Source organism: Rhipicephalus sanguineus, unplaced genomic scaffold (assembly GCF_013339695.2).
Source record: "Rhipicephalus sanguineus isolate Rsan-2018 unplaced genomic scaffold, BIME_Rsan_1.4 Seq433, whole genome shotgun sequence".
Lineage (NCBI taxonomy): Eukaryota > Metazoa > Arthropoda > Arachnida > Ixodida > Ixodidae > Rhipicephalus > Rhipicephalus sanguineus.
The window spans coordinates 686598-758686 of NW_023615247.1; positions in this window are offsets into that span (position 1 = coordinate 686598).

A 72089-nucleotide genomic window follows, 5' to 3' on the forward strand; every position below is an offset into this window, starting at 1 on the left:
TTTATCTGTTGCATTTGAGGCTTTCATAGCTTGACGTTTCTTAATGAGGTTTTTCGTCTCTTGGGATAGCTTACCAGTGTCCTGTCTAACGACTGTACCCCCGACTTCCACTGCACACTCCTTAATGATACTAGTCAGATTATCATTCATTGCGTCAACACTAAGGTCGGTTTCCTCGGTTAAAGCCGCGTACCTATTCTGAAGTGAAACTCTGAATTCCTGTACTTTCCCTCGCAGAGCTAGTTCATTAATCGGCTTCTTGCGTATCAGTTTCTGCCGTTCCTTCCTCACGTCTCGTGTTTAGCGTCCCAAAACCACGATATGATTACCAGAGACGCCGTAGTGGAGGGCTCCGGGAATTTCGACCACCTGGTGTTCTTTAACGTGCACGTAAATCTAAGCACACGGGCCTCAAAAATTTTCGGCGCCATCGAAAATGCAGCCGCCGCGGCCGGGATTTGATCGCGCGACCTTCGGGTCAGCAGTCGAGCGCCATGACCACTAAACCACCGTGGCGGGGCAGCTATGGGAGAGGGAGTGAGGGCGGAGAGGCGCGCGGACACCGACCGACGCCTGACATAGCCCGACAAAGAAATGCATTCGCAATTAAAAATGCTGCTGTGCATCTGTCCAGTTGTTAGGCGGAGTTTGTGGTGTCCTGACTTCTTTCTTGTGTCCGTGATTGCACGCCCTGTCTTTTTAGAATGAATAGATTAGAAGGTGAGCTTCCGGTTGGCGATCTCTTATGTTCAAATAATATCTCTGGTTAAGCAGCGGCCCGTCTTTCTTACGAAGAAGCGGCCGCAGTTGAAAGGGACCACCCCACACTTGTACGGCAATCAGTGAATTTCTTGGTGTGTTCTACGAAACAAATTTCCGTCAGCTTCTTGTCTTTTACAGGGTCATTCATCTCTACAGAGCGGCGCAAATCTTACCTAGCTTATTGGCAAACGTAAAAACAATAGTATCTCCGAGGCTAAAGAGAGTAGGAAAGTAAATACGGTGTTAATGTGTTTTCACAGCGGCCAGTAACCTCGGTAAGATTTGTGCCGCTGCACTCTAAAAAAGTTTACACCCTTAAGGGTATTTTAATTTGTCGCACGGTCAACACCCTTCTAGGGTATTTAGGAACAATCTAAACACACGGTGTTTAGAAACAGCCCTTATAAAGTTGGGTGTAAGGATGAATTACACCCACTGCAATGGGTGTTTACCAACACCCCTAAAGTACGGGTGTTAGAACAAGCTACACCCACGCAAGTGGGGTGTAACACATACAACCACCCGTGAAAAGGTAGGGAGGAGCATATATGGGCCTTCTTCCCTGTCAACCCGCCTGGGGCACAGACATCAGCGGGCATCACGGGATTATTATCTTAGCGGTCTGTCACAGAACAGAGGTGGCCCGTTCTATCGGGCCACTCGTGATTGGTGGAGGCTCGTTTGATGGTCAAGAAGTGAGAATAGGCAAGAACGGTCATAGAACGGTCTCTGGCCCCCTTCCATAGATAGAACGGATACAAAACGGTCTCCGGACGACTTGGACTTGATCGGAACGTAAGCGCTGGAGCCGGAGAATTGAATTTCGATCCAATCTAAGTCGTTGGAGACTGTTTTGTATCCGTTCTATCGAGAAAACGGGGCCGGAGACCGTTCTATGGCTGTTCGTGTATATTCTCATGTTTTAACCGTCAAACGACCCTCCATCAATCGCGTGCGGCTCGATAGAACGGAACGCCTCCGTTCTGTGACGGAACGGTTCCAAAATATCCCCCCTGGTCCTGTTAGGCGCACCCCAAAATGAATTTTGCCGCTGTAGTTGCCCTTCCGAAGAAAGAAAATATTGGTGCCACCACTGCACTTTTTATGCCTGCATTTATGCAGTTAATAAAATAAGGTGCCGTTGTCTTGAACGAGCAGCTTAACATCAGTGTGTGTTTGGCATCAACTGGAACATACGAGGTTTGTTCAGGTCGTTCTCCTGTTAAGGGTATACTTAAGAAATGTGCAATCCCTAGATGAAAAAGTGGATTGATAAAGTTTCAAAATTCCAGTAGTGCCCACCCATTGTGCCTGTTGTTGTGCATTGTGCCTACATAGCAACAGTATAATGAAATTTTGCATACGCATCTTCAGGGAAATTTGAAGATTATCGCTTTCCATGCAAAGACAACAGAAACATTGGTAATGGAATAAAATGAGTATTTATTAGTTTTTTAAATAGCTCGAAAACTAAAAGCTTGTCATGTCACTTAAAAAATCCAAAACAACATTCCATGCACTGATTTCACTGACAAGTACTGTCAATTGTGTTAAGCTAAAGGTTCAGTAGCGAAAGATCTCAATTATATGCTACTGCAAAAAGTCACAAAGCGCAATTGAGTATAAAATCTGAGTGAAAAAACACAAACCCGTGTGACCTACGAGAACACATTGAAATCGGCAGAGGCTTGTAAAAAAAGTCACAAGAAAATGAGCAGAAAAATTGAAATGAAGAAATGAAGTAGTAGTACCACTATAGTAATCGTTTCTGTATAATCGAAAACAAATAACTACTCGTTACCATATGAAATATAACTTTTTGGTTTAAACTCGAGTCGATCACAGGTGGTGACATATTTTAAACAGAAACTAAGGCCTATTTTCTAGGCTTTCTTGAAAATACTCAGAAGCTTTACTACTTGCGACCTCGGTGTCGTTACCCGCTGGCCGAGAAGGAGCCATTCAACAGCGACGAGAACGTTCAACGCCTTGCGAGGGAACTCGATATTCAACAGCCAATGTGCTGCCATGATGCAGCTACTCCTTCTTCAGTATTGGACACACTGAAGAGCAGTTCTTTGTCCACGTTGAGGAAAAGCTTGCTTGCGTAGAGAAGATTGCGGCCATCGTACACAATGCAAGTTGTTGTTGGAACGCTCTCTCTCTCTGCATGATAAAAAATAAAAAAAATATTGTCCGGAAAGCACTACGCAGACTTCAATGATTTGTTTCAGTACATAACAGTTTCTGTACCATGTAGCATACAAATATAAAGGCTCATAACAGGCCCGTAGCCAGGAAGTTTTTTCGGGGGGGGGGGGTGCACTTGCCGGAAACATTGACCTTTTGAGAAAAAAACTAATTTTTATTATTTATTTTTGGTAAAAACACGTACTCCACCGAAATTTCGGCGGGGACCCGACCCCTAGCCCCCACCCCTGACTACGGGCCTGGCTCATAAGATGCCCCGTATTTAACTAGAGAGAATTAACAGCTTTTCTACGTGCGATAATCTTAGTACTACTTGTCAAATATAATCAGCATTTTTAAAGCAAAAGGAGTATTTTTAGTGGCAATAAGGATTCCTGCACAGCGATAAAAAGCGTATGAAACAAAACTATGCACAAGGACTTCAATTCTTCAAGGCTGCAACTTGCAGCATTGATGATGAGTGGAGAATTTAAAATATCTGATAAACCATTAGTTTAGTCTTTTACCAGAAAATGTAATTGGAGGTGATGGTAACAACTGCGTTCTATAATGCTTGTACACGTAAAGCTATTTAGTGAAGTTACAACGCCAAAGAGGGGCGAGGCGCATATAACTCCTAAAGGGACACTAAAGGCAAATAACAATTTATGTCAGAGTGAAAGCTCAATGTATGAAAACTTCGAAAACGGCAATATTAACAACAGCAGTGCCCTACTTACCGAGAAATTAAGCTAAATGTATCACATCATGAGCGCCACGAGTGGGATATTTTTGAAGTGATCCCGATGACGTATGAGAGTCTGCCTACAATAAATCACTGGCAATCAAACTAGCAGCAATAAAAAAAAGAACCTTCCGTGCATCAAAAGACGTAATAAAATGCTGTTTGTTCGTTTCCGTTTGATTCATGGAAAAAAGAACCTCTGTGGCGTTGCCATGGGGAACGGCGCGCGTCGTTCAAAGGTTCCGTTTTCGGTGAACTGCGTTTCGCCCGGCGCCCTGCTTCGCTCACGCGGTCGCGTCTCAGCGGTAGTTTCGGGATCGCGTGCTGCCGCGTGTTTTGCGCGCTCGTGAAAGTCGCTCTGACAGGAAGTTCGACAATATGCCTCATGCAACGACGCCGGCACTACGAGCCCTCAGCAGCATACCGCGTTCATCGGGGCTCAAGCCGCTGAATTGCTGCCCAGCGTCGCAAGCCAATGTCTCGTTGTCAAGTTCTCCGTCCACATCCATTGCAGCGATTGCGGCAAGCTTCGGTGGCTTCTATGGCCGTTGTTGCTGCTGTGGGTCCCGCTACTTTCGCTCTGCTGCTGCTACTAGTGTCTGCGGCCGCGCAGTAAAGGCGGGCAATGTTGGGCACAGCAGCAGTGACGTATGAAAGTCGGATTTCAGGCGGGTGATTTGAAGTGCGCTAACGCGATGCGGACCACTAAAACGTGATTTTATTTCAAAATAAGCATTTCCTTGGCATAAAAGTAGCACTACGAGGTTTCTGGACCGCTATTTCAACAACCAACGTCGACTAATTATTTGCCTTTAGTGTCCTTTAATAACAACAGCAAAGTAATGAAAGCTAGTCATAATGGAAACAAACAGAATAAAATAAATTGTTCTCGAATGGGCGCACTCGTAGGCGACGCACATACGCCTGTGAGTGCGCGCATTCCGCATACTTTGACTTCATAAGAAGGGTGGGGGGGGGTGCAGAGATTAACATTCCTCCCCAAGAGAAAACAGAGCAAAGCATGAGAAGCAGGTGCGGAAAGGGTGTAAGGGGGGAGAAGAGAGAGAAAAGCGGGGGGGGGGGTTCAATGTTAAGTATACAATGGTTACTGTGTACTAATCGGGGACAGCCAACACGGGCGCATGAAAAGACGACGCCTGGCAGGATTTTCACTCGACTCACTGATCACCAAGCAGAACAGCATGGATTCTTGCGTCGTCGACGAGCTGCTCCTGCGCCTAGGGCAACGCCGAAGAACGCCACCGATTATGCCACGGACGGCAGCGCTCGTACTCGAGTGCTGCACGATCAGGGGGGCCTTCGACTGCGATGACCTGCTAGACATGGCCTGCCAAGCTGTTGAGGATTGGTCGACAGTGTTCAGCGAGTTCGACCTTGAGCAACGCGCCTGTATGCCTGGCAGGCACCTCCAGACAGCTCTCACTTACTGCGGCTACACCGTCAGTGGTGATTTTCTGAGGCTGCTGCGCACTATATATTCGCCCATTTGGGGGTGACCTTCGACGCCTTTGTTACAGCTTGTTCTGTGCTCGCAAGCACTTGCAAGTGAAGAAGCCTCACCTCTTCACTGGAGATTTCTCAAAAGGCCCTTTTCAGGGCCACCCAATATCTGCTTTGGCTGAGGTCACCCAGCGTGATCCTGGTTCTGCACCCTCACAACATTTTTCTTGGAGTAGTACACTTAATTAGCGTTACTGAAATTGATTAGCCTGTTGTCTGATACATATTTCACGGCTTTCCTTCAGTCCGAAAGAAAGCCAAAGTAACGGTATAGCTGTCGTCATTTGCAGTAGATTGACGCGCCGGCTGGTCGCGTAATGCGCGTTTTTTTTTTTTTTTGCATTTTCATATGAGATTTAGCGTTGTTGCTCCTTTAGGGTTACAAATATTCCCGCGCTGCACTTTGGAGCTACGTTGCCATTGCAATTAGAAAACAGACAGTATAGGTGAAAGAGTAATGAACGACAAGCGGAAGAGAACAAAGTCCATTTTTTGTCAGTGCGCGTGGAACGCTTTCGGCAACAGCTGCTTTCAATCGGCAGTAATGCAGCAGTTTCACCGAGAAACTTATATGAATAGTAATAGGTGGTATCGATGTATCCCGATTGGGTACTAACCACTGAAATTCATTGTTTTCAGTCATGGACAACATAGCGATGAGTTCCAGCACCACATCACCAATGTTATTTTAACGCGACAGTGTTGAAGAGCTCGTTTCGGAGAAATTCCGCCGTGGGTGTCGTTAACTGTGAGCGAAAAATTATCATCTTGTCCCTGACCGAAAAAATCGAGAAAGATGTAGACATATCTGATCATCATTAGCTACAAAAGCATCAACAAAGTGAGAAGCTGCGAAAGTTGGCGTGTTGCCTGAAGGACGCGTAGTGGCCCGTTGGCTGATTCGCAGAAGGAAGAATTACGGCGTAGTGGGCACATAACAACTGTACTTGAAGTAAGCGTCCTAATATAGTGTGAAACGGCCAATGTTTCGCGCACAGTCGTTCGTTTCCTTACGGCACGGTTGATGCATGCACCGAGAACCATTTTTGTTTCTCAACGTCCTTCGCTTTCTTATCTTGCGCTTGCAATGTTCGAATAGAAGACCGCTTTCTAAAACCCGGCTTCGAACACAGGCCACCTAAAATTACCTAGATAACCGTATTTAATTTTTTGAGTCAGTTTACATACATAGGGGTCTACAAGTGGTGAATGTGTCGGGCAGCGATGCAGGAGATTGCGGTTTTTCTTGTGGCTAAAACGGTTTCACGGCTTAGCACTGCCTGTTCCCGGCACTCACTTCTCGAGAAAGTGGTCTCCTTTTTCTGCTCCTATTTCACTATTTTTTACGCTCCCGCCAACAACGGTGCGAGTGATTACTCGTGGGTTTCACAAGGAATCCTCATTCCAATTCTGAAAGCACTAATACATTCTACTACCTTGTATCGCTCTTCTCCGATAAATAAAGGAAAGTGGGCACATTTGTTAACAGAAATGCTAGTGAATGAGGGTCCAGGTTAAGTTCCGAGCTGAAGGCTAAAAATATCCAGAGGGCAGGAATAACTCGCGTGCTACTACGACGTAGCTTAGTTTAACGTACTACACTGTAAGCAAAAAAAAGCCGAGATGGGAGTAAATGGCCTTGTCCTCTAGCGCACGCCCCGATGGGGGTTTTATATACTCCGTCAAGGGGAGTAAAAAATTTACCCCCCTTAAGTACGGAGCTTTTGGATGGACTGAGGGGAGTACTTGTTCACATCCATAGGGGAGCTTTTCCAGGTAAGTATGGGAGTACATTTTTATAACCATCGAAAAAAAAAATGCTTTTCGCTGTCGTACCATGCACCAGAGAATCTTTAATTAAATTAGCATCGAAACACGCAAACTCGATCACACGTACACAAACATGCACACAACATTCGCAAAGTAATACAACACTCAAACTGACAACCGCTCGCCACCCGCGCTTTTTTTTTCTTTGCTTCACAACTAAACTTTGGTCACCGAGTATATATAGGCACCACATCTTGACCTCCAATGTAGCTCGGATGGGACACTCCTTTTCCGCGTAATTATGCACCAAACATTCATGGCGTACGTGTATATTTGCGGTGGGCTTATAGATACTACTGAGGCACACTCGTCTTTTACTATAAACCCGCCTAACATTCAACGCCTTTTTAATTAGCGAATTTTGTTTATCAGCTGGCACTTGTATCCGCCTTAGCAGTACAGTGCTTGAGTCCGTAAAATGCACCTAATCGTACACGAACACACGAGCGGCCGTGCACGAACGCTTCAGCAGCACACATTCAGCAACACCGGCGAAGAACCGCGCCGCCCCGCCGGTATACCGCGTTGTTGCCGACGGCGTCGCTAGGCCTCTCGCAGGAGTACGGCACGGCTATACGACGAACGGCAGCTCGCGATCACAAAATGGTTGCTGCTGTGCAGTTTTCGTCGCCGTTATTTTACACACACAATAAAAAAACAGGTGTCCGCTATCCGCGTTAAGCTACGGAGCGATGCACTTACAACGAACGAGACGGCTCGTAGTCGCGGTTCCTGTTGCTCGCAGTGCAGCTGCGGCCGCATGTTGGTTCAATCTATCTCGTATCGGCGCTCGCCTTCTCGCTATACGTTTGACAACGGTGGTTGCATGGAACAAAGAGACAATTTAAACTTACTCATTCCAGCAGCTTTTATTTTCTGTGAAACATATTCTTTGCTTCACCGGTGGCCGGTGCGAGCTCGTATATAGAACTCGCCATGGCGACCGGTGTGCCTGTGCGAGTTCGCTACGCGCCGCCGGCTTGGTACCGACGACGTAGCGAAGCCTTCTTACCGCTTAGAAGTTGCAGCCGGGGAAACATCGGTTCGGTGACACTCCGAGAAGCAAGCGTTGCCGGTGGTCGGGGCGAGCGCGTCGCCGGCGCAGCTCTCACACCGGCGGCCGGCCGGCTTGATGCTGACGACGTTGCGAAGCCTACTTCTTACTGCTTCGAAGTTTTAGCCGGTGAAACTCCAGAAACAACCCGCTGACGATCGCAACAGCTTACTTTTGTTACCGATGAAATTATTCTTTGCAGTTCTTCGTAACTCGGCACGTTGAAGCGAGGTATCCGTGGCGTGTCGGAGGCTTGCACTCGTGTGCATGGGCACTGCCGCTTGACGGGAGAATAAACACGGGACAGCCAGCTCGATGTGTTCGCGGTCGGACGCTGGCGCGAGTTGAACTTGTCTCTGACCAGAACGGTTCAGTGGAGAAAATAGTCCTACACGTCTACACAAACCAACCGGCCGTTGCAAATCCTCGCTGCAAATCGTCGGTGCAAACAGATGCCCGTACACACACGCACATTCACACACGCACGCATATCACGACCAAAAATGGTTTCTAAAACTCCCATAGTGAGTTTCTAACCACGTGACACGCACGTCACGACCAAAAATACTTTTGAAACCTCCCATAGGGAGTTTCTAACCATGTGATCTAAAACTCCGTGGGGAGTTTAACAAGGTCCTGTCGTTCATAAACTCCCTCATTAAGCAAGGGGCGTTTTACGACGACATGTGCCGACTTCACCCCGCTACCACGGAGTAAATGATTGAGGCATGGGGGTTTTGAGGGCTCATATGCTGGAAAGGCTCCCTTCTCGGCTAATTTTCGTTTACAGTGTATGTTCTGCTAAACTTTATCAGCTAAGGCTTGGAAGTAAGATTAAAGGAGCCAGCCCGGCTGGGCCGCTATTTGATTGTAAGAGGTCTAAACGGCAAAATTCATCTTGGAGACAACCACTAGGTGGATGCGTATCTCTGTTTAAGTTTGTCGATATTATGAATTGCCACAAGTAACTGTGTGTCACTAGTTCCCTGTATTATTGAGAGCTAACAGACAATAATGCCAAGTAAGGACATTATTGTCTTGGCTTTATGGTCTGTTAGTTCCCATTAATATTCTGTCTAGCAAATAAAAACGACCCTTAAAAGTGATCTTTCTTCTAGTTCCCTGTATAGTATGATCCTAATCTTTTACTGCCACTATGCCGGTATTTCTATTGCCAGCTTTTATACGATATAAACTTTTAATTAAAGTCCGCTTTTTTAAAACTTGTCCAGCACATTTTTCTTCAAAACGCTGGTAGGGATCATGCATCGCCCCTGTTTATGTAAACATTTTTTTTCGTAGGCGTGGATAAAGTTATTCACCATTTCTTACCAACTCATCAAGTGCGCAAAATACTTTGATGTGTACAATTTCCTGAAAAGAAACAAACAGGCTAAAATCTTTTAAATATATACATAAACGCCATGTTCCACAAATGTCGAGTGAGCCAACAAAGTTTATGTCTGCTTTATGATTAGTGAATTCAATTTTTTGCCTGTGTTGCTAATATGGAACACGATTTAGAAGCACCTGTGATGGAATTTCGCAGTTGCAACACGGGCATTTACGTGTATGATTCCAAAAACGAGTCAAAGATTTCAAATTAACATTTTTTGGGGGGAGTTTGCCCAAAGGCATACGTAGTTAAATATACAGATAGAGGCCGGTTTCCGCTATATACATCGACAGTGCTCTACCTTGAGGATAAATAAAAAAGATGCCTTTCTTTTGCAACCTATCCTTGACAACTTCGCTGCCTTTTTTTGCTGGAGGGCAAAAGTGAGCGAATCAAAGGCGTAACGATAGGCACCTCTTGAATTGAGTTCTAGGAACAGCTAGCCCTAGGCCAAGGAACCTCCTCTCCGAATGGAACAAACGGCATCAGTTTTCTAATGCTAAGTCCATGCCTCCACAATGAAAGAGGTCGCACTAACCACTATACCACTGCCTTGCAGCTTTATGAATTCGCCAAAGTAGCTATGTTTGTCCACAAAATTTGACGGGCCCATATTGTTGGTAAAGAGAGGGAACATGAAAACGTTCACTCCAAGATCCCTTGCACCTCCCACTTTTCTCGCACTGAACAGTAAAATCTTTTGCCTGAACTAAAGAAGAGGACGAGAAGGAAAAGCTTCGCGCGTCAACATTTACTCACTCTCATTCTCTCTATCCTATATCCGGCAGCTACCTAAAATTTCGCAGCTGCGCCAAAAGAAAGAAAATGAAGTAAAGTGGGGACGGATTGCCGTTAATACGATAACCTGTGTAACGAATCACAAGAAGTTCGGGGAGTTCACAAGGGGGGTAGCAGTCGTTATCTCGACCACGAGTCACAACAAAAAGAAATGGTAGAAGAACGCCTTTTTTTCGTGTTCCTTGACCTTCATACATATTTTTAAGTCTCACGGGGTACATTCGTGCCATTAAGTACCAGCAAACATAGTTGCGCTAAAACATACAGTCGATAATAAATACACACTCATATGGGAACAAATGAACGAAAAAAGAATGCAGCTTAACAATGTTATCCGCAAGGTGGCAGCGCATTTCAGATACCAGGCGAACTGCTCAGTACAGCATACAAGTGAATGGCATATTCTCTTCTAAAATATTGTTATGCCTAAAAAACGAGAACTCATGAGAATCTTCAATATTTATTCGTTGTGAACAAGATGCCTGTAGTTTTTTTTCTAAACGTCAGCTTCTTATAAAGATTCTTTTCCCGCTTCGCCTGGCGCTGCTTTCTTTTTTTTAGAAAATATACGCGAGAGACAGTAGAAGATTCCACACTGAAGCTATTCAAATATGCCACAAAAACATTTTAAAAAGTTCAACACAGCAGGCAAGTGTACGAGACGGTCATCTCCGAGAAGTAGAGCAGGGTGGATAGGCGTGTGTTGTATAGGTGACTGAAATATGTTTGTCTCTGCGTAACAGTATGGGGACATGTGGTCAGGATGTGTGTAACTCTTGATGGTTCTTGACATTTTTCACATGTTGTCTATGACACTTTTTGGAAGAACCTGTGTACCGCAAAACACGCAAAGCTGACAGGGCGCCTCGGTTGCGCAGTGGTTACTCCGTTGGGCTGTAGACCAGAAAGACGCGGGTTCGATGTCGGGATTTGGAGGGAGGCGAAATACTAGATGCACGTCTGCTATGAGATCGCAGACACCGTTGACATACCATTGTTTTAGCATCTTTTTTTCTAAATGGTGTAATATCACGAATACACTCCCTTCCAACACCCTTGTTCAATTAAAGGAGGGTGAAGGGCACATCTTCGCAAATTACACCGCAAAATAATTATCGAAGCTTGCACTAAGCTGAGCCAGGCTTGAAAGAACGAAAGTGGACGATTCTGAAGATTAAACTTGTTTCTGGCCTTAGCTAAGTGAGGCAGGTTGTTTCGACGTTGCTGCTAGGTCAATGGCCTTAGTGAGATTATGATTGGTCGCTTCGACGTTGATTCTCAGCCCAGAGAGGTTAAACCACAGACATTCACAGCCACGACACGGGCACGTTGTCGTTGGCGTAGGCTTCCGTCGCTTCAGGGTCTACTCGCAGCCGCAGTTGCCTTTCCTGTTCCATATAGTATTCTCGCGTTGTACGTATTCGGGGTCTTCGGCTCGCCGCCGTCGCTTCGCCGTCATTTATGGTGCAATCATCTGCATATCATACGTAACTTTCATTAATGTATTCTTCCGGGTTCGAGCAATGCGTCAAGGAAAAGGCCGAGAAACGGACGACACGAGCGCTGACTCTCAACCCCGCTGCACGTTTACCCGAAGATATTCATCTACCAACTCACCCAGATCGGCGTCTTAGTTCAATATAGCTTGCTGAATCATATGAATAGAAATGTACTATTCACTAGACCACCATAAAAGGGGAGCCAACACGGCAACCAAAGACGTTAATCTGATATGACGCCTGTGTTGACAGAAATTATGTGCACAGGGTGACGATGCATTCATGCTTACTCTCCAAGAATTACCAATCAGTAGTTTTTTTTTTTCAGGTTCGGAAATAAATAATTTCGTAAATTTGGCGTTACATTGTTAAGCATTATCGGTCCAAATAATGAGTAAAAGATACCACGCAAGGCGTTTTGAACAGCGTAACGAAAACATTGATCGGACAAGACTTACGCTCCGACTGCATAAAAAACGGTTAAGATAAAAACTAGATAACATTCAGATATTCTTCGTAGGGCCCTCCAACTTCGACGCGGTTCGGAATTTGATGCCCAAACGTTCGCGAAGCCTGACTTCCTCGGTTGGAGGAAATGGTTTTCGCTGAATTTTTATTGTTAAACGGGAGCAATGAAAACGTTATCTTGAAAACCTTAGCTCAGCTAATAACTGTTTGCTACAAACTCGGTTTGCGGGAAAGAAGGAAAGGCACGAGACGCAAGGGGGAGAGGGTGAGCGATGCACAAGTGGAAAGCGAAAGGGGTGGTGGGAGTTTAGAATACAAAAGCCATTGTGAGACGTTCTCTAACACCCAGGGTGGGTATATAAAAAGACGACGACTTGCCGGATTGTCACTCGACTTGCCACTTCTCAAGGTGTTCAGCATGGCTTCTCGCCTCGTGAACGAGCTCCTTCTCCGCCTTCGCCAACGGCAGCTACAGCCAATGATCATGCCACTGACAGCGGCCTTCGTGCTGGAGGCCTGCATGAGCCGCGGTGTCACGGAGCGCGTCGAACTTCTAGACATGGCCTGCGATGCCATAGAGTACGGGGCGGCCGTGTTCATGGAGTATGACGAAGATGGAGACGGGTGGATAAGGGACAGCGACTTGCAGGCAGCTCTGGAAACGTGCGGATTCACAGTCCGAGGGGAATACTTGACACGTCTGCGCGTGACATATTCCCATTACGGCTGTGTTTCTTACGACGGTTTCCTGAAAGCCTGCGCGTGCATCGCGAAACGTCACCGGTGAAGTCTCCTGTCCGCCGCACCTTAACGCTTCTGAAAAGGCCCTTTTCAGGGCCACCCGAATGTTGCATTGGCTGAGTCCGCCACTGGCGATCACGCTTCGTGTTACCCTCATAACTTTCTACTTATAATATACCTAGCTGCATTCAAGCGCGCAGCCAGGAATTCTTTTTTTTTTTTTGGGGGGGGGGGGGAGCGGGGGCACTTGCTGAAAGCCCTGACTATTTGAGAAAAACGCCTATTTTATTATTTATTTTCGGCCAAACAGCATCTGTCACAAAAATTTCGGGAGGGGGGGCAACCCCCCCCCCTTGAAATGCGGGTCCGAAGCTAATTTTCGAAAGTGCGTGTCGTCGCTGAGTTGTCTGATAGCTTCGTTTTTATACATTGCAAAGAGGACTCGTCGCCAGGGCCCAGGAGGCGATCCCGGCCAGAGGATTCCTGGGCTGAGGGACCCTCCCACCTAGGGTACCCCGAGCTTACGAGCTCGGGAACACCGTTTCGGAAAATTAAAAGTTTATTTCATCATCATCTATAGGCCAGATTACTATACTACCACAGTTGTCCGCAAGAAATTACCCGCAAGATGCACTAAACAAGGTCTACAACGGAGCATGTCAACTAGATAGGAAATCATCACTAGTTCAAAGGACCCCCGTAGCACAGCCCAACCAGCCGCCAGCATTCATAACCAAATACTCAAATGCGCTACCAAACATAAATAATATCGTCCGTAAGTATTGCCCAATATTGGCAAGCAACGAGCGCCTTGAAAAGCGTTTCCCGGAGTACCAAATGTCGTGTATCACCGCAATAGGAATTTTAAGGACATGTTAGTGCATGTAAAAGTAAACCCTCATTCTACTGCCCACATAACACCTTGCTCTCGTCCAAAATGTAAGACTTGTAAACACCTTCAAGATGACGTTATAGTTAAAAGCACCGGAAGTGATTACGTCCATCATATAAAACCTAGTTTCACCTGCATTAGTTCAAACGTTATCTACATGATCGAAAGTTCCTATTGTCAAAAGCGGTACATTGGCGAAACGGGACAACCTGTTAATGTTAGATTAAACGGGCATCGTGCGGACACGGCGAAGAAGTTACCCAAAGCAGTAGCACAGCATTTTAATGCAGCAGGTCACACTTTCGAAGATCACAATCTTTACATACTTCAGTGAAACTTCCTGCCCCCAAGGGACAGAAAATATACAGTCATACCTTATTAACAAGTTAAATACGCTCCAGCAAGCAGGTATTAACGTTTCTAAGGGGGCTCTTGAATCGATTCGGCATGGTACATACACAACGAAAACCAACGAGAGTTAAGCCCTTCTTCTAGGAATTTCGAACCTACTATTGTTAATATACCACGTGTTTCCACTCACAATCATTCAGCGAAACGTACACTCCCCTCTCCGCCCCCCTCGCTTTTTTTTTCCTTTTTCCCGCCTTCCTTATGCCTGACACAGTTCGTCACGGCGGCCTCTCCCCCCCCCCCCTCCTTCCGCTCCCCCACTCTGGAGAGGGGGAGAGGAACGTCTGTTCGAGCACCCACCCCCTGTTTACGGATTTTTGCATCATCTTGTAGGCAAGTTTTATAACAGAAACCAAGGCTTATCTTCCAGAAAATGCACACATTACATAGGCGCTGTCAGAAAACGCTATGTTTATTGCTCAAATAAATATAAAGTTATAAATAAGCACAAATGACAGCATTAATGCCCATACGTATGCTCTTTACCAGCGGCGCCTTTTACTGGGTAAAATTCGCAAGTATATTTTTTTGTGGCTTAGTATCGCGCATGCTTTACGCTGTCTTCTTCCCGAAGTGCACACGCAGCACACGTGCGGGCAATGTTCTGCCTAACTTGTGTACACATGTGCTCGACGTTACGTTGTACTAACACAAATTAAAACGTTCAATAAATCAGCTGGCCGTTTGCTATATAATTACGTGGTTGCGATGGTGAGAAATGTAGTGATCAAGCTTGTGGCGACAGAAGTATTTTTGGGCGAGCCTGTGCACCCTTCACACAGCGTAACTTTTGTCATTTTTTCCAAGTGAACTATTATAACGATACACTGCAAAAATTATGATGTTCCCCATGAAAAATTCCTAGAAAAGCTGAACAGATCGAATAGAGGGCCGCTATCATTAGCAAAAGTTTTGGGTCCATGGCCAACAGAAACCTTTCAAAACATTGCTGCATGCTCCCTAGTACAGTTTTTAGAAGAGTCGGAAATATTAAAAAGATACTGATTCACATTTGTAATTATTCTTCCCATTGAGATACTTCTGCTCACATGTTTCGCGTTGCCTCTAGTGATTCAAGACAGCTGTGTTTAAAGTGCGCGCAAGGTCCCAGTGACTGTTGTGTGACCGCAATATACAAAGGACTGTGAGATGAACTCTTCGGCAAAGTGCGAACGTTTCCTGTGTATCTTGTGTGTGAACATTGTTGTCGACACGTGGACATTATGCATGACGTGAGAACATTCCTTCTAATAGGACATTAGGGAGTTTTAGCTTGAAGGTCTACTTCTTTACGTTACCGTGTTACCGGATACCGGATGGAATCTGCGAATGCGCGAACCTTTACGGAACGTAAACATTTGAGCAACGTAAACTACTCGCCGGATAGGCTTTACGTTCGCGGCCCTATCTCGCAAATCCACCTTTGTTCGTGGCTACTCGCGATATCCCCTTTGCGGAGACTCCAGCCGCCGAGTCAAAATAAGCCGAAGTGCGAGCGCCACTTACGATAACCTTATTTCAGACTGATTACCGAGGCTAGAGCGACCTAGAATACCGAATCCGCAAACGTGAGAGTCCTAAAGACGCTGACAGGCTAGATAGGTGGCGCCATCTAGCGGGGCCAAGGTGTACCATGCAAGCACAAAATTGTTATTGCAGAAACATCGGACATTCTACTTCCAATGTAAATGCCTTGCAGCGGCATAATTACAAATGACTTGCCTTGTTAATCATTTTTCCTCTCAAGTACACTAAGCGAAAACAAACGTGTCCATGATTGTGGTTGCGCGAAGCGTCACAAGATATCGACACCATCGCCCGGTATCCCGGTATTGCTACACCCCTTCGCTTACTCCAAGCGCTAATCACCTCTCTTATGATTTTGCCGCAGTGTAATTCAATATTATCGAAATTAAATGTAGTTTAAATGCAGTTAGCATCACCATTTAGTGGTTTGCGCAAACGTAAAAGTTTATGTTTGGGCAGCTAAAAACCTTTACTAAAACTCTAGTTCCGGTAAAACGGTAAACGAAATGCGGTAGAGGTAACGTAAAGAAGTATACGTTCAAGATAAAACACCCTATTGCCGTAATTGAATTTTACAATACTCTACTTTCATTTACAAGTTCGTGACGCAAATTGATAAGCCAGGGAAGCAGAGTAGCCGGAGCCATGTATAGGCACCAACCTCTCCTTAAACACATTCGATATAAAAATACGCCCTTCCCAGACCCTTATCTCCTTAAGGGGTGGGTGAACGTTAAATTTTGGAAAATTACACCCAAGAAATTGTTAGGGTGTAAGGACGGTTCGACGATTGTTACACCATTTATTTTGTTAAGAAGCATCGATACGTATCTTATGCCAGTGGATGCAGTGAGGACGAGGCCACATGGCAACTTTCCCGTGAAATGACCGATGTTTCGGCTTCTTCATTTAACTGATCATTTGCCGATATATACCACGCCGTATACCACATTAAATATACCACACCACTATTTCCATTATACACCGCGTGTTCAAAAGGTTAGGTTAGGAGCGAGCGTTGTCCAATGCGAAAGAAAGAATAGCAGTAGGTAAGGCACGCCCACGCCAACTTTCGCTTGCCCCATTTGATCGACAGGGGAAGGGCTCCTGCAATTTTCGGGAACCTCTCCTTTACGTTGTGTTGCGAGGAATTACGGGGAATGCTTCTAACTTTCCAGGAATATGAAGTCGAAAGCTGAGTTGGACACATAGCAATGTGAAATAAAGCGTCAGACAGTACATTCTTTGCAGCGCCATGGCCGCCAAACGCGCGTCACATTATTTAACAACCATACTGCGCTGCTGCTCTCGCGCATTAGGCGCGCTCATTTAATTTTTTTCACAGTTGCCTACAAAGAAATAACAAAGCATTATTGATTCGAAAGAGACCCCTATCCTCCCGCTGTACACACACTTAACAGGCAGAAAGACGGTGGGCTGGCTTGGCGCCTCCTTCAAACAAACTTTAAAAAATCTAACGGTATTGTATACGCTTTTATGTTACAACTATTTGAAGGAACAGTTGTCAAGCATTGATTACTTAGACGTTCTGCTGGATTACTGGGATCTTCTGCCAGATTTTTTTTATGTATACCAACTTTTTGCAAAAGAAAACCAAGCAGAAGCCAGAGCGACAACACCCACCACCCTTCTTCCCCATGTACACACACAAAAAAGCTGATGTTTCAGCCTAATCTTGGCTGGGTTCACAGTTAGGCAAATATTGAAGCACTTGACTTCCACCTGACTAACAGGCGAAATACTGACGGGATATATTCGTTTACATTCCACATGTACATTATGCGTCTCAATTCTTCATTCTTTCAAATACTCGAATGCAAATTTTCAGATAATACTCATCATTGATCTTAAAAGAATTTCATTTCTCACCTTGCGATAAACGATACTTGCTTCTATATGTATCAAATATATCGAGTTATGTCTACAGATTCTTGCAAACACTAACCAACCGCAGGAAACAAAAACGAAAAAAGAAAGAAAAACTGCCTTGTGTATTTCTTCTATGTCTGTTGTGACTTCTAATAGAGATATGGAATTGCTGAATGTATGGTGGCTCATATTGTTGGGGTTGGCTATTGAATACGTGTTCTCATTTACTCATTGAATTATTTTTGCTTGCTTTCTGGGATTCCTTGAAAACCATTAGAAGTTTCCGAAAAAAAGAACAGAACCACTCAATAAGAACTGAAAGTTCACAAGCGTTCAATTGTCAGTTTTGCAAGGGCACATGAAAAAATGCCTCCACCTCCCCGAAGGTAATCGTGAGGAAATGCGAATGCATCTCTTGCGCCGATTGTACACGGCGTAGTAATTTTAATGGCATAAAGCTGGACACTTCGACGCGCTCAAGTGTCTCCCTTTTGGGCGCCTCTTTCAACGAACGCTTCCTACGTGCGTTCGTAATGACTTCAAGGAGGTTGCCACCGCCTTCAATGCAGCACAAACGCGTTTAGAACGCGCTGTTTTCAGGCTGTACCAAGACAGCTCAAACGCTACAAACGCGTTTCAAACGCACTGCATTGAGGCGGTGGCGCAGGGAGGAGAGAGAGCGAACGGCGAGAGAAGGAGTGGCGAAACACTGCACCTACCCTGTCCTACACTCTCCACACACGCGGGAGCTCCGCCGAGCTCCCGCGATGCGAGCACCCTCACACGCCAGAACGCGCTCCTCCTCTCCACTCAATCTCCGCTACTCCGCCCGTACCACCTGCTCCGGTTGCGAGGGGCGAGGATAAGCGCGCGCGCCCGCAGCTGTTGCAATGGAAGATTTTTTTTTTATCTCGGGTTTAGCGTCCCAAAACCACGATATGATTACCAGAGGCGCCGTAGTGGAGGGCTCCGGGAATTTCGACCACCTGGTGTTCTTTAACGTGCACCTAAATCTAAGCACACGGGCCTCAAACATTTTCGGCTCCATCGAAAATGCAGCCGCCGCGGCCGGGATTTGATCCCGGGACCTTCGGGTCAGCAGTCTAGCGCCATAACCACTAAACCACCGTGGCGGGGCAGCTATGGGAGAGGGAGTGAGAGCGGAGAGGCGCGCGGACACCGACCGACGCCTGACATAGCCCGACTAAGAAATGCATTCGCAATTAAAAATGCTGTTGTGCATCTGTTCAGTTGTTAGGCGGAGTTTGTGGTGTCCTGACTTCTTTCTTGTGTCCGTGTTTGCACGCCCTGTCTTTTAAAATGAATAGATTAGAAGGTGAGCTTCCGGTTGGCGATCTCTTATGTTCAAATAATATCTCTGGTTAAGCAGCGGCCCGTCTTTCTTACGAAGAAGCGGCCGCAGTTGAAAGGGACCACCCCACACTTGTACGGCAATCAGTGAATTTCTTGGTGTGTTCTACGAAACAAATTTCCGTCAGCTTCTTGTCTTTTACAGGGTCATTCATCCTCTACAGAGCGGCGCAAATCTTACCTAGCTTATTGGCAAACGTAAAAACAATAGTATCTCCAAGGCTAAAGAGAGTAGGAAAGTAAATACGGTGTTAATGTGTTTTCACAGCGGCCAGTAACCTAGGTAAGATTTGTGCCGCTGCACTCTAAAAAAGTTTGCACCCTTAAAGGGCCCCTAAACCACCCAGCGGTCGAAATTTAGTTGAGGTGAGGAAGTTGTGCTCGAGTTTACAACGAACACGTAGCCGTGAGAATTTTTCGAAACGGTGCCGTAATAGCGGAGTTACACGCGTTTGATGATCGAAACGCGACGATCGCTTCTTTCCCTCTTTCCTACGTTACCCTCTTCCAAAACCGCTTTGCACTCCTCGCTGAATGCCCCTCCTCATCTCGCGTGGCATACGTCACCGCTGACGCGCTGTTCGAGACAGCGTCTACTTCCGGTTGCCGCGACTCCGGCGACTCCGACGCTCCAGCTCGCCGTCAACTCTGTGTGGTATCTGGGTGCACTGTTCGTTGACTAACCGCTGTTGCTGCCGTGCCGGCCCGTGCCCCTACGAATCGTGCCGGTATGGACCCTGTGTTGCGCGCACGCCTTCAAAGGATCGCCAACGTGATGGGACCCGTACGGGGACACGCCGTGCCAGACCACGTCGGCTCGAGATGAGTTCACGGAGCTCATCAAACCGCAAGGCGTGGATGTGTAATTACGCTAGCGACTTGGCGGTTGCGTTTTAGTCTGTCCGGCATTAAAGAAAGCGTCGCGTAAAACCAAATAAAATGTTCCCAAGCTGGCGCCAGGTCAAGTGGCGCCAGCTATGGAGGATTAGAAACAACTAACAAACGCGTAATCTATGTCCTCCGAGCCTTCGGAAGCGCCCTTCTCGACTCGCTAAGCCTACAGCATCGATTATTTGAGTATGGCTCTCCAAAACGGGGCTGAATCGGTACGAATACTTTGCTGTCGAAGCTTAAGGACATGAATCTAAAGCAAATGGAAGCATCAGTTCGGAGCTTACACGCTACAGAGCACACGGCGGCCTCTTGATAGACTCGAGGTGGACGACAACCGCTTTTGGCACTGCGGCCATGTTTTTCGGAGGCTTGCCGGCGTAGCTTGCCGTGCAAGTTGGACTGCTGTCGCGCGTCCGGCGACGGCCGACGTTCTGCGGCACCGCGCCGTTGCGGTAGGCTTGCCGCTAGCGTGAGCGGGCCCTTACGGGCCGCAGATGTCGATTCGCAAGCGGCAACACGACCAAGAACAGCAAGGTGCGCACGAACAGCTGTTTGCAGAGTAACCGGAAGTCGTCGGTTGTCGTTCGGCCAATCGCAAGCATCGAAACTGATAACGTCATAGTTTCACTGGTGATGTCACACATGTCAGTGGCGGGAATGGCGGAGACCGGAAAGGAGAAGCTATTGTTTTTTCGAAATTGTGGCGCGCCCGCGACCTGTAGCGCTGCGGCGTGTGGCATCGTTGATCGCGACGGCATTCTGCACGCGATGCGCTTGTTTACTTGAAATGTTTGGGAAAATGTCGGAGGGGGTTTAGGGGCCCTTTAAGGGTATTTTATTTGTCGCACGGTCAACACCCTTCTAGGGTATTTAGGAACAATCTAAACACACGGTGTTTAGAAACAGCCCTTATAAAGTTGGGTGTAAGGTGAATTACACCCACTGCAATGGGTGTTTACCAACACCCCTAAAGTACGGGTGTTAGAACAAGCTACACCCACGCAAGTGGGGTGTAACACATACAACCACCCGTGAAAAGGTAGGGAGGAGCATATATGGGCCTTCTTCCCTGTCGACCCCCCGTGGGGCACAGACATCAGCGGGCATCACGGGATTATTATCTTAGCGGTATGTCACAGAACAGAGGTGGCCGGTTCTATCGGGCCACACGTGATTGGTGGAGGCTCGTTTGATGGTCAAGAAGTGAGAATAGGCAAGAACGGTCATAGAACGGTCTCTGGCCCCCATCCATAGATAGAACGGATACAAAACAGTATCCGGACGACTTGGACTTGATCGGAACGTAAGCGCTGGAGCCGGAGAATTGAATTTCGATCCAATCTATGTCGTCTGGAGACTGTTTTGTATCCGTTCTATCGAGAAAACGGGGCCGGAGACCGTTCTATGGCTGTTCGTGTCTATTCTCATGTTTTAACCGTCAAACGACCCTCCACCAATCGCGTGCGGCTCGATAGAACGGAACGCCTCCGTTCTGTGACGGAACGGTTCCAAAATATCCCCCCTGGTCCTGTTAGGCGCACCCCAAAATAATTTTTGCCGCTGTAGTTGCCCTTCCGAAGAAAGAAAATATTGGTGCCACCACTGCACTTTTTATGCCTGCATTTATGCAGTTAATAAAATAAGGTGCCGTGGCCTTGAACGAGCAGTTTAACATCAGTGTGTGTTTGGCATCAACTGGAACATACGAGGTTTGTTCAGGTCGTTCTCCTGTTAAGGGTATACTTAACAAATGTGCAATCCCTAGATGAAAAAGTGGATGATAAAGTTTCAAAATTCCAGTAGTGCCCACACCATTGTGCCTGTTGTTGTGCATTGTGCCTACATAGCAACAGTATAATGAAATTTTGCATAGGCATCTTCAGGGAAATTTAAAGATTATCGCTTTCAATGCAAAGACAACAGAAACATTGGTAATGGAATAAAATGAGTATTTATTAGTTTTTTAAATAGCTAGAAAACTAAAAGCTTGTCATGTAACTTAAAAAAATCCAAAACAACATTCCATGCACTGATTTCACTGACAAGTACTGTCAATTGTGTTAAGCTAAAGGTTCAGTAGCGAAAGATTTCAATTATTATAGCTACTGCAAAAAGTCACAAAGCGCTTTGAGTATAAAATCTGAGTGAAAAAACACAAAGCCGTGTAACCTACGAGAACACATTGAAATCGGCAGAGGCTTGTAACAAAAAGTCACATGAAAATGAGAAGAAAAATTGAAATGAAGTAGTAGTACCACTATAGTAATCGTTTCTGTATAATCGAAAACAAATAACTACTCGTTACCATATGAAAATATAACTTTTTGGTTTAAACTCGAGTCGATCACAGGTGGTGACATATTTTAAGCAGAAACTAAGGCCTATTTTCTAGGCTTTCTTGAAAATACTCAGAAGCTCTACTACTTGCGACCTCGGTGTCGTCACCCGCTGGCAGGGAAGGAGCCATTCAACAGTGACGAGAACGTTCAACGCCTTGCGATGGAACTCGATATTCAACAGCCAATGTGCTGCCATGATGCAGCTACTCCTTCTTCAGCATTGGACACACTGAAGAGCAGTTCTTTGTCCACGTTGAGGAAAAGCTTGCTTGCGTAGAGAAGATTGCGGCCATCGTACACAATGCAAGTTGTTGTTGGAACGCTCTCTCTCTCTGCATGAAAAAAATAAAAAAAAAATATTGTCCGGAAAGCACTACGCAGACTTCAATGATTTGTTTCAGTACATAACAGTTTCTGTACCATGTAGCATACAAATATAAAGGCTCATAACAGGCCCGTAGCCAGGAAGTTTTTTCGGGGGGGGGGGGGTGCACTTGCCGGAAACATTGACCTTTTGAGAAAAAACTAATTTTTTATTTATTTTTGGTAAAAACACGTACTCCACCGAAATTTCGGCGGGGACCCGACCCCTAGCCCCCCACCCCTGACTACGGGCCTGGCTCATAAGATGCCCCGTATTTAACTAGAGAGAATTAACAGCTTTTCTACGTGCGACTATCTTAGTACTACTTGTCAAATATAATCAGCATTTTTAAAGCAAAAGGAGCATTTTTAGTGGCAATAAGGATTCCTGCACAGCGATAAAAAGCGTATGAAACAAAACTATGCACAAGGACTTCAATTCTTCAAGGCTGCAACTTGCAGCCTTGATGATGAGTGGAGAATTTAAAATATCTGATAAACCATTAGTTTTGTCTTTTACCAGAAAATGTCATTGGAGGTGATGGTAACAACTGCGTTCTATAATGTTTGTACACGTAAAGCTATTTAGTGAAGTTACAACGCCAAAGAGGGGCGAGGCGCATAAACTCCTAAAGGACACTAAAGGCAAATAACAATTTATGTCAGAGTGAAAGCTCAATGTATGAAAACTTCGAAAACGGCAATATTAACAACAGCAGTGCCCTACTTACCGAGAAATTAAGCTAAATGTATCACATCATGAGCGCCACGAGTGGGATATTTTTGAAGTGATCCCGATGACGTATGAGAGTCTGCCTACAATAAATCACTGGCAATCAAACTAGCAGCAATAAAAAAAGAACCTTCCGTGCATCAAAAGACGTAATAAAATGCTGTTTGTTCGTTTCCGTTTGATTCTGGAAAAAGAACCTCTGTGGCGTTGCCATGGGGAACGGCGCGCGTCGTTCAAAGGTTCCGTTTTCGCTGAACTGCGTTTCGCCCGGCGCCCTTCGCTCACGCGGTCGCGTCTCAGTGGTAGTTTCGGGATCGCGTACTGCCGCGTGTTTTGCGCGCTCGTGAAAGTCGCTCTGACAGGAAGTTCGACAATATGCCTCATGCAACGACGCCGGCACTACGAGCCCTCAGCAGCATACCGCGTTCATCGGGGCTCAAGCCGCTGAATTGCTGCCCAGCGTCGCAAGCCAATGTCTCGTTGTCAAGTTCTCCGTCCACATCCATTGCGGCGATTGCGGCAAGCTTCGTGGCTTCTATGGCCGTTGTTGCTGTTGTGGGTCCCGCTACTTTCGCTCTGCTACTGCTACTAGTGTCGGCGGCCGCGCAGGCGGGCAATGTTGGCACAGCAGCAGTGACGTATGAAAGTCGGATTTCAGGGGGTGATTTGAAGTGCGCTAACGCGATGCGGACCACTAAAACGTGATTTATTTCAAAATAAGCATTTCCTTGGCATAAAAGTAGCACTACGAGGTTTCTGGACCGCTATTTCAACAATCAACGTCGACTTATATTTGCCTTTAGTGTCCCTTTATAACAACAGCAAAATGATGAAAGCTAGTCATAATGGAAACAAACAGAATAGAATAAATTGTTCTCGAATGCGCGCACTCGTAGGCGACGCACATATGCCTGTGAGTGCGCGCATTCCGCATACTTTGACTTATAAGAAGGTGGGGGGGGGGGGCAGAGATTAACATTCCTCCCCAAGAGAAAACAGAGCAAAGCATGAGAAGCAGGTGCGGAAAGGGTGTAAGGGGGAGAAGAGAGAGAGAAAAGCGGGGGAGGGGTAAATGTTAAGTGTACAATGGTTACTGTGCACCAATCGGGGACAGCCAACACGGGCGTAAAAAGACGACGCCTGGCACGATTTTCACTCGACTCACTGATCACCAAGCAGAACAGCATGGATTCTCGCCTCGTCGACGAGCTGCTCCTGCGCCTAGGGCAACGCCGAAGAACGCCACCGATTATGCCACGGACGGCAGCGCTCGTACTCGAGTGCTGCACGATCAGGGGGGCCTTCGACTGCGATGACCTGCTAGACATGGCCTGCCAAGCTGTTGAGGATTGGTCGGCAGTGTTCAGCGAGTTCGACCTTGAGCAACGCGCCTGTATGCCTGGCAGGCACCTCCAGACAGCTCTCACTTACTGCGGCTACCCCGTCAGTGGTGATTTTCTGAGGCTGCTGCGCACTATATATTCGCCCATTGGGTGGGTGACCTTCGACGCCTTTGTTACAGCTTGTTCTGTGCTCGCAAGCACTTGCAAGTGAAGAAGCGTCACCTCTTCACTGGAGATTTCTCAAAAGGCCCTTTTCAGGGCCACCCAATATCTGCTTTGGCTGAGCTCACCCAGCGTGATCCCGGTTCTGCACCCTCACAACATTTTTCTTGAAGTAGTACACTTAATTAGCTTTACTGAAATTGATTAGCCTGTTGTCTGATACATATTTCAAGGCCTCCTTCAGTCCGAAAGAAAGCCAAAGTAACGGTATAGCTGTCGTCATTCGCAGTAGATAGACGCGCCGGCTGGTCGTGGAATGCGCGTTTTTTTGCATTTTCATATGAGATTGAGCGTTGCTGCTCCTTTAGCGTCACAAATATTCCCGCGTTGCACTTTGGAGCTACGTTGCCATTGCAATTAGAAAACAGACAGTAAAAAAGTAATGAACAAGCGCAAGACAACAAAGTCCACATTATTTTGTCAGTGCGCGTGGAAGGCTTTCGGCAACAGCTGCTTTCAACCGGCAGTAATGCAGCAGTTTCACCAAGAAACTTATTATGAATAGTAATAGGTGGTATCGATGTATTCCGATTGGGTATTAACCAGCGATAGTCATCCGTTTTCAGTCATGGACAAAATAGCGATGAGTTGCAGCACCACATCACAAATATTATTTTAACGCGACAGAGTTAAACAGCTCGTTTCGGAGAAATTCCGGCATCGGTGTCGTACATTGTGAGCGAAAAATTATCATCTTGTCCCTGACCGAAAAATTGAGAAAAATGTAGACATATTTGATCATCATTAGCTACAAAAGCATCAACAAAGTGAGAAGCTGCGTAAGTTGGCGTGTTGCCTGAAGGACGCGTAGTGGCCCCTTGGCTGATTCGCAAAAGGAAGAATTACGCCGTAGTGGGCACATAACAACTGTACTTGAAGTAAGCGTTCTAGTATAGTGTGAAACGGCGTTCGTTTCCTTACGGCACGGTTGATGCATGCACCGAGAATCATTTTTGTTTCTCAACGTCCTTCGCTTTCTTATCTTGCGCTTGCAATGGTCGAATAGAATACCGCTTTCTAAAACCCCGCTTCGAACACAGGCCACTTAAAATTACCTAGAAAACCGTATTTAATTTTTCGACTCAGTATATATACATAGGGGTCTATACAAGTGGCGAATGTGTCGGCCAGCGATGCAGGAGATGGCGGTTTTTCTTGTGGCTAAAAAGGTTTCACGGCCTAGCACTGCCTGTTCCCGGCACTCACATGTCGAGAAAGTGGTCTCCTTTTTCTGCTCGTGTTTCACTATTTTTTACGTTCCCGCCAACAACGCTGCGCAGTGATTACTCGTGGGTTTCACAAGGAATCCTCATTCCTATTCTGAAAGCACTAATACATTCTACTACATTGTATGCTCTTGTCCGATAAATAAAGAAAGTGGGCACATTTTTTAACAGAAATACTAGTGAATGAGGTTCCACGATAAGTTCAGAGCTGAAAGGCTAAAAATACCCAGAGGTGCAGGAATAACTCGCCTGCTACAACGACGTAGCTTATATAGTTTAACATACTATGTTCTGCTAAACTTTATCAGCTAAGGCTTGGAAGTACTTAGATTAAAGGCGCCAGCCCGGCTGGACCGCTATTTGATTGTAAGAGGTCTAAACGGCAAAATTCATCTGAGACAACCACTAGGTGGATGCGTATCTCTGTATCAGTTTGTCGATAATGAATTGCCACAAGTAACTGTGTGTCACTAGTTCCCGTATTATTGAGAACTAACAGACAATAATGCCAAGTAAGTACATTATTGTCTTGGCTTTATTGTCTGTTAGTTCCCATTAATATTGTGTCTAGCAAATAAAAACGAGCCCTTAAAAGTGATCTTCTTTCCTCTAGTTCCCTGCATAGTATGATCCTAATCTGTTACTGCCACTATGCCGGTATTTCTTTTGGCAGCTTTTATACGATATAAACTTTTAATAAAGTCCGCTTTTTTAAAACTTGTCCAGCACTTTTGTCTTCAAAACGCTGGTAGGGATCATGCATCGCCCCTTTATGTAAACCTTTTTTTTCGTAAGCGTGGATAAAGTTCTTCACCATTTCTTACCAACTGATCAAGTGCACAAAATACTTTGATGTGTACAATTTCCTGAAAAGAAACAAACAGGCTAAAATCTTTTGAATATATTATTCATAAACCCCATGACTAATCTCGAGTGAGCCAACAAAGTTTATGTCTGCTTTATGATTAGTGAATTCAATTTTTTGTCTGTGTTGCTAAATATGGAACATGATATTTAGAAGCACCTGTGATAGAATTTCGCAATTGCAACACGGGCATTTACGTGTATGATTCCAAAAACGAGTCAAAGATTTCAAATTAACATTTTTTAGAGTTTGCCCAAAGGCATACATAGTTAAATATAAGATAGAGGCTGGTTTTTGCTATATACATCGACAGTGCTCTACCTTGAGGATAAATAAAAAGGTGCCTTTCTTTTGCAACCTATCCTTGACAACTTCGCTGCCTTTTTTTGCTGGAGGGCAAAAGTGAGCGAATCAAAGGCGTAACGATAGGCACCTTCCCTTGAATTGAGTTCTGGGAACAGCTAGCCCTAGGCCAAGGAACCTCCTCTCGGTATGGAACAAACGGTATTAGTTTTCTAATGCTAACTCCATGCCTCCCGCAACGAAAGAGGTCGCACTAACCACTATAGCACTGCCTTGCAGCTTTATGAATTCGCCAAAGTAGCTATGTTTGTCCACAAAATTCAAAAAAGATCCTTTCCGCAAATGATCCCTTGCACCTCCCACTTTTCTCGCACTGAACAGTAAAATCTTTTGCCCGAACAAAAGAAGAGGACGAGAAGGAAAAGCTTCGCGTCAACGTACTCTCTCATTCTCTCTCATCCTATGTCCGGAAACTACCTAAAATTTCGCAGCTGTGCTCAAAGAAAGAAAAGTAAGTAAAGTGGGGACGGATTGCCGTTAATAGATAACCTGTGTAATGAATCACAAGAAGTTCGGGGAGCTTTGGGGGAGGGGGGTAGCAGTCGTTATCTCGACCACGAGTCACAACAAAAAAATGGTAGAAGAACGCCTTTTTTCGTGTTCCTTGACCTTCATACATTAATAAATACACACTCATATGGGAACAAATGAATGAAAAAAGAATGCAGCTTAACCATGTTATCCGCAAGGTGGCAGCGCATTTCAGGTCAGATACCAGGCGAACTGCTCAGTACACCATACAAGTGAATGGCATATTTTCTTCTAAAATATTGTTATGCCTAAAAAACGAGAACTCGTGAGAATCTTCATTATTTATTGTTGTGAACAAGATGCCTGTAGTTTTTTTTTCTAAACGTCAGCTTTCCTTATAAAGATTCTTTTCACGCTTCGCCTGGCGCTGCTGCGTTTTTTTAAAGAAAATATACGCGAGAGACAGTAGAAGATTCCACACTGAAGCTATTTAAATATGCCACAAAAACATTTTAAAACGGTTAACACAGCAGGCAAGTGTACAAAACGGTCATCTCCGAGAAGTACAGCAGGGTGGATAGGCGTGTGTTTGTATAGGTGGCTGAAACATTTTCCTCTCTGCGTAACAGTATGGGGTCATGTGATCAGAATGTGCATAACTTTTAATGGTTCTTGACATTTTTCACATGTTGTCTGTAACACTTTTTGGAAGAACCTGTGTACCGCAAAACACACAAAGCTGGCAGGTTGCCTCGGTTGCGCAGTGGTTACTGCGTTCGGCTGTAGGCCAGAAAGACGCGGGTTCAATGTCGGGATTTGGATGGAGGCGAAATAACAGATGCACTTCTGCTATGCGATCGCAGCTATCCTTGACATACCACTGTTTTTGGCATCCTTTTTTCTAAATGATGTACTATCACGAATACACTCCCTTCCAACGCCCTTGTTTACTTAAAGGAGGATGAAGGGCATATGTTCGCAAATTACACCGCAAAATAATTATCGAAGCTTGCACTAAGCTGAGCAAGGCTTGAAACGGTGAAACTGGACGATTCTGAAGATTGGTTGTTTCTTGGCCTTAGCCAGGTGATGCAGGTTGTTTCGACGTTGCTGCTAGGTCAATGCTTGGCCTTAGTGAGAATATGATTGGTCGCTTCGACGTTGATTCTCAGCCCAGAGAGGTTTAAGCCACAGACATTTACAGGCACGAACGGGCACGTCGTCGTTGGCGTAGGCTTTCCGTCGCTTCAGAGTCTACTCGCAGCCGCAGTTGCCTTTCCCGTTCCCATATAGTATTCTCTCGTTGTACGTATTCGGGCTCTTCGGCTCGCTGCCGTGGCTTCGCCGTCAATTATGGTGCAATAATCTGCACATCATACGTAACTTTCATTAGTGTATTCCTCCGGGTTCGAGCAATGCGTCAAGGAAAAGGCCGAGAGACGGACGACACGAGCGCTGACTCTCAACCGCGCTGCACGTTTACCCGAAGATATTCATCTACCAACTCACCCAGATCGGCGTGTTAGTTCAATATAGCTTGCTCATCATATGAATAGAAATGTACTATTCATTAGACCACCATAAAAGCGGAGCCAACACTGCAACCAAAGACGTTAATCTGATATGACGCCTGTATCAGAGGACATATGTAGTGTTTATTGTTTTCTTGCAAAATTAGACAGCCCGCACAAAAGCCAGAATGGACGTTGCACCGCCATTACGCCTGCATAGGCTCTTTTTCCAAACCACTTTATAGACCTGGCGTGGCTCTTTGGTGGAATACCAGATTGCCACGCCGAATGCTTGGGTTCAATTCCTGTGGGATCCTAATTTTTATTCTTTCTATTCGTCGGGTCAACGCTACCGTTGTCAGATTTTCTTAACGCTCTCGCATTTAAATTACCAATGTCTGCTCTCGCCGTTTCGGGGCAGATATAAACTGTCAATCACCTGTGGCGCATACCCGTACACCTCGGCGCGTGGTAAACGGGTATGTGCGCACGTGTCTGGAGAAAGGTTTGACGACGTACGCGGCGGCATTTTCACGTTATTCAGGCCCCGACAGTCATATTCGTCAAATGCTATTATCCTCCCATGCCAATTTCGGTCTACGCCAAGTTAAGGAGGCGATCATGACAGCACCCAGACGTAGGCGGCTAGATAGATAGATACGTAGACAGAAATGCTCAAGTGCCGAATGTTCGCTAAATGTTATTGAAGGAATGAGAGTAACGTATTCTTTAAGAAAGCACAACATTGATCTTTTGCTTGCCGTTATACTTTTTAAAGTTGCCTAGTTATCGAAATGCCGGATTGTGTTTACTGTGTAACATGGACAGATTCCTTAGCGATGTACCTGTTTCACACAGTGTTGTCGGTAACGCGTTACAAGTAACGGCGTTACCGGTAACGCGTTACTTTTTTCAGTAACTTAGTAACGTACTCGTTACTATTTCGGAACTGTAACGGGTAACGTACTTACGCTAACATTTTTCGGTAACGTGAGGTGTCACGTTACTCGTTACTTTTTCATCCTGTAGGTGCCTTTTTCCCAGAGCTCGCCACGACGAATTCTTTTGTCGCAGCCTCGGAATGCTGTCCGCCTGCCAGGCACTAACAAAAAAGTGCAGGCGGAATCACTTTTGTTTGTGGAAAATGTCGGGACCAATTCCTAAGACGCGCCGACTAACTTTGGAAAAAGTTGGGCCATCGCCACACAAAGCTTGAAAAAAGCCGCGGAATCCGCCATGAGAAACTGTACGGACATGTTTTTCGTGGAAGTGGATTGTAACGGGTGTAGGAAAAAACGTCCCCGGAATATACGTCCCCGGAAGATACGTCCCCTGAATAAACGTCCCCGGAAGAAACGTCCCCGCTGGCATTGCTCTCTAGGAAAAAAAGTCCCCAGGAAAAAAATTAACCAAAAACCGAATCCTGTGCGAACTCACTTGACAAAACACTGCATTCTTTATTCGACACTTCGTAAATTTTCGGCCACATTGTGTTCAAAAAAGAATGAAGGTAAAACCGAATCGTATGTCGAATAACTCTCAGGAAATCTTCCATTTTCGTCGTCCCGGCAGTACAGTCCTCACACAGGTTGTGAACACTCTGCTGCATGGCCTTGAACGCTGATTTGCGCCTCTTTTTTCGGGGTGCACCGACTCGAGACTGGGCCATCTTCAATGTCGCGGTGTTTCTTCCGAGCGCAAGGCGTCAGAGGCCCTCCCCACTGTTGGGCGGCTGTGGCCGCGATGCCTCCGAGCCTTCTGGTTCAGGCCTGCGCATGATTGTTCGTCCTGTGTCCTCCAAGAACAGTGGCTGGTAGGCGTTCCACATAGCAGTAAAGTTGAATTTCGTAAACTACAATCTTCGCGCGGATCTTTTTTTTTATGCAGTAGGAAATAAAGAATTGGCGATTTCAAGGCGCAGCGTTTAAGGGCCCCCATATGGGGACGTTTTTCCGACAACAAAAATGGGGACATTTTTTCAGGACATTTGTTCCGGGGTCGTTTATTCCGGGGACGTATCTTCCGGGGACATTTATTCCGGGGACGTTTTTTCCGGAACCCGATTGTAACAGGTGGATTGCTGGCACCTGCGCCTTTTCGTGCCCAAGAGACAGGACGCCCGAAGAAAAAAGGGCGAGGGCTGGTTTACTCCATACCATGTGCTGATCGTGAGGCTTAGTACGCGGGGGAAACAAAGAATTTCCCGAGAGGCAACATAATAGGACGTTCGCAAGTCCGGGTGACAAAGGAGTACACTGTGGCACAGCGTGGTGAAAGACGAGCGCATCGAATTTAACAAGTCCCGCGTCGTTGACTTAGAAGCCAATTACTATAAGCGGCTTTTTGTGGAATCCTGACCCATCCAGGCGACAGCCGGTAACGTCAACCGGTCTACAGGTGCTCTGCCGATCGAGAGTCTGCCTCAACGGAGTTCTGCACATCTTGGAGAATAGGCGTGACCCCACGGCAGGAAGAAGACCCTCAAAAAGAAAACGAGTGGGACGCGAAACGTCTTACTTTTTCTTCGCTCTGTTTCAACCAAACCCATGAATACCGCTGTCACACGAACAGCTTTAATCGCGGTTAAGCTAACTACGGTTACGGCTAACCACGGTTTAGCTACACGGCAGGTGGTTATCGCAAACGGGTGACTCAACGAGAGATCGTCACGGATCCCAAAATGGATGTTTTAGATTTATTGAGTATTTTGTATTTTATGCACATGTCACCCAGTAGCCTGAAGTGGAACCTAGTTTTCTTATACCTGCATAATTTACGAGCAAAAAAATAGCGAACATATTCAGTACAGAGGGACCGATTTTATTACCTGTCGTTCTCGAACGTTTGCAGTCATGAAAAATGCAAATATTACCGTTACAAAGACATTTTGTGTATGACATGTATGCGCAACAAAGAGTAAAGTAACATTGTTTGGAACTTGTATAGCGAAGGAAACTATTTTGAAAAGTGTCTAAATATGCGACATTTTAGAGGTGCTACAACGTTGATAAGGCTTTTCAACTTTGTTTTGAAACTGAATATTGCTTCTTTCTATCTGCAGCTACAGTTAAGTTTCTGGGTATTGAACTCCTCAGCGAACGAGGCTGATTTTAAACACTCTATACAGGTTAACAGGTTATATAGGTTAAAGTGAACAAAAAATGTATTTTCACAGATATTTTCTCTGTCACTAGGCCATTAAATCATTCTTTTATTACTACAAAATTTTCGCACCTATTTTGCTAGTAGAAGCACGCCGTCAGAATTACTGTAAACTTTATTGAAAGTTCAGTGATGCTTTCTTTGCGGATAGTTTTAATAAATGAATCTCATAGTGGTATAATGTCACATTGAGGAAAAATGGCTTCACCATGTGGCAGAGTGAGAAGCCATCACATGCAATTCTACAGGCAACTTTAAGCCACTATAACGTAGCTAAAGTCCACTGCATTGTGCAAATAATTCTCGTTAAAGCAGCATTGTGGGTATACTCGTTGTTTGGGTTCCAAATTTTATGTGAAACGTAAGTTTGAGATTTAAAAAAATTCCTATTGCGGGTTCCTGCAGCAAAGCCACATTGTTTAAAATTTATGACTGCGGAGTAACGGCAGAGGTAACGTCCATTACTTTTTTTCGGTAACGGTAACGGTAACACGTTACATTATTTTGTAGGTAACGTAGGGCGGTAACGCGTTCCTTTTTTTATAGTGTAACGAGTAACGTATTTAGTTACTTTTTTTCAGTAACACCTACAACACTGGTTTCACATACCTAACCATTTACGCACGGGCGTAAATGATCGTGCAAGCCAAAAAAAAAAAAAAAAACTGAATTTTCATGAGAACAGCATTGAATCTGTATTGACGTAGACAATAATAAATCACTGCTGGGGAAAAATTGTAATACACCAAATAACGCGTTACCAGGCGTTGGTATTGACACCTTTGTGACTTTTCGTGAAGACACAATAAAAACCTCGTTCATTTTCAGCTGGCGTTATTCAGCCAGAAAAATACCGCTCCAGATAGTCGATGCTAATTCAGTGATTCTCTGCATAGGCATATTATACTAACACTGCGAACACACGAACTTTAGATGTCAAGTTTAATACGTAATAATTTCTTCCGAATCGTGTAATCGTCGCTGCTTAGCTGCATTGAAAAGTGTGTGCATGGGATGTTGGTAATAATGCAAGCAACAATTTTTTGTGAACAACCAACGCACATCTTATCAGAGGGCTGTGGTGGCGCGGTCCTCCGAGAAACACACTTGCATCGTTTTTATTAGGCCTTCCCGCAAGGCGGACTGATGTGTTGACAAAACTTATGTGCACAGGGTGGGCGATGCATTCATGCTTATTCTCCAAGAATTACAAATCAGTAGTTTTTTTTCAGGTTCGGAAATAAATAATTTCGTAAATTTGGCGTTACATTGTTAAGCATTATCGGTCCAAATAATGAGTAAAAGATACCACGCAAGGCGTTTTGAACAGCCTAACGAAAACATTGATCGGACAAGACTTACGCTCCGACTGCATAAAAAACAGTTAAGATAAAAACTAGATAACATTCAGATATTTTTCGTAGGGCGCTTCAACTTCGACGCGGTTCGGAATATTGATGGCCAAACGTTCGCGAAGCCTGACTTCCTCGGTTGGAGGAAATGGTTTTCGCTGAATTTTTATTGTTAAACGGGAGCAATGAAAACGTTATCTTGAAAACCTTAGAACTGTTTGCTACAAACTCGGTTTGCGGGAAAGAAGGAAAGGCACGAGACGCAAGGGGGAGAGGGTGAACGATTCACAAGTGGAAAGAGAAAGGGGGAGGTGGGAGTTTAGAATACAAAAGACATTGTGAGACGTTCTCTAACACCCAGGGTGGGTATATAAAAAAATTACGCCATCTCCCGCTAAAGGGGACCATGAGGAGATGCGAAGCCGGAGCACTTGCACGATCGCGTTCCGTTGGCGTTCGTTGAGCACGCTACCGACCTCGTGTCGTGGAACGCGAAGAGGGACGCTACGCGCGTCGTGTCTTCCATCTAGCCTGGCCGTTAATTCTCACAGGGCGAGCGGGGAACGCGGTCGACAGGCGGGCGAGAGGGGGGGGCAGCGTAGGAGAGGAGAGAGAAGGGGAGGGGACGCGCATGCGCTCGAGCTCATCGCGGCGTTGTGCAGGAGAGAATTTCGGCATGTCTAGCCCGCGTTTCAGGAAGAGTGGAAAGGGGGAGGGAGAGGGAAAGTGGAAAGGGAAAGTGGAGAGGGAAAGTGGAGAGGGAGAGGGAGATGGTGAGTGGAGAGGGGAAGGGGAATGGTGAGGGGAAGTGGAGAGGGGGTATGTGGAGAGGGTATGCGCATGTGCAGTGAGGGTGGTCACGCCGCACACCACCACCACCACCACCACCGCCGGATTGAGCTCGACCTTAAGATACTTCGCATCTAAAAGACGACGACTTGCCGGATTGTCAGTCGACTTGCCGCTTCTCAAGGTGTTCAGCATGGCTTCTCGCCTCGTGAACGAGCTGCTTCTCCGCCTTCGCCAACGGCAGCTACAGCCAATGATCATGCCACTGACAGCGGCCTTCGTGCTGGAGGCCTGCATGAGCCGCGGTGTCACGGAGCGCGTCGAACTTCTGGACATGGCCTGCGATGCCGTAGAGTACGGGGCGGCCGTGTTCACGGAGTATGACGAAGATGGAGACGGGTGGATAAGGGAGAGCGACTTGCAGGCAGTCTGGAAACATGCGGATTCACAGTCCGAGGGGAATACTTGACACGTCTGCGCGTGACATATTCCCATTACGGCTGTTGTTCTTACGACGGTTTCCTCAAAGCCTGCGCGTGCATCGCGAAACGTCACCGGTGAAGTCTCTGTCCGCCGCACCTTAACGCTTCTGAAAAGGCCCTTTTCAGGGCCACCCAAATGTTGCATTGGCTGAGTCCGCCACTGGCGATCGCGCTTCGTGTTACCCTCATAACTTTCTGCTTATAATATACCTAGCTGCATTCAAGCGCGCATCCAGGAATTTTTTTTTTGGGGGGGGGGGGGGGGGGAGCTGGGGCACTTGCTGAAAGCCCTGACTATTTGAGAAAAACGCCTATTTTATTATTTATTTTCGGCCTAACACCATCTGTCAGAAAAAAAAGACGCCAGGCCTGCGCTAAAACCGCAGCACAGTCACAGCGAAAGCTGGAAGAGCGGCGTTAAGCTCTCTTGGGGCTACAATACAAGTACACTAGAAAGGTACCCACTACGCCATAAATCAACATTTTTGTGAAGTTTGGAAGCACCTACTAAGCCATTATTCTTCATTCTGCGGAGAAGCGAGGCACCAGCTACACTTCTGTAAGGCATTATGTGCACTTTGTTCACGCGACGACTGGTGACGATGAAGGATTATGGCTCAGGCCTTTGTAATGGGTTGGAATCTCTAAACGGCCCACCAGTTATGTAATTTGCATTGGGTGACGCCCGGTCGCTATTTCCCTCCCGTCATGCTGTATAACATACGTTGACGTGGGAAAGAGACGGGGGGGGGGGGGGGGCGAAGAACTTTACTGAGACCCCGAGGAAATGGATCATGCGCTTATGGGCTTCCTTGGCAAACAATACAAGTGCCCTTGCGAGGAACCCACTACGCTATAAATCATTGTAATTTTACTGAGACCCAGAGGAAGCGGATCATGCGCTTATGGGCTTCTTTGGCAACCAATACAAGTGCACTTGCGAGGAACCCACTACGCTATAAATCATTGTAATTTTTGAGAAGTAGGGCGCAGGCACTCTGCCATTTTTCGTCATTCTACGGAGAGCGTTGGTACCTGCTCAACCCATGTAAGGCATTATGCGCACTTTGTTGATGCTGTGCCTGATGACGATGAAGAATTATGGCAGGGTCCTTTGTAATGGGTTGGAAGCATTCAACAACCTACTCGTTGCGCAATTCGCATTGTGTGACGCCTGGTTACAGAATTCGCGTTGTGCGACGCTAGGCTTATTTTACTCTTCTACCACGCTATATTGCATATGCTAATGTGGTTCCTTCCCGACATGAAGCCTGTATAGGACCTTTTAGCAAAGCGGTTTCAAGCACCGGCATGGCTCAGAGGTGAATACTGGGCTCCCACGCAGAGGGCCCGGGTTCGAACCTCGTTCCATCCTGGAATTTTTTTCTTACTTAGTTTTTCTTATTTCGAGCGATATGGTTACGGACACCGGCGGCGGCGGCGGACAACTACGGCGCCAAAAACGGCCGGTGAAATGATCTCATAACAGCTTTCGCTGTAAAATTTCGGGAGGAGGCGCACCCCCCCCCCTGAAATCCGGTTTCGAGGCTAATTTTCGAAAGTGCGTGTCGTTGCTGAGTTCTCTGATAGCTTCGTTTTTATACATTACAACGAGGACTCGTCGCCAGGGCCCAGGAGGCGATCCCGGCCAGATGATTCCTGGGCTGAGGGACCCTCCCACCTAGGGTACCCCGAGCTTACGAGCTCGGGAACACCGTTTCGCAAAATAAAAAGTTTAATTCATCATCATCATCTATAGGCCAGATTACTATACTACCACCGTTGTCCGCAAGAAATTACCCGCAAGATACTCTAAACAAGGTCTACAACGGAGCATGTCAACTAGATAGGAAATCATCACTAGCTCAAAGGACAGCCCAACCAGCCGCCCGCATTCATAACCAAATACTCAAATGCGCTACCAAACATAAATAATATCGTCCGTAACTATTGCCCAATATTGGCAAGCAACGAGCGCCTTGAAAAGCGTTTCCCGGAGTACCAAATTTGTATCACCGCAATAGGAATTTTAAAGGGCCGTAAACAGGCTGCGACTTTTTTTTTACACCGCCAAACAAGCTCCTATCCGTACAGTAGACCCGGCGATCACGTTTTCCGAATATTACAGCGCTGCGCGCCGCGCAGACCCTTCATTTCGAAAAACAATTCCCGCGCTTCTTTCCTACGCCTGACCAATCCTCGTACGCGCAGTGACGTCAATCGGCGATCGCCGAGTTGACGTAGCAGAGCTCGTCGATTGGTCTAAACTAGGTCTCACAAACAATTGTCAAGTTAACGTCAGTTCCTGTTCCAGCCATCGCTACGAAACTGCGCCTTGTTTTTGGCCCTGCGTGATGAGGTTTCAGCCATAGCACCTGCACGCACTTCGCCTTCGACATGAGGCGAAGCGTTGTCCAGTTGCCGGCTGCAAATCGAGCGGGGAGAGGGGAACCTCCTGTAGCTCGGACGGGTTGCGCTTGCTCGCGCGGCAAGCGGGGTTCTCCAGGCTTTTCTCTCGCGCCCCTTCGACGTCTCGGAAAGCAAGCACGCATTCCTGCTGCACTGTGAACTGTCACAAGGTTTTAAAATAGTGAAGAGCCGAAACTGCCCGTCAAGTTACGGAGCACGTGCAGCAATATAAACAATAAACAACCAGGAGCCGCAGCAAGCGGAAGTGCATTGAGGACTGATCGAGCTCGCCCATGACGTCAATTGTTGACGTCGTGTCACGTTGTCGAAGGGGCGGAGTCACGACGACGGGCTACGCCTTTTGCCTCCATTGTGGCGAAGAAGGCGGCGAGGCCGCGCGAAATTTGAAACCAGCTGAAACGGATCTTCCAAACTCTGTAAACTTCCTTATTATTGCACGTACTCGCAAAATTCTTGCGGCAGCATGTTCACATAGCAAAAGTGCGCATATTTCTTTTCATTACAATTTTGGACATCGGGTTGTTACTGGCCCTTTAGAAGTTAGTGCATGGAAAAGTAAAACCCTCATTTACTAGCCACACAAACCTTGCTCACGTCCAAAATGTAAGACTTGTAAACATTTCAAGATGACGTTATAGTTAAAAGCACCGGAAGTGATTATCCTCATAAAATCTAGTTTGCCTGCATTAGTTCAAACATTATCTACATGATCGAAAGTTCCTATTGTCAAAAGCGGTACATTGGCGAAACGGGACAACTTGTTAATGTTAGATTAAACGGGCATTGTGCGGACACGGCGAAGAAGTTACCCAAAGCAGTGGCACAGCATTTAATGCAGCAGGTCACACTTTCGAAGATCACAAACTTTACATAACATCAGTCAAACTTCCTGCCCCAAGGGACAGAAAATATACAGTCATACTTATTCACAGGTTCATATGCTCCAGCAAGCAGGTATTAACGTTTCTGAGGGTGCTCTTGAATCGATTCGGTATGGTACATACACAACGAAAACCCCCGAGAGTTAAGCCCTTCTAGGAATTTCGAACCTACTATTGTTAATATACCGCGTGTTTCCACTCACAATCATTCAGCGAAACGTACACCTCCCTCTCCCGCCCCTCGTCACTTTTTTCCTTTTTCCCGCCTTCCTTATGACTGACACAGTTCGTCACGGCGGCCTATCCCCCCCCCCTCCTTCCGCTCCCCACTCTAGAGAGGACACGAAAAACGTCTGTTCGAGCACCCACCCCTGTTTACGGATTTTTGCATCGTCTTGTAGGCAAGTTTTATAAGAGAAACTAATGCTTATGTTCCAGAAAATGCACACATTACATAGGCAATGTCAGAAAGCGCTATGTTTATTTCGAAATAAAGAAAAAGTTATAAATAAGCACAAATGACAGCATTAATGCCCATACGTATGCTCTTAACCAGCGGCGCCTTTACTGGGTAAAATTCGCAAGTATATTTTTTTGTGGCTTAGTATCGCGCATGCTTTACGCTGTCTTCTTCCCGAAGTGCACACACAGCACACGCGCGGGCAATGTTCTGCCTAAATTATGTACACACGTGCTCGACGTTACGTTGTACTAACACAAAATAAAAGGTTCGATAAATCAGCTGGCCGTTTGCTATATAATTACGTGGTTGCGATGGTGAGAAATGCAGTTATCAAGCTTGTGGCGACAGAAGTATTTTTGGGTGAGCCTGTGCACCGGAACAAAATGCAACGCTCACAGCACAATGACGAGCGCTTCGGTGGCGCAGTGGTTACAGCGCTCGTCTGCCGACCCCAAAGACGCGGGTTCGATACCGACATTTCGACGGAGGCGAAACACTAGAGGTCCATGTGCTGTGAAATGCAGCGAACGTTGAAGAGGTGGTCGAAAATAGCCAGAAACCGCCACTACAATTCCGTAACATGCCGCAAAGAGTGAAGTGACGATGATTACCCCCTCACACAGCGTAACTTTTGTCATTTTTCCATGTGAATATTATAACGAATACACTGCCAAAAATGATGTTGCCCATAAAAAATTCTAGAAAAAGCTGAACAGATCGAATAGAGGGCCGCTATCATTAGCAAAAGTTTTGGGTCCATGGGCCAACAGAAACCTTTCAAAACATTGCTGCATGCTCCTAGTACAGTTTTTAGAAGAGTCGGAAATGTTTAAAAAGATACTGATTCACATTGTAATTATTCTCACATGAGATACTTCTGCTCACATGTTTCGCGTTGCCTCTTGTGATTCAAGACAGCTGTGTTTAAAGAACGGGCAAGGTCCCAGTGACTGTTGTGTGATCGCAATATACAAAGGATTGTGAGATGAACTCTTCGGCAAAGTGCGAACGTTTCCTGTGTATCTTGTGTGTGAACATTGTTGTCGACACGTGGACATATGCATGACGTGAGAACATTTTTCTAATAGGACATTAGGGGGTTTTAGCTTGAACGTCTACTTCTTTACGTTACCGTGTTACCGGATGGAATCTGCGCATGCGCGAACCTTTACGGAACGTAAACATTTGAGCAACGTAAACTACTCGCCGGATAGGCTTTACTTTCGCGGCCCTATCCGCAAATCCACCTTTGTTCGTGGCTACTCGCGGTATCCCTTTTGCGGAGACTCCAGCGCCGAGTCAAAATAAGCCGAAGTGCGAGCGCCACTTACGATAACCTTATTTCAGACTGATTACCGAGGCTAGAGCGACCTAGAATACCGAATCCGCAAACGTGAGGTCCTAAAGACGCTGACAGGGCTAGATAGGTGGCGCCATCTAGCGGGGCCAAGGTGTGCCAAGCAAGCAGAAAATTGTTAGGCAGAAACATCGGGCATTCTACTTCCAATGTAAATGCCTTGCAGCGGCATAATTACAAATGATTGCCTGTTAATCATTTTTCTCTCAAGTACATAAGCGAAAAACAAAACGTGTCCATGATTGTGGTGCGGGAAGCGTCACAAGGTATCGACACCATCGCCGGTATACCGGTATTGCTAGACCCTTCGCTTACTCCAACGCTAAACACCTCTCTTATGATGTTGCCGCAGTGTAATTCAATATTATCGAAATTAAATGTAGTTTAAATGCAGTTAGCATCACCATTTAGTGGTTTGCGCAAACGTAAAAGTTTACGTTTGGGCAACTAAAAACCTTACTGAAACTCTAGTTCCGGTAAAACGGTAAACGAAATTCGGTAACGGTAACGTAAAGAAGTACACGTTCAAGATAAAACACCCTATTGCCGTGATTGAATTTACAATACTCTACTTTATTACAAGTTCGGACGGAAATTGATAAGCCAGGGAAGCAGAGTAGCCGGAGCCATGTAGAGGCACCAACCTCTCCTGAAAACACATCGATATAAAAATACGCCCTTCCCAGACGCTTATTCCTTAAGGGGTGGGTGAACGTTAAATTTTGGAAAATTACACCCAAGAAATTGTTAGGGTGTAAGGACGGTTCGACGATTGTTACACCATTATTTTGTTAAGAAGCATCGATACGTATCAATGCCAGTGGATGCAGTGAAGACGAGCCCAGCATGGCAACTTTCCCGTGAAATGACCGATGTTTCGGCTTCTTCTTCATTTAACTGATCATTTGCCGATATATACGACGCCGTATACCCATTAACTAACCACACCATATTTCCATTATACACCGCGTGTTCAAAAGGTTAGGTTAGGAGGGAGCGTTGTCCAATGCGAAAGAAAGAATAGCAGTAGGTAAGGCACGCCCACGCCAACTTTCGCTTGCTCATTTCTCGACAGGGGAAGGGCTCCTGCAATTTCGGGAACCTCTCCTTTACGTTGTGTTGCGAGGAATTACGGGGAATGCTTCGAACTTTCCAGGAATATGAAGTCGAAAGCTGAGTGGGACACATAGCAATGTGAAATAAAGCGTCAGACAGTACATTCTTCGCAGCGCCATGGCCGCCAAACGCGAGTCACATATTATTTAACAACCATACTGCGCTGCTGCTCTCGCGCATTGGGCGCGCTCATTTAATTTTTTTCACAGTTGCCTACAAAAAATAACAAAGCATTATTGATTCGAAAGAGACCGCTATCCTCCCGCTGTACACACATTAACAGGCAGAAAGACGGTGTGGGCTTGGCGCCTCCTTCAAACAAACTTTAAAAAATCTAATGGTATTGTATACGCCTTTATGTTACAACTATTTGTAGGAACAGTTGTCAAGCATTGATTACTTAGACGTTCTGGTGGATTACTGGGATCCTCTGCCAGATTTTTTTATGTATACCAACTTTTTGCAAAAGAAAGAAAACAAAGCAGAAGCCAGAGCGACAACACCCACCGCCCTTCTTCCTCATGTACACAAAAAAAAGCTGATGTTTCAGCCTAATCTCGGCTGGGTTCACAGTTAGGCAAATATTGAATCACTTGACTTCCACTGACTAACAGGCGAAATACTGACGGGATATTTTCGTTTACATGCCACATGTACATTATACGTCTCAATTCTTCATTCTTTCAAATACTCGAATGCAAATTTTCAGATAATACTCATCATTGATCTTAAAAGAATTTCATTTCTCACCTTGCGATAAACGATACTTGCTTCTATATGTATCAAATATATCGTGTTACGTCTATTGATTCTTGTAAACACTAACCAACCACAGCAAACAAGAACCAAAAAAGAAAGAAAAACTGCCTTGTGTATTTCTTCTATGTCTGTTGTGACTTCTAATAGAGATATGGAATTGCTGAATGTATGGTGGCTCATATTGTTGGGGTTGGCTATTGAATACGTGTTCTCATTTACTCATTGAGTGGCAATTTTGTTATAGACCAAGTTAAGGAGGCGATCATGAGAGCACCCAGTCGTAGGCGGCTAGATGGATAGATACTAGATGATACATAGATACGTAGATACGTAGATAGAAAGGCTCAAAGGGCCAAAGGTTCGCTAGGAAATGCTTCGCATTTAAATAGTGATAACAACAAATGGAAAGAATGAAAGCCCAGCATAGTCATGCATAGTATAGCAGTCGGGTAAGAAAGGGAAGTCAGGCTGAGGAGGCGGGAATTGTGGAGGGTACAGATAAAGCATGGAATATTTATTTATACTACAGTATTGCGAAGGAATCGGATTTCTTTCTACTACAGTATAGCGAGGGGATCTAGGGAGTCGGAAAATTTTTAAGGCGAAAGCATCAGGTGCCTCATCAAATGCGATGAAAGCGGCGTCTGTGAGATTTTGCGAGACCTGACGATACATCGCGATTCCAGCATCGGCGTCAGCAGTATTGATTCAAAATAGACTCAGCAACAAAATTTGTAAGCAGTCACGTGATACTGACAAGAATGTGTGCAGTCGGCATACCAAAAGTCACATGACCTCAGTTTGAGTGCGCGTATTATAGATAGTCTTCTGTACCATTCTTCACAATAGTGTCACCTGTATTACTGTTTCACGAGGAAACATAAGCACAATCATCACTTGTCGTCAGCTCAGGACATTAATATTTAGGCTATTCGTAAGCAAGAATAAACGCCGCAAATAAGTCGGAAAGTACAGAAAGACGCAAAAAGATAGCGCTGAACTCAAAACTATTTTATTTGTAAATGTGTTTATTGATGGCACTAGACGACGATGCACAACGGTGACAGTCACGACGGAGCGCCGACTCTCAGAACGAGGGGCGTGCTCTCAGAACCGAAGAGGACGACACACTAGAAAGCGCTCGAGAGGACGACACCATTACAGAGTTCCAACGCTTGTCTACATATTGCTTTGTCTTCCATGTTTTTGCGCTGTTTATTCTTTCTTAAAAAGGAACCAACACACACAAGCCGCCGTTTTAGCTAGGGTACGGTATATGCACTATGCTATTAATAGTTACTCTTTTACTCTAATGGTTATCCGCTATTGGAGGCAAGCATCATCCCTCCTGTACTGGATCGTTTATTTTGTTTTTTTTAATATTAATTTTGGCAAATTATGTTAGAGCTTTCTAATAGATTTCTTAACTCCACACAACTAGCACCAAGTGTAAAATGACCACTTCAAAGATTTTCGTTCTTTTTGTACCTATATGTAACATCAAAACAACATATTCATATGCTTGTTTTTGTCGTTAAGTTTATGCTATGGTTTACCCAACCTAGGATAACTCGTCGTTATCCTAGACTGCTAGCAAACATAACTAAATTTTTTGCTTTCTGCGAAAACATTTTTTACCTGATAATGTGGCTCGCTGCGTCGCTACGCGTTTTTCAGTGCTATAGTATCTGCTCCTACGTTATCTTTTTTCTGTGCAAGCCAGCATTTCTTTGAGGACTTGTCTTTCTTAGCGAGGATCACGTTGGAGTCATTTGATATTCACACCATCATCCGCATATTATCTGTAAATATAATCTACAATGAACTGAAAGTGATACAAAGCAGTCTCTAGAGATGATCCTGACGACGAACATCACACAATTTTCACTGCACTTTATTTTACTGGACGCATATTACCTACTGTGCTGTCTTTCAGGTTATGATGATGCGCCGCTGAGAAGAAGGTCGCGAAATAACACGAATTGTCTAGTGAGAATAGTTCACTTTACATCGTTTTTTCACACGCACACACCTTACTTTCTCGATTCGTTTCAGGTTGCCATGTGATTGCCTTTCTTGTTCTTTTAATTTGCGGCAACCGTGCATCTACGTATTTTGCTGCAGAACATAAAGAAATGGGGTAGCCAAATTGTGTATACCTCAGCATAGGCCGTCATGAAATGTGGAACTCACTCACACTCACTGATAAAATAGTTTTTGCGCATCGGACTTACTCGAACTCAAGCTCAACAAAATTTTCGTCAACCAGACTCATTCGGATTCACACTCACCAAAATATTACTCCATGAGACTCGCCCAGACTCAGACTCGTGACTCGATCTGAGTGAGTCAGTCTGTGTGAGTTGACTCATGAGCTCTCAAGCGTATAATTTGCGTTTTCGACATTGGTCTCAAAGTTTTATAACACAACTATCTGGCATATCGGTTCTCTACTTGACACCTTTTGATCACGTGCTTTTAAATACGAATTATCAGTAGTTGCAATTAAGTAAAGACAATTTTTATTGAACGAGATGACTTACACAAGAGATTTTGATGAAAAACTTTGCTTGAAAGAGTTTTCGTGTGGAGGTCAAGGCACCTCCCCCCCCCTATTCCCCTGGCGTATGAACGGTAGTGCGCTGAAGTATGCGTAAGTAGACCTGAGTATAAACGTGAAGCCGACATAAGGCTGATAGTAATGCTTAAAGTGGAAAGATAGAACCATGGGTCAGCAAAAAATGTGGCGCTCCTTCAGAATGACTGAAGAAATTATTTGGGCTGAAGGCTCCCTCAGATTTATCTCACCAGAATTTTACTCAGCCGGTCTAACTCAGATTCACTCACTAAATATTTCTCGAATAGGCTCAGTCGGACACAAACTCACCAATATTACTCACCCGGAGTCCGTCAGACTCAGCCACAAGGCTCTATCCAAGTCTGTGTCAGAGTTCGGTCTGTGTCAAAGACGGCTTATGAGTGAGTTTTCCGAGATATGTACCTCAGTCTCATGACAGCAAGAAAGTTATCACAGAAAACGTTGCGGGTGCAATCCTAGGCGCAGTGGCTGTATTCCTGTGGGTACTGAATACAAACATTATCGTAATTATTCTATACGATAACAAAGCGTAGACGGTCAAAGTTGCCCAACAGTTTTCTACGACGCAGTACTTCATAATGAGCGCGCACACGATCTTTAGATTTCGAATCTTTCAGAAGGAATATTTCGATTCCTAAAACCTTTCTTTCAAATTCAGGAACAGCAAACGGCAAAGTGTCGTGCTCGAACTGACAAGGCTGTTGGTTCGTTAGTGGTCTTGGCTATCGGCTCCTAGCCCTCGTTAATAATACGTCCGGTAAATTACCTTAAGTAACAAATCATGCAGTGACGTAAATCGGGGCCTTGTAAGGAACACGGTAACCCAGAGTGAAGGAAAAATTGGGAACCAAGTTCTTCACAACCGTTCCTCTAGGTGCGGGTTCATTTTATATTCGCGGTGTCCGCGCGAATAAATGATATTCAAAACTGCACGTTCGCGTGATACGAAATGCAAGAAAAAATAGCTACACCGGGTGGCATTGGACTTCGAGTCTTTTTAGACGATATAGATAAAAGACCCTATCAGTTTTTTGTCATGAGAACAAGTTTATTGTAAGATTCCTTTATGAATGCTTACTGGAACGCGGGCATGGCAGGAAAAGCACGAAAAGCACGTTTCTGTTAATAAGCACAAGTCCGTTTTGCGGCATTCCGTTTAGTGCGAATTCACTCCTACCGTACCCCTCGAGCTTTCGCATATATAAAGGAGGAACACTCCGCTCCAGCCGCAGTCTATGGCACGGAGGTTTTAATTCTTCTGAAACCTCCTTGAATAGCAAGGGAATCAATACGCATGTCAACGCAACAACCAACGAAAGATTTGAGCAACAGCCAGTTTTGCGGAAATATCGCCTGTCGTCCACTCGTCATTGACTAAAGGAAAATAATAAATTATAATTTATTATTTGTCGTTGTTATGTATGCTAAGGTTCGTCCTTATAATAAATACACATGCGGACGACACCTGCAGTGCAACCAAAGGATGCACGAAGACTCTTCGGAATACTGTTTGTCAGCAGCTGCGTATGAAACTGGCTCCATGAGCATTTGGAAACGTGCGTCATCAAAATGCGTGGCACTATTATTAATTGACGTGTTACCTACTGTAAACGCTTTGAAAATCCCTCTGTGAAAGTTCGCTAGGGACAAGTTACCACTTTCGCACAATGTACTCTGAATCGTCGAAAAGTTTAACAGCGGAGCTGCTTGGTAAACCCCGGTATTGCCTCGACAAGAAACTATCATCAGGCCTCGGAAAGTCTCAAGTTCCAGCCATCACCGAAGGGGGGCGAAAAAATCGACCCCGTCGCAGCTAAAAACAAACCATAATGGCTCCGTTCAAATCTGCCCTCGGCGACGCCAAAAAATCCGCCAGAGGCGCCGTAATATAAAAGCAATATTTAAGAGAAATACAGCTATCATTGCCGCATAAAAGTGCTTTTTCTTGTGTAACTGCCAGTAATGTTTGAATGATGAGTAAATTTGTTGTTTAATGATTGAAAATCTCTCTGCCTTGTCGCTCACCGCTGACGGCCGGCGCGCGGTAGCGAGCAAGCGGACCCTCGCTGTGACCAGTGACGAAGCGCAAAAAGTGCGCCGCTGCGTCTCGGGTGCTGCAGATAACGCGCAGAATATGTGCAGTTACCGTCCGATGGTTGGCAGCTGGTTTGTTGCTCCCCGTTTTCTTGCGAATTCTATCGTTAATGTTGTCTAAAATACGCATGAAAGTTTTTTAATTCACCGATGTAATCATATTGCAATTATGGTGGGCAGTCGGTGTGCTACTGTATGGTGCCGCAGGAGCTGCGATACCAGTGAAGGCGTCAGTTTCCACAGGCTCCTCGACGATGGCAGGTACACGTACCTTCAAGCTCAGCGTTTTTCTTTCTGCTTTGTGACCTCGTTAACATATCACACTTCACTGTTCTCGCTTTTGAGTTGTATGCTAACACGTGTGGACAAAGCTGCTATTTCACGTGTACTTGCAAGGTCTGGTGGGCTCAAATGAACGAGTGAATTATGCGATGGCATGAGCACGACTTGGCCAGACTGTTGATGAAGCCTACTTTCCAGTGGCGATGCCACAATAAGAGAATGACCGGGATAGAATATCGTTTCTCCCTTCTCTGTATTTTCGCACCTCTTTGAGGCCTTGCATATATCCCATTTATGGGTTGTTTCATCGGTATCACGTGTTAAAATGCTCATGTTTTCTGCCATTCTGTAGGCATCCACTATAATGTGATTTCTTTGCGTGAACCTGCTTGGTATTCTCAGCCTGACCGCAATATGTTGTGAAAACAACAAACCCAGGGGTCTTCAGGCGTACTCGTTGAAAGCAAGTACTGAAACTGTAGCAAAAAAAAGATGCTGATGCTTTAGGCCTGTCCTACAGTACAAGTTGGTTATTGTGAGCGCTAGCTGTCGGTGGAAACAGGCAACAAACGTCATCTAATTTGTTTTGTCTCTTAGAAGTACCGCGAAGGCTAGTCGTTTACGAGCTCACGATGTCTGAACAAGGGCCTTTTACCGCTTGCTCACTGTCAATAAAGATTAACGTTCCTTCTACTCACTCGTGAATTGTTCTTACTGGTGCCAGTTGCCAATGTATGCCTTTCGGTTTCATGTAACCTTCGTACGCACAGGTACCAAGGCCAATCTAAATAGGTCGCGAAAGTCGGAACGAAAAGTGGTCGGAAACCTATTGCGACAAACATCAACACCCGCGTGACGATTAAATCACTACTAGGTGAGGAGGGGACAAATAATGAAAACAAAAAAAATAATTAAACGTTTATTTTCATTAGTTTTAATTTTATTTGTCACGAATTAAATTAGTAGAATACTTTAATCAAACTTTAGTCTTGGGTATGTGGTTGAGTGGCCAATTTTTTTCGTTTATTTTCAGAAACAGCGGGCACATGCAGGCAGTCTGTTAACATGGGCCAACGGTTTTGCGCATTTTCAGATGCAAATGGCGTCGCTCGTTTTTGCGCAGTAGGTTTGTGCCTGTCGTCCGTAGGTGATTTCCTCGCATAAGCGTTGTTTTCTAGTCGTGGTACTTGGCAGAAGGTAATATAGCCCATCGCAGCCATCGGGAACCGTTTCAGTGACTGTGTTTTGCCAGCGCACGGCCGGCGTGCTGTCGCCCTTCGGGACGATGAGTCCGCCACGCTACGCGAAGAAGCGCTGCGCTGTCTACGGATGAAAGAGCAACACGTGTGCAAGGTTTGTGTGCACGTTGAATTGTTATGCTACTTCTGATTTCTGTGTTATATATTTGGGGTAATATCCTGTTCAACTGCAATATTTCGCCAATAAAATACACCTTATTTATCAAATCTGTCTTTTTCGTCTTCCCGTTATCTTGCAGGCTTCCATTATGGAGCCGTCATAGTGATAAGAAAAAGAACGTGCAGCTATAAAAAAAAGTAAGAAGCGGCGCCCTGTCAAAAAATTTCATAATTTCGCGCCCGTCGCGTTAAAACGTGACGTCATTTCCGCTTCCGGTTATGACGTCATCTTTTTCTTTTTTTAATACTGTTTGTCCCCTCCTCACATAGATGGCGTCTGTTGCAACAACTAGCCACCGGCTTGACACGTGGGCTTCTACGGAAGTTACGCTACCAGTTTACATATACCTTGCAGGTACTGCGTTCCGAAGGGCGCTTTGGCGTGCTGCTGGGCGTATCGACGCGCTCAAAACAAGCGGGCGAAAATAACGAAATACTAAACTTTAGCGCAAAACGAGCACGGCGGACAAAGAAACGACGAAGAGAGGCACTAATAAACGATAGTTGGAAATAGCACCTGTCTTCGTCGTTTCTTTGTCCGCCGTGCTCGTTTTGCGCTAAAGTTTTAGTATTATGGAATACCAACTAGCCAGCTCCCACACCTTGCTTCAGAAAGATAACGAGACCTCCGTAGCCCTACGCGAGTCCCGGCCTCTTTTGTCCACTTCTGTTTAAAAAGGATAGAATAAAAAACCAGCCGAGGCACCCGCGTATGCGCATACGCACCCGGTACGGAATTCAAAAGGCAGCCATTTGCTTTTTTCTACCTAAAAAAACAATAAATTTTGTTTTCCGCTTCCTGTTTACGCAGCGCCATCTCTTGGGTGCCTTCGGTAGTTCAATGCGCTACCGCTGCTTATCTTTCGTACCGTTGTCAAGGCTACAGTTTCCCTTCTCTAAACTGGTTTTTTATTCTATGCTATCATCATCATGAACGGCCGTGCGCGTGCAACGCATCGAGTCGACTGGTGCATGCCTTCTCCCTGCGCCGATTTTTTCCGGCGTGGAATGAAAAGCTCTGGCCGGCAAGAGAACGAGTACAGCGACACAGAAAGAAAGAGATAGAAGGAAAGACAAGGAGAAAAATGCAGAGATAGAAAGGGAAGAACGAGAAAAATATTTAGACAAAGAACATATAGACAGAGATAGAAACAGATAGAAAACAGACAGCAAGACAGAAAGAGGAAAAAAAGAAAAAAACAAAAAAGAGAGGTAAACAAATAATTAGAAAGAGAGATATAGAGACAAAGAAAGAAAGTAATGAAGGGAATAAGATAGAACGGGGAAGAAAGATAGAGAAAGAAAGAGAGATTTAGGGAAGAACGAAACATAAAGGGACACAGAAAAGAATTCTGATCGCCGCTTCGTGTTGGGGCAACGCCATCTGTGTTTGAAGTTTGGCTGTCTGCACTAGCAGCAATGTAACATTCCTTACATATTGCCACAGAAACTTCCAGCGTTCGAGTACTGCGAACACCGTTTGGTACATTGCAGGCGTCGCGAATCAAGGGAAACGGCGACATCTCCGTTACAACAAGCGAAACTAGCCGTAGTGAACGTGCCAGCCCTGCATGCGCACGAGCTCCGACCGAGGGACCAGCGGGCGTGACGGAGGAAAAAAGCGAGGTTAGAGGCCAGTGGCTCGTGATATCGACAGACTTCGCGTACGCTGTCTTTCGTACGGCGACACCGCTCAGCGCAGGAATGGATGCCTAAGAGCTGCGCTCTAAAAGCAGAGAGAAACAAAGAGAGGAAGAAAGAAAGGGAAAATAAAAACCAAGTAGGCTGCCCAGCTTCGCTATTGGTTCCACCTTTGAGCCAATGGTGAGAGCTACGGAGATTTTTCTAAACACCGAAGCTGTTTAGGCCGGATGTTAAGCCGTCAGGCGTTTGCAGAAAAGCCTCGCCGAGTGATGACGTCACCATGTTCTGCCTAGTAACGCGACGGAGGATGTAAAGGAGGAGGTGAGGAGAAGCGAAGTAGAGTAGAGGAGAAGAAGAAATCAGTAAAACGAAATGAAATTTCTTGGCGAGCGTCCAGGTACCAACGGGCCGAAGGTGAGCGTCGTCACCACTCGGCTATCCAGACGCGCTAGCAGAACAGGCATTTATGAGGACCATATGACAGCGCTGCCGTGGCTGAAAAAAAGGAGAAAATGATCGAGAGAAAGAAAAAGGAAGAAAGCAAGAGATAGAAAGAAAGAGAAAGAAATAATAGACACAGAGGTAAAGGAAAAGACAGCAATAAAAAGGAAGAAAAGAAGCATAGCAAAGCCATGCACAGTATAGCATAGCAACCCTGTGGGAAAGGGAAGTGATGGTATGGAAGACGGACATGTGGCGGTGGTGAGATGATAAACCACAGCATAGCCACGTATACTAGAGTACAGCAAGGGAATGGCAAAGTGAACTGAGGGTGAGGAGGAGTGATGTGAGGGTAAAGCAACCAGCTTCTCAGTTTCCACAGTGTTTGTCCTAGTGCGTAGGTGCCCCAAGTTTCCTGAGGCGAAAGCCTGAGATGCCTCATCAAATGAAAAAAATTCACCGTCTACGGCGCCCGCGAGATTGATGCAGTCTGTGAAAGGTAATAATAATAATAATAATAATAATAATAATAATAATAATAATAATAATAATAATAATAATAATAAAATAATAATAATAATAATATCTGGGGTTTACCGTCCCAAAACCATGGCATGATTATGAGTGACGCCGTAGTGGAGGGCTCCGGAAATTTCGACCACATGGGGTTCTTTCAGGTGCACCTAAATCTAAGTACATGGGCCTCAAACATTTTCGCCTCCATTGAAAATGCAGCTGCCGCGGTAGTCTTTGAAAGGTCATGTGATATAATAAATAATGTGTGGGTGCAGTCGCAAGGCGTACTTAAAAGTCGCATGACCCTAATTTGAGTGTGCGTGCTATGAAAAGTGTACTGTGCTATTGGTCACAACAGTATCACTATGTGTTGCTGTTTGCCAGGGAAAGACACCTTTAGTTTCACTTCTCGCCAGCTGACGACATTCACATTTAGGCTATACACAAGAATTATTAAAGAGGCCAAAATGATGGAACACACAGAAAGGCGCACATAGAAATCGCTAAACTAAAAACTGTTTTATTGCTGTGTGTTCAGTATTTTTTGCGCTGTTTACAAACATCTATTTAACGTATGAGCCAACTCGCAGAAGTAGCCATTTTAGCTAGGTCAGGCAATTCGAACTATACTATATTCATTAAGGTTGCGTCAAACAAGAAGCGAGTCCTCGAAAATTCCCTTCCTTCATAATACTTACAGTTATTCTTGTACATTAATATTTGTGCACTATTTGAGGCAAGCTTTATCCGTCCTCTATCTGCGCTGTTTAAGATCGCGATAGCGTTAAAGAGCTCGTTTCGCAGAAATGCCAGTGTCGGCGTCGGCGTAGGCTTCGTTGGTTGTGAGCTAATTATCATCATCTCGCTCCTGAACGAAAAATCGAGAAAAATGCTAATAAAAGAAATGAGAAAAAGCTTTGGTTCGAGTGGGAATCAAACTCAGGCCGTCTATGTGGGAAGCAGGCGCTCTACCCTGCGCGACGCCATTGCTTGAAATTGCTTCGAAAAAAAAAAAAACATTATATGAATGTCATGTAGTCGAGGGACTCTCCTTAACGCATGTAATAATGCTTACGCAGAAGCGCAAAATCACGGCAGGCGTCAAAACAGGCGAATTGCGCAACGAATGCATGCTTTAATGTCCCACCCAATACAAAGCGCTCAGACATATCATCGTCATCAGCTGCAAAAGCATCAACAAGTTGAGCAGCTGCGACACGTCTTGCCTTACGGACACCTAATGGGCACTTCGCTTATTGGAACAAGGAAGAATTATGGCCTAGCGGGCACTTAACAACTGCCCTGAAGTAGGCATTTAGGGTACTTTCAAACGGCCAACGTTACGCGCACAGTCATTCGTTTCCTTACGGCACGGTTGAGGCACGCACCGCGAACCGACGCAAGGCTAGCAATTGAGAATGCGATGCTCACGGGGCCCAATTACGCTATCGCGTTCTACAAACGGATGCGAAGCTCAAGCGTCCTCCAAGTTTTTTTTATCCTTTAAATATTGACTTCTGGCAATCACTTTGCGGCATGCTCATAGATTTTTTAAATATAGACTACCAGTACCAGGTGCGTTGTGCACTGCGATCACTTACGCATCTTTTTTTTAACTGAACGTGACACAAAGTATTCGAACTCCAAATCCTCGTTTTTGGCGCTAAAATACGGTATCATTTAACGAACAGATCTAATTCATCCTCAACCTATAATACTACTAAACATGAACTGAACTGTATTGCTTTGTGCGAAAAGAATCTCTACGCGATAATGGTTCACGCTGTTTCGTTTCGCATTTACCGATTCTACGGTACTTGTCCCTGCGAAATTGCTTGTTTATTTGTTTTAAAATTTCGGCGAAAGCCTTAAATGCCTCATCAAACGCGAAATTGGACCGTCGGCGCCCCGGGGCGTCGAGGTCGAGTGATGCAAGAAATCACCATGTCATGACGTCACAGGTCGCAATAATTTGGGACGTCATCATGACGTCACAAATTGCAGCGTGACATCACTATACGTAGCGTGACGTCACATGATGCCGTGATTACATGACATCGTAGCATGGTCAAAAGTGGGCAGATCACGGAGGCAGTACAAAACCAAGTGACGTGCCTCTCCGAAGCTGGAAGCAATGCAAAACCTTGCTAGGCGCGCAAAGCTTTTGAAGGTTGCTGGGTTGGATCAATACATCCACTGAGAAGGAGGAAGTGGCTTTCGCCTTTGAGTAGTCTTAAGTGAATGCATAAGAGATTCTGTGAGTTTTTTGGTGGGGTTCACACCCTTTCTTTCAAATTGTTTTTTTTTGTAAAGCGAGAATCCCGTTGCAGTCATTTCATATTCACGCCATCATATGAATGCTATCTATAAATATTTACTCTATGATACATTTATACTAAACGGACACATCAAATAAGCCCGTAATGGTGATAAGGACTACGGACATCATGCGGATATCATAACATTTCATTTTACCGGACACGTTTTACCTAACGTACGGTATCGCAGGGCATGACGATGCACTTCCGACAGGAATGTTGCACGTGAAAACGGAAAGTTCCATGGCTATACTTTACTTTTTCCTGGAACGTTCAGACGCCCACATACTTCTTGCTGTATTTGTTTCACTAAGCTTGTACATTTCCTTTCTTGTACTTTTAGGTCAACTTTGTTCTTCTTTTCTTCCACGAAAACACAGAGAGATGGAGTAGCCTAGTTGCTTACTCCTCAACCTCTCTAGAGAAAGCAAGGTGACGATGGCGCTGTGACGCTGTGTATTGGCGCTAGGACCAACCTAGGGAGGGCAAAGAATGTCATGGACGCCGCGAGCTTGTTGGCACTGAACAGCTTGCGGGTGCAATGGTTGGCGCAGCGTCTATATCCCTGCGGGTATGGAATAAGAAACTTACTGCTTAGCATACGTGGAGCGCACCTCTACAAACGGTAACAGATCAGAATTATCCAGCAGTTTTCAACGATGAAGTATCTCGCAATCAGCATGTGAGAAATTTTTACTGACTCTACTTCGTGTCATACTGCAGGCACCACAAACGGTAAAATACTCGGCTTGAATTAACTTCACTTTTGGTTAATAAGTGGTTATTGCTGCTGGCTCACTGCCATCGTTTATACTACGGCTAGATATTAAGGCGGTAGCCTTATGTAACTCGTCATGACCTGACCTTAAGGGTGGCGCTCTGAAAAACAGAATGAAGCCAGAGTGAAGGTAAAATTGCAGATTTGAGGTGCAGATTTCTCTCATGTTCGCGGCGTTCGTGTGATACAGAACGCATGGTCAAATTGCTACAGCGGGGGCGTTGCACTTCGAGTCTTATTAGGCGAACACATAAAGACCCAGTGAGTGGTTCTCATTAGAAGTTTAGAGCAAGAGGGCTTTATGAATACTCACTCGAAGGCGGGGTTGGCAGGAAAAGTACGAAGACGAGTGCCATCCTGTCGGTTGTGTTATTAAATCTAAATCCGTTTAGGACGAACTCCACACCACACCTCGCGATTTCGCATGTATCACAGGAACACTCCGCTTCAGCGCAAATTTGTGGCAAGGGCGTTTTAATTATTTTCAAACCTACTTGATCAGCAAAGGATTGAATATGCATGTAAACGGAACAAGAAAGTAAAAATTCGAGCAAAACACGTTTTTCAGCAATATTACCTGTCATCCAGGGTTAATTGATTAAAGAAAACAAAGGAATTACACATGTAGCTTCGCCGTTTTTAGGTTTCTTAAGGTTCATGCTTAACAAAAATACATATGCGGAGGTAACCTGCCGTCCAAGTAGAGGATGCACGAAGGCTCTTCAGAATACTCTTTGTCAGCATCTCCTGATGAAACTGGCTCCATTGGCGGTGACTGAAGGGCAGGCGTTTCCTAAAATGAACTAGATAAGGTTCTGGCACTGCGATCGTTTAGCCATCATGGGAATGATGGTAGTACATGGATTTGCCTAGTCGTTGCAATAGCGGTCTACGAACGCACTTGTGACTTTGTTTATTGCTGTGTTTTGGTTTTCTCTCGAATAAAAGAATGGATCGTTCGAGAGCACATTTCAATTGGTGAGCCTAAAAAGGTTAAAGTTGTGAAATGGAACTGCTGACCTTTGCTGAACTTCCTTTTGCGCAATGCCAATGCTCGTGAGGCGGAACCAAACGGTACCGAAAGAACAAAATTTAGTCAAATCTGTGTACTACCCATCATTCCCATGCTGGCTGAAGTGCCATGCATTGCAGCTCCCATAGACACTAGCGCCAGAGTTCCCCCTAGTGTATCTATATGAAACTCTATGCTTCGAAGTATAATGCCTTTTTTGACAAGTTTCTTGTTCTGTTGTTTCTTAGTAGTGTATAGTAGATTATTAGTCTGCGTATGGTTGCGTCTAGCGTTTCTTATGTTATACGGACACAATTTATAAATATTCAGTGAAAGCTCCTTGACCGATTGCGCAGACTGGTTCAATAAACTTTGCTTTGTGGATGCAGTGGTGATGACGAGCTATCTACAACACACACATCTGATTGAATATCCCGTTGTCAAAGTTTGGCAATGTCAAGTGAGCGCTCCCGTACAAAGTACCGTGAATCGCCGAATATTTTAACAGGTTCGCGTCGACAAAAACTATCATCATCATGAACGTATTTGAGCGTGCAACGCATTAATTCGACTGGCGCGCGCTCTCTTCATCATCATCTTACCTCCTGCTTCGCTCCCCAAACACGTACGCCCTCACGCGCACTCTCCCGCTGCGTCGATTTGTGCGGCGTGGGACACAATCACTAGGATGGGCGAGAGAGCGAGTACAGAGAGAGAGAAAGACAGGGAAGAAATAGAAAAGAGACACGAAGACAGAGAGACAAACAGGCTGAGAGAGGAAGAGATACAAATATATAGACAAAAAAATAGTTAGAGAAAACAGAACAAGGCCAAAAAGATTTCCCATTTCCTATTCCATTTCTTTAGAGACAGTACCATGTTTGACGTCTGCATCCTAGGTCAGTGGGCATGGGCTGAAGATAGCCGTTGTGAGTGCTTCATGCTGCTTGAGGTACGTCGGCGAAAAGCTGGTGGAGATACAAAATTTCAAAAAAACATTTCTCAAGTTAAAAAATAATACCTTTTTGTACATTGGTATGTCGCTAATACATAGAGCTTTCAAATGACGTATCGTGCATATTTTTATCCGACCACCAGGCAAGTTTTTGATGCTGAATACCGACTTTTCTCAAAAAAAGTGAAATTCGCATTTTTTCTCTCAGACGATCTGCACCACCTTCAGCGACTAATTTATTTTTCTTTTGTAGTATGTCGAACAAGCCACCAGTAATAATTCATTTCTACCCTTTGAGTTGCCTGTTTCGAAAAAAAAATTCAAACTTTGCAACATATATCAATTTTGATCGTGCGAAAAGCCCTTGAAGAATCGATATAACAAATAGAATCATTTTTTACAGTTAGATCACTTCATTAGCTTGCCGGAAACACATTTATCGAGTGCAATCCATAAACGTCCTTTGAAAAAAAATTACAGCATTCCACGGAGTGAATGATGATGATGGGCGAAGCTGCGAGGTTCATCGGTAAACCGTGACTCTTCCGTGAATTCTGCCCAGTACATCATCACCGACGTGAGACGGCCGCGTTTACTACAAGGTTCGATGAGTTATGACGACTTGGCAGCTCACTTTTATTTTACATGTACGCTGTGAATTTTCATTGTTTAGAAAACCAGTTGCTTTAAAAAACTCTGGCGTCTTTCGTTAAGCAGCTGGCGTCTTTTCGTTTTGCTTTAGAAACATCTGGCGTTCTTTCGTTTGCTTTTAGAAAACATCTGCGTCTTTCGTTGGTTTATTTCATCAGTCAACGGCGTTTTGAAGAAAATTTTTATTGTTATTCACGCACAGAGAAATCTCCCAGGCACTACCTTGGGGTAAACAATGGCTGCTAATGGGATGAGAGACAGAAGAGTCGGCTTTTAGCTAACACTTACACTTCTACTGACGTTTCCTACTGGAACATGGCCACTGGCTGCAATGGGAATGGAGACAGAAGAATTTCGGCTTTTAGTTAACGCGCACGCTGCGAATTTTTATTGTTCAACAACGCACAGGAAATTCCCCACCGGCACCACCTTGGAGGTCCAAGCGTAAGACTGGTTACGCACTACGACTACTAAGTACTACGACTACAGGGACGAACGGGTGCCGCCTAAGGAGCTTCGCCCCTAAAATTGTTGTTGGATGTCCTTTAGCTCAGTTGGCGCAAAATTACAGACTCTCACAAATAGGTGGGAAAATTTTTGGCAACAGAAATAAATGAGCAGAACGAGTTTCGAACTTCAAGAAAAGCGTGAAAATTTTTTCAGCCATATTTGTGATGGTCGGAAAAACGCTGGATGATATGGCATGGAATGACCCATATAGAAACGCTAGGCTCAATCTTACGCCGACTGTAATATTGCACTGTACACTAATATGAAACTATAGAACAAGAAACATGTTAACAAAAGAATTATGCCTCTCAAGGAGGTCCAGTCTACTGCGGTTCACGACCGCTCATGAGCCACTTTGATACGTTTCATAAGTTGCTGCCAAAGAGTATTCACAGCGGCACCCGTTCGTCCCTCGTAGCGTAGTATGTAACCATCTTACGCTTTGACCTGCAAGTTGTGCCGGTGGGAATTTTTCCTGTGCGTTGTTGAACAATAAAAATTCGCAGCGTTAGCTAAAAGCCGACTTCTTTTCTGGTCCTCTCACTCCCATTAGCAGCCATTGTTTACCTCCAAGGTAGTGCCGGGTGAGATTTCTCCTGTGCGTAATTAAACCATAAAAATTTGTTCAAAACGCCGTTGATTGAAAATAAACCAACGAAAGACGCCAGATGTTTTCTAAAAGCAAAACGAAAGAGCACGCCAGATGTTTTCTAAGCAAACGAAAAGACGCCAGCTGCTTAACGAAAGACGCCAATGTTTTCTAAAGCAATGGTTTTCTAAACAATGAAAATTCACAGCGTCATGTAAAATTAAAGTGAGCTGCAATCGTCATAATCATCGAAAACTTTAGTATAAACGCGCCCGATCCCACGTCGGTGATGATGTACTGGCAGATTCACGGAAGATTCACGGTTTACCGATGAACCTCCGCAGCTTCGCCCACTCATCTCATTCACTCCGTGGATATGCTGTGATTTTTTTTCTTCTTCGTGTCACATCACTGTGAGTACAGAACGCGGCCCTTTTTTGTGGCGTCTCTAGGGTTTTTCGAATGAAGAAAATGTAGGATCGTCGCGTGATCGAAAACACGCTGAAGCTCATGCGAGATCTGCGTTCCACCAGAGAGACTAAACATTACTAATGTAATATTTATTCAACTTCTATGAAGTGGCGCCAACACTGCAACCATAATTGACATTAACCTGGCATGACGCCTGTATCATAGGAGTACATTTGTAATGTTTATTGCTTTGTTATAAAATTAGATAACCGGCACTGCCACCACAATTGACGCCGCACTGACATTACGCCCACATAGGGGCTTTTTCCAAAGCAGTTTCAGGATGTTGCGTGAATGTGTGGCAGAATACCTGACTGCCACGCTGAATGCTTAGGTTCGATTCCTGCTGGTACACAGATTTTCATTCTTTGCATAGTCGGATCAACGCTGCTGTTTTCGGTTTTTCTTAATGCTGTCGCATTTATTACCACTGTCTGTTTTCACCGTACTGGGTTGATATCAAATGTTAGTCACCTGTGGCGCCGTGGTATACGGGTATGTGTCACACGTGTCCCGAGGAAAGGATTTGACGTCGTACGAGACTGGATCTTCACGTTATTCATGTCATGACCACACATTCATATTCGCCAAACGCTATTAGCGTCCCATGCCAATTTTGGTCTACACCAAGCTAAGGAGGCGATCTCGAGAAGCACCCTAACGCAGGCGGCTAGATAGATATATAGATAGAAGATAGATAGATAGATAGATAGATAGATAGAGATAGGATAGATAGATAGATAGATAGATAGATAGATAGATAGATAGATAGATAAATAGATAGATTGTAGCGAAGCGTTCTGACATATGCGAATCGTTCCACTCTGATCCGCAGTGCGCACACTCTGGGGTATCGAAAATCTACCACCGCATCCGCCAACGGTACTTTTGGCGAGGGATGTACCGCTACGTGCAGAAGTTCGTTCGCTCCGCAAAACATCAACGCACCTGTCGCCGGCAGGTCTGCAACCTCGGCCTTGCCCTGACCGGCCGTTCGGGCGCGTCGGCATAGACTTGTATGGACCACTTCCTCTAACGTCGGCTGGTAACCTCTGGGCCATCGTCGCTGTTGACCACCTTACGCGATACGCCGACACTGCCGCCCTCCCAGCGGCTACAGCGCGCGATGTTGCTTCCTTTCCTGCTGCACCGATTCATGCTGCGCCACGGTCCACCCCAGGAGCTGCTCAGCGATCGAGGCGTGTCTTCTTGTCGGAAGTCGTCGAAGCCATCCTGAAAGAGTGCAACGTTGTTCACGGAAACTACTGCTACCACCCGCAGACGAATTGGCCCCGAACGCTTTAACCCGCACGCTCGGCGACATGCTCTCGATGTACGTTGCCGCCGATCACACCAATTGGGATGCCATTCTGCCTTTCGTCACCTACGCCTAGAGCACTGCACGGGCTCGGGCCTACCCGAAAACCCGGGCCCGGCCCGGCCCGTGGGCCGGGCCGGGCCGGGTAAAGTAGCTTTCACGGCGGGCCCGCGCCGGGCTCGGGGCCTGAAGGTCCGGCTTAGGGCTGGGCCCGCGTTTGAGGTGGCGCTCGGGTCGGGCCGGGCTTGGACTTTGTTCGGTTCTAAAATGGACCCATAGTGACTGATCGTTTTTAGACTGAAGTGTACAATAAGAACTCGAATGTCAATCATTTCGCCATCATAACTTTATTATCAGACGAGAAAATGAAGGTCAAAATTCCATTTTTAAGTTTCGCACCGAAACTCCGAGCATGACGTCACGCGTTTTAAACTTCATTTGTCATATTTCGGGGATATTGGCTCTACAAAATTTCCTGACACTCGGTATGTTAAGTCTATGGCCCCCTCAGTGGTCAATGTACCTAATTTTTAGTGATAAGGAGCTACGTAGGCCTTATTAGACGCCGTCAGAATCTAAGATGTCACGGTGTCTACTGCGCGAACGAACTTAAAGGGGGCGTCGCCACCCGCATTTATCTTTTTGCGCGTTGTCTCACTTGCCAAGAGTCTTGTCCCGGCGAGCGTGGGGATTTAGAAATTGCAAAATAGTAATTTATTGATAACAGAAAAATTGTTTTTCTTTCTAGTGCCCCTTCAAGTTTGTTCCACATACGTTGTGCATACATATATGTTTCACATTTTCTCTCGAAAAAAAGCTTTTTTTATGTGGGGAAAGCTATTTGGAAAATTTTTATTAGGGACAAGTACTGAACTTGTTTTGCTCCTTGTATATGGGACTACTTGATTTAACTTAAACGGGTGAGCTAAAAGTAGATATACCAGGCGCTTACATAGTTAACATGTCGTTATTCTGTGTTTTATTGGCATTCGTTATCATTTATATCCAAAATGCTAATGGGGGGAGAGGCTAGGTCGTATCAAATGTCAGCTAACGTTGCCATTTAAAAGAAGAGCTTTTCGACATATCACATAGGGTCGCTTCTGAAGGGTATTTAGCGGCAGGATTCCAACAACATATCGATACCTATCTTGAACATGACTACACTCTGGACGTCGATTTTGAAATATAGTTTTCTTTCACGGTGAGGTGTCAACACATGGTAGCCGCAGGGTATGCCTCACGACCGCAAAGCTTTAGACCTGTCATGCCTGTGTAGCTTAAAAACATACTTATCAAGAAAATGAAAAAAAAAGGGACGAACACAGTCATGCGCGGGCCGCGGGCCTCTAGGGAGAGGCCCACGGGCCGCGTATTTGTGTCCCCTGCGCTATACAGGTACAGTGTGAGAGCCACATGATACTGCCGCAACACCGTTGGAATGTGCAGGAATAGCATAGGTTCAAACAGCATAAGGCGTCAGGCAAAATATATTTGCTTGACGAAATATCACGCTTGAAAAAAGGCAATTACGAATTCCGTGCCGGGTGATGTCCCTTTACCTCGAAACATATGCATCTAAGGAGTAAGCGCCGAGAAGCTTATTCAAGCCTTTATTACCAAACTGTAACGAACACCGAAAATAGATCGAAATCGCTTCGTCCACCTCCTGCTAATCCTACCCGCGTATTCTAGTGATCTCCTTCTACCAGTGCAACCAGAGGCGTAACCAGGGGGGGAGGGAGGTTCAAACCCCCCGAAAATTTTCAATTTTTCTTGCGTATATATACACGCACGCACACAAACGCACGCACGAACATACATAAAGTATGGCTGAACCCCCCCCCCCCTTTCAGAAAAAAATTTCTGGCTACGCCCCTGAATACAGCATCGTTAGGAAGGCATAGAGCATTATGACATAGAAAAAAAAGCGCGCGGTGCAAGCCGTGCATAACATACACTGCTGAAAACTACCAGGAGAAGCCCTCAAAGAGGAGCTTTATAGGTGGTACTGAATAGTGTCACGACGTTCGTGAACTATAGAAATGCGGAGCTACGTTCATTCTGCAGAGGTACACAAAGACATCCTAAATTTGCTCCAGTGGAGGAAGTTAAGAACAACGACTGCCGACACCTTCACATTTAGCAAGGCAGATGTGCACCCCTGCGGCAAGCGCATGCAGTCGGAGAAACTTTAGCGTGGCAGGATATGTGATGCAACGGTGCATGGCTTGTTTAAAGCCGGAATCTCTAGATAATTTGATTTTTTGCACAATAACACGTGAAGAAATAACCTATACAATATACCACAAAAGACTTATGGACTGTATATAGTAGCAGTGGTGTGATATAAGAAAAGAATTCTACCACAAATACTTTCTTTATCTTTCGGCAGCCTATACGTATTTCTAAAAGTACACGTGGTGCACACGGTTCGTTATAATTTTTATCTAGGTTAGTAGTGTATTTACAACAAGGCACTAAACTTGTCTTTCTTCCTCTATCTTTCTATGGCAAGGTGCTACAATGCTGAAGACAGGTGGTACATATCCAGAAGCCGGGTGCACGATTGCATTTGTCGTTCGAGCATGTTTTAAGTTTCAATAAAGAGTGCAATAAAAACAAATTGAAGCGAGCGTTCTGTTCTCTGTCTTCTCTGTTTTTATTGCACTTCCTATCGAAACTGAACTCATGCTACAAATCACTTTCCTTGCTGCAATATCTGCTACAAAACGCTCTTGATGATCCCCATTGCATTTGCAAAAAAATAAAAATAAAACAGTTATAGTATACCATTGTCGAGCAAAGATACATTGTCCCCAGTATGTCCACTGAACTGTTTCCACTGTGAGCCCCCTTTTTACACGAAATTACCGTAGGTTAAATTAGAACTGTTAGCCAAACATTCGCCATCAAAGCTTAGATATTTGCTACTTAACACTTTGCTGTATATTCTATGTTCTGGCAACACCACCTATTTTATTGAATCGGGCCTCTGTCGGGCCTGATCTGCCGTCGGGCCGGGCCGGGCCGGGTAGGCGAAATTTTTTCTCGGGTTCGGGCCGGGCCCGGGTCGCGCATTGAATCACCGGGCCGGGCTCGGGCGGGTAAACTTGAACGAGTTCCGGGCCCGGGCCGGGCCCGGGCCGGAAATCATGGCCCGTGCAGTGCTCTACCTACGCCTACAATACCGCTCCTCAGAGCACTACTGGTTTCTCCCCCTTTTTCTTATTGTACGGCAGACACCCGTCGCACACAATCGACACAATCCTTCCATACAAAGCCGGATCCGCCTGAGTGTGCGCCTATTTCTGCCACAGCCAGACTTGCGGAGGAGTGTCGGGAGCTTGCCAAGACGTTTACTACGCATGACCAAGAGCGGCAAAAGAGCATTCGCGGTGACACCACCACTTCTGCGCCCACGCTCCGCCCTGGAGCACTCGTATGGCTCTCAGTCCCTACCACTGCACCTGGCCTCTCTTCCAAACTGCTGCCCAGTACGACACCCCTACCGTGGTCGTCGAACGCACATCCCCGGTCAACTACCTGATCGAGCCCGTTGACCATCTTCGGACATGCGCCGTCGAGGGCGCGACATTGTCAACGTGGAGCGCCTGAAGCCCTATCGACCCCTCATAGTGACAATCAGTTAGGTCGCCAGGCGGCTCCCTTTTTCGTACCCGGGGTAATTGTAGCGAAGCGTTGGAAGTCTGTAATGGGTCGCTCTCTGGAGCGCTTTCTAGTGGGTCGTCCCCTTCGGCTCTTCTCTGACAGCACGCTCCTCCCGCTCAGAGTCCGCGCTCTGTCTTGACTGTCGCCGTTGTGCTTCGTCGACTAGTGCCGTCAATAAACGCCTTTATAAGATAGATAGATAGATAGATATATAGATAGAGATAGATAGAGATAGATGATAGATAATATAGATCATAGATAGATAGATAGATAGATAGATAGATAGATAGATAGATAGATAGATAGATAGATAGATAGATAGATACGCTCAAAGTCCCTAGGCTTTGCTCAGGAATGCTTCGCATTTTACAAAAAGTTGGAGAACGCTTGAGCCTCGCCTTCATGAGTAAAACGCGATAGCGTGATTCGGCCTCGTGCGCATCGCCATCTCAATCCGCCTTTTTCATTTTCCTCTGCTGCCCTCTGCAGTTTTGGTAGGGGTTTGGTAGGGGCTGGGAGAACCGGTATTGCGGAAGCAAAGCGTCCGAGATGAGAAGACGTTTCGCAACTTTGCCGCTAGGGTAAAGCGCATGCGCCGGGGCGGCGTGAAAAAGGTGGATTTGTAGCCTTGCGTCGGTAGCCTTGCGTCATGGGTGCGACTTTAACACACGCATTCGTTGTGAAATTTACATGTTTTGACGCCTGGCGTGATTCTACGCTTCTGCCTACGCATTATTACATGCATTAAGAGGGTCCTTGCACTACATAACATTCATATAGTGTTTTTTTTCTCAAGCAGTTTCAAGCAATTGCGTCGCCTTGCTTGCGACGCAGACGGCCTGGTTCAATTAATAATAATAATAACGTTTATTTCCACCATACAAGTTGATGGAGGGGTGAGAATAAAAGCGACTGTCCGCTGACTACGTTCTCACCCCCCTTTACATCAGACAGAGGCGGTGGCGGCAACAGAACACAAGATCTGACGAGGGTCTACACAACATTCTAGAATCTAGCAATAACAGAAATTCGCAACAGCAGGCTGCGGTGCTGGCAGAAAGAAAAAGAAGACAATGCATAAACTGTATACCTACAAACATAGATCACGTCAGTACATACACTACATATACACTAAACACAAAATTTACGCGGTAACAGTGTTGGTTATATCCTCATTTTTATATCCTCATATCCTCATTCTCACACGAAACGAAGTTCTTTATTATTTATTTTATTTCCTTTTCTCGATTTTTGGTCAAGAGCAAGATGATGATTTTTCGTCCACAAGCACTGATGCGTACACCGACGCCGACACCAGCATTTCTGTGAAAAGAGCTATTTAACGCTATCGCGTTACTAAACAGCCCAGAAACTGGACGGATAAATGTTGCCTCCACTATCGCAAAAATATTAGTGTACAAGAATAAGTGTTAATAGTATAAAGGAATACAAGTTTTGAGCGATGGCCTCGTTGTTTGAGACAACCTTAATAAAGATAGTAGAGTTCGAATAGCCTCGCATAGCTAAAACGGCTACTTCTGCGAGTTGTTTCTTAGGTAAGATAAATGTTTTGGAACAGCGCAAAAAATACTGAACACAAAGTAATAAAATAGAATGAGTTCGGCGCTGTCGCCGTGCGTCTTTCTCTGTGTTCCTTCACTTTTGCCCTTTATGTTCTTTCTTGGAGATAGCCAAAGTCTGAATGTCCTGAGCTGACAAGAAGTGACACTAAAGTTGTCTTTCCTCGGTAAACAGCAACGCATAATGATATTGTTGTGAACAATAGCACAGTAGACTATTCATAAAGCGCGTGCTAAAAATTAAGGTAATGTGACCTTTGTTACGCCGCACGACTGCACACACACATTCTTCTTAGTATCACCTGAGATTACACAGACCCTATCACTTAGTTTTAATTTGCACCAATCTTACTGACGCCGACGCCGGTCTCGGGATGCATCGTCAGGTCTCACCAAATCTTGCAGCCGCCGTAGACGGTGCATTTTCGCCTTTGATGAGGCATCTCAGGCTTTCGCCTTAGAAAACTTGGTGCACCTACGCACTAGTGGGGCCAAAACTGCGGAAACAGCGAAGCGTGCGACCTTCCCTATTTTCCCTCATCCTCGCCCTCATATCACTCCCCCTCATCATCACTTCTAATTACCACCCCCTTGCTGTACTGTAGTGTGCATTGCTCTACTGTGGTTTATCCTCTCATCACCTCGACATTTCCTTCTTGCTTACCGTCATTCCCTTTCCCACAGGGTTGCTATAATACACTATGCATGGCTATGATGTGCTTTCTTTCTACCTCTTTCTTGTTATCTGTTTCTTTGCCTCTGTGTCTACTTATTTCTCGCTCTGTCATTCTATTTTTCTTTTTCTTTCTCTCTATCATTTTCTCCTTCTTTCGCCCATTGCAGCGCAGTCATATGGTCCTCATAGATGCCTGTTCTTCTAGCGTGCCTGGATAGCCGAGTAGTTACGACGCTTACCTTAAGGCCGTCGGTACCTGGGTTTGAATCCTGCCCGGCCAAGAAATTTCGTTTCGTTTTACTGATTTATTCTTCTCTTCCTCTAACTGCGCTTCTCCTCTCCTCCTTCTTTCCATCTTCCAACGCGTTGCTAGGCGCGCATGGTGGCGTCATCACTCGGGGAGGCTTTTCTCCAGACGCCTGACAGCTTAACATCCGGCCTAAACAGCCTCGCTGTCCAGAAAAGTCTCCGTAGCTCCCAGCGCTGGCGCAAAGCTGGAACCAATAGCGAAGCTGGGAGCCTTCTTTGTTTTTCTTTATTTTTCCCTTTCTTTGTTCCTCTGATTGTTTCTCTCTGCTTTTAGAGCGCAGCTCTTAGGCATTCGTTCCTGCGATGAGCGGTGTCACCGTACGAAAGAGAGCGTACGCGAAGCCTGTCGACAGCACGAGCCACTCGCCTCTAAACTTGCATTTTTCCTCCGTCACAAGCGCTGGCCCCTCGGTCGGACCTCGTGGGCATAAAGGGCTGGCACGTGCACTGCGGGTGGTGTCGCTTGTTGTAACGGACTGTCGGCGTCTCGCATGGTTCGCGACGCCTGCAATGCACTGAACGGTGTGCGCAGCACTCGAGCGCTGGAAGTTTCTGTGGCAATATGCAACGAATGCTACAATGCTGCATCGCGGATAGCAAGAACTGCAACTACACCGCAGTTCGCCTTGCCCCAACACAAACCCACGCTAAGAATTCCCATTAGGCAGTATCGTAATCGTCAGTGAATTTTTTTCTATCTCCTTTTTGCCTCTGTTCTTTACCTATATTTCTGTTTCTTTCTCTGTATCTCTCTCTCTGTTTATGTTTTTTCTTTCCTTCTTTCTTTTCCTTCTCTCTCTCTTTCTCATTATTTATTTACGACTCTTTTTGTTTTTCTGTCTTTTTGCTGTCTCTTTTTTATCTCTTTCTTTTCTGTCCATTTGTTCTTTGAATATTTTTCTTGTTCTTCCCTTCCTTTCTCCGTATTTCTCTCCTTGTCTTTGCTTCTGTTGGTTGGTTGGTTGGTTGGTTGGTTGGTTGGTTGAAAAACTTTATTTGGGCCCTGCAAGGCCCATCTGTGCTTTGCATCCCAAGCCGAAAAAAAATCCAGCATATCCACGGAGTGAATGATGATTAGTGGGCGAAGCTGCGGAGGTTCATCGGTAAACCGTGAATCTTCCGTGAATTCGGCCCAGTACATCATCACCGACGTGAGATCGGGCGCGTTTATACTAAAGGTTCGATGAGTTATGACGACTTGCAGCTCACTTTAATTTACATGTACGCTGGGAATTTTCATTGTTTAGAAAACCATCGCTTTAGAAAACATCTGGCGTCTTTCGTTAAGCAGCTGGCGTCTTTTCGCTTTGCTTTAGAAACATCTGGCGTTCTTTCGTTTTACTTTTAGAAACATCTGCGTCTTTCGTTGGTTTATTTCATCAATCAACGGCGTTTTGAACAAATTTTATTGTGTAATCACGCACAGGAGAAATCTCACCAGGCACTACCTTGGAGGTAAACAATGGCTGCTAATGGGAATGAGAGACAGAAGAAGTCGGCTTTTAGCTAACACTTACACTTCTACTTCTACTAACGTTTCCTACTGGAACATGCCAATGACTGCTAATGGGGAATGAGACAGAAGAATTCGGCTTTTAGTTAACGCGCACGCTGCGAATTTTTTATTGTTCAACAACGCACAGGAAAAATCTCCCACCGGCACCACCTTGGAGGTCAAGATCTGGTACTAGCGTTACGACTGGTTACGCACTACTACTTCTACGACTACGAGGGACGAACGGGTGCCGCCTTAAGGAGCTTCGCCCCTAAAAATCGGGGTAGCGGGAAGGCATGCGCCAGTCGAGCTATTGCGTTGCACGCGCAGGGCCGTGTATGATGTTGATAGTTGCTTGTCGTTGCGCCAGCCTTCATGTTACCTTGCGCCATAGCGGTAACCTGACCCTAGCAAACCTTCACACAGGGATTTTCAAAGCATGCACTGTAGTCTGTAGGTTACTTGTCAATTATAAAGAACACCACATCATCCACTCCCGGGTCTCAGCGCATGCTTATGGATCCAGTTTCATAGGGAGCCGCTCAAATACAACATTCTGAAGAGCCTTCGTGCATCCTCTGGTTGGAAGGAAGCTTTCTTCCGCATATGCATTTATTATAAGGACCGACATCAGTACATATAATAACAACACAACTCTTTATATAATTTCGTTGTTTTCTTTATCCAAAGATAAGTGGATGACAGGTAATATTTCCCAAAATCTGAGTGTTGCTCAAATTTTTCGTAGTTTGGTGCGTTGATATACTTATACATTCTCTTGCTAATCAAGGAGAGCGAGAGAACAACTTTATTAAACAGAAATGAACCCCAGTCCGGGTCCACTAATAAAAAAGGCAAGGCTTAGCCATCAGACAAGTCTAAAAGTTTCAAATGTCCGAGTAGTGCCTTCATGATGTCTGAGGAGGGGTCCGTCAGCCACTCGTCCAGGGTCGCAGGTCTTAGATCGGTAGGTATGTGTTTAAGGCTCTCGCCCATGGCTGCACGGCCACCCGGACAATCCTACAAAACGTGAGCGTTATCCGGTTAGACACCGCATGCCACGCAGGCAGGAGACCCACCCTTGCCTTGTATGTAGTGTTGAATGTGGGGAGTCATCAAAGAATGAGTTTGGGCACGCCTCACCAGGGCTGCCTCGCGCCTCGTCAAGGAGTGAGGTGGATCGGGATAAACCATGCGATCGTTGCGCACCTCGTCTTATCGTTCGCGCCTGCCTAAACGCGCCATAGCAAAAATGCGGTTCGCTTCAGGGTATCTGGCCCTCACAGGGGAGGGCCCGGGAGACTTACGCGGGACATGGCGTGTGCCGCTTCATTCCCTCCGATCCCCGAGTGACCAGGTATCCATTGTATTCGAACACGTAACGAAGAGTGGGCATCTAAGTGCTTCGTTGGAGTGCTGTAATGTAATAAGGAGGCTTCAAAAGAACTAAACGATCCTTACCACAGATTGCCGCTGAAGCTCAGTGTTCCTCCTGATGTATACGAGATCTCTAGGGTAGATGTGGATTCGCGGTTAATAGAATGTCAGTAAACACACTTACATTTATTCAGTATAATAAATATTCGAGCGAGTTGGTTTTGATTCATGATGTAGGGCAGGCGCAACTAACACGTGACAAAAGAAAAATAATCACGCCATATCCAAGAAGTGAATGATGATTGAGGAGCTGGCTCCGAGATAATCGGGTAAACCGTGAATGCTCCTAACAATTCCTCTAGTGTCATATAAAGACGTGACACGCTGTTATAGTAGCGATTGTGGTCAGGTTGTTTTCGAATCACAAGCGGTCGCAGACCTTGCAGCTATGGCCGAACGTGCGGTCAAGGAAATCGCGCTTGAAACGCCCGTCGGCGCCACCAGCGTCAGGTAGCAGCCGCTTTTGGAGCTTGGCTGCTGCATCCCGCGCCTGTACCTCTTCGAGGCGTCGCGGGCTTGTATCTCGGGGTCCGCACGACGCTGACATCTCTCTGCGGCCTCGCGAGCTCTCACCACAGGGTCTTGGCGGCGAGCCCGCACTGCTGCTGTCTTGCGAGCCTTGTTCTTGTTCATCTTCAACTGTGGCCCACATTCATTGTGGGGAATTTGCCAAGAATTGAGTGGTTTTATAAAATGCTATAGTAGTTTAGAAGGGAAGTTACAGAATAGAAACATTAAAAATTTGAGTCCTCCGCTCCGCCGCCTTATATTTTTCGTTCATGTTATTAGTATTGAAGCGCACTGCCGGAGTGGAGCGAGCGCCGCATGCTACAGTTGGCTAGCTATATATTGTTTTGCCTGCGCTATTATCATCATCAAGGCTCTCGAAGAACAAGAGAAAGAAGACTTCTCTTTTGCGCGAGCGTGTGCACGCAACAGTTCGCTATGCTATATGTGGTTTTGCCTGCGTTAATATTATCATCAATGCGCTTGAGGAACAAGAGGAAGAAGACTTCTTCTTTGCGCGAGCTGCGTCTGTAGTGGTCGCCTCTGAAACTAAGTTTACGCTTACGGCGCAGGACTTTGCAACAGCCTAAGAAACTGGCGAGCCAGCTCCTAAAAGAGGGAAACGTTTATAATGACAAACGACAGGACGGCAGTAGTCTTCGTACTCTGACAGCTATCTTTGCGTTCGAGTGAGCATCCATAAAGGAATCTTACAATAAACTTCTTCTCATGACAAAAACTAATTGGTATTTTATGCATTCGTTTAAGGAAACTCGGAGTCAAATGCCACCCGGTGTAGCAATTTTGCCTTGCTTTTTGCATCACGCGAACGCTACATTTTAATTTGTTTAGTCGCGCGGACACCGCGAAGGTGAAATACACAGGCACCTCGAGGAAGGCTCTTGAGAGGCACTTCGCTCGCAATCTCGCATCAATCTGCATCACCGTGTTCATTACAAGGCCACACCTAAGGTCACAACATTATGAGTTACTGAACGCTGTAGCCTTAATATCTGACAGCGGTGCTCAGGACCTATTACTAACGAAGGCAGCGAGCCCGTAAAAATGTCTATAACGGGCAAAGAGGCCTGTCAATTCGAGCCCGCACTGTGCCACTTGGTGTTTCTGAAATTGGAAGAAAGGTTTGAAGATTCGAAAACTTCCTTCCATCAAGTAGTTCGAAGTTAGATTCCCCTATGGCCTGATTATGAAGTACCACGTCGTAGAAAACTGCTCGATAACTTTAACCGTCTATGATTTTTAAAGGACCGATTCCACGTATGGTTTACAGTAAATGCTTGCATTACGTACCCGCCGGAGTGGAACCGTTACACCTGAGATATACACCCACAGCAAGCTCTGTTCTAACTTGCTTGCTGTTAGAGACTAATGTATAAGCAACTCGGCTGCTCCATTTTTTTATATTCTGCAGAAAAAAATGTAGATCAACGGTGACACGAGAGTAAAAATGCAAGTAAAGAAGTCATATAGCAAATTTACACAAATAAAGAAAATAACATGTGTGCCTGTGAAAATTACTGTGTAATGTGCACTGTTTCACTTGAAGTGTTCGTTTTTTCCGGGACATGCTTGTCGGGTGTAGATCCTCTGCGTGCCTGCAAGGTAGTTGAAATGCGCCCGGTCAAATATAATATATAGAAAGCTGCGTGATGTTCGTCGTCCGGATCATCTCTAGAGACTGCTTTGTTTCGGTTTAGGTTTATCTTGGTGTATCATTGAGTAATTATTTACAGATAGCATGCAGATGACGGTGTGAATATCCAATGACTCCAACGGGATCCTCGCTTAAAAACTCGCAGGGTCCCTTATGCATTCACTTAAGACGAATCGAAGGTGAAAGTCATCTTTTTTCACTCAACTGATGAGGCACCTCACCTTGTTTTGCAATGACTCCGTGGTCCGACCACCTTTGTCCAAGCTATGATGCGATGCCATGACGTCATAATGACGTCACAAATTTTGTCAATATGTTACGTACTCGTGACGTCATATGGTGACGTCATCACGTGATGATGATTTTTAGCATCACTCGTCCCCGACGCCGCGGCACATTAGAAGCCGCCGACGCGGGAAGCCGACGGTCAGATTTCGCGTTGAACGAGGAATAAGGATTTCGCCTTAAAAGACACATTTACAAACAAATGCCGGCTGGCTCAGATAATGTAGGGACAACTATAATAGAACTGAAAAATGCGTAGCGAATCAGCGGGATACATAATCGAGTACAAAAATCTTTCCGCACAATGCAAGATAGTTCACTTCGTGTTTACTAGCACTCTGCGATGATGAGGTAATTAGTCTGCATAATTTTATCGCCAACTACGAGCACGTAGATTTCTTCTATTTGATGGTAGATATAGTCAACAAGGAAGGGAAAATTTTGAAGGAGTCGTAGGTCACTCTGTGCTAGTAATGCGGAGTAGAAATTTACCAGAAAGGTGTAAATAAATGTACAGCAGATAATATTTAAAAGGTAAATAAACATTCTTGATATTGGGAGGATAAAGCTTGGCGCAAATGGCGGATAAATATTAGAGTAAAAGATGAACTATTGTCAGTATAGTGCGAATAGCCTCAACT